This window comes from Ixodes scapularis, unplaced genomic scaffold (genome assembly GCF_016920785.2).
Source record: "Ixodes scapularis isolate PalLabHiFi unplaced genomic scaffold, ASM1692078v2 PGA_scaffold8__174_contigs__length_109621045, whole genome shotgun sequence".
Lineage (NCBI taxonomy): Eukaryota > Metazoa > Arthropoda > Arachnida > Ixodida > Ixodidae > Ixodes > Ixodes scapularis.
Window position 1 is genome coordinate 66702615 of NW_024609883.1, and position 71380 is coordinate 66773994.

At 45.9% G+C, this 71380-nt stretch overlaps 3 protein-coding genes across 3 annotated transcripts; 1 reads left to right on the plus strand and 2 right to left on the minus strand.

Annotated features, from left to right (window-relative positions):
- Window positions 1-10474: 10474 nt before the first annotated feature.
- On the minus strand, window positions 10475-32328 carry LOC120848769 (XK-related protein 4). Its single transcript, XM_042286897.1, has 5 exons — window positions 31743-32328; window positions 30032-30237; window positions 24498-24783; window positions 15769-16000; window positions 10475-12961 (listed from the first exon to the last, which is right to left on the minus strand). The coding sequence occupies exons 1-5, from the start codon at window positions 32126-32128 to the stop codon at window positions 12680-12682; spliced, it is 1392 nt and encodes a 463-aa protein (XP_042142831.1). The 5' UTR covers window positions 32129-32328; the 3' UTR covers window positions 10475-12679.
- Window positions 32329-32763: 435 nt separating this feature from the next.
- On the plus strand, window positions 32764-50656 carry LOC120848768 (XK-related protein 6). Its single transcript, XM_040220788.3, has 5 exons — window positions 32764-33410; window positions 36619-36824; window positions 39282-39570; window positions 42365-42596; window positions 47695-50656. Exons 1-5 carry the CDS (start codon window positions 33019-33021, stop codon window positions 47938-47940), a joined length of 1365 nt encoding a protein of 454 aa, XP_040076722.1. The 5' UTR covers window positions 32764-33018; the 3' UTR covers window positions 47941-50656.
- A 9883-nt stretch (window positions 50657-60539) lies between these two features.
- On the minus strand, window positions 60540-68537 carry LOC121048408. Its single transcript, XM_040504706.1, has 2 exons — window positions 68181-68537; window positions 60540-60725 (listed from the first exon to the last, which is right to left on the minus strand). The coding sequence occupies exons 1-2, from the start codon at window positions 68535-68537 to the stop codon at window positions 60540-60542; spliced, it is 543 nt and encodes a 180-aa protein (XP_040360640.1).
- Window positions 68538-71380: the final 2843 nt, after the last annotated feature.

Genomic DNA, 71380 nt, shown 5'->3' on the forward strand with positions numbered 1-71380 from the left:
GAACGCCTTAACAATTTTTTTTCGCTGAGATATAAAATAGAGAAGCTTGAGGCGTGGAAATTGAGAAGATTTCACAATGCTACTTTGCACAGTCGTCATTTCCTTATCGAACCTTTCACGGCACCATAACTTTTTTAATAGGTTTTACAAAGGTTATACAACACACACATAAAAAATTAAAAATATCAATAAAATATTTCTATGCAAACAAAAATATCAAACATGGCATAAAAACGCGTTTTAGAGACATATTCACAATTGTTTTGCAAATAAACCATCTTTCATAATACTTCACAAAACATATCAAAATACGGGTATATAAATATTCTTTACGGATATGTAAAAATTATATGCCCACCCTTAATTGTCTTCTTGTTATTAACGCGGAAATGCGGCTGATTTCTCAAAATGTGGCAAGATTGGGCGTCGATATTTAAAAAACTCCATCTTTTATTTTTTTTTAACTCCCCGTGGCACTTTACAGTGACTTGAACTAACCTGTGATGGCAAAAGATTGAGTAACATATGACCTTCAAGCGGGAAAAGCTACGACAAACCTTCACTCGGAGCGAGCCGACGTCTTCGTCAAGGCGGCTTTGCCGCACAGCACCAAACGTTTTGAGCGTTAGTTATGGCATGTATTTTATATTATTAAAATTCTTTTTTTCATAAGGGCTGAGTATTAGTGACGCGAAAATGGACTTTGAGCTGGAATACCATTAATTAGCTTACAATTCACAGGAACAAAACGGCCCCACTGTGCGAATTCGCTAACTATGCATAGAAAAGCTTAAAACTCTCAGTTATGCGAGTGGCCATGTATACATCCGGCATCTCGGCATATGATGACTTCCACAGATGAGAAGCCTGGATTCCTCTCACAGGTTTTATGGTGGTCCACTCTGCTTGCTTTACCGCACGAAACTCTCGAACCCGTTCCACAGACAGGTGGAACATGCAGACATTTGTTACTTTTTCACGTAGCACTTCCACATAGTCTTTAGTGGTGACAATCGTCGAGCAGAGCGAAGATCTCAAGTTGGTGAGCGTTGCGTGGTGTTTAAGAACACCACCTACTTTCTTACAAGCGCTTTTTTCGTTAACAGTAGCTGAAAAGATCCATCTTGTCGAAGAGTACGGCTTCCGAGACAATTCGTGCAATTGGAAATGATTCTTTAAATGCGGCGCCGCTCCGTCTGATACAAAGATTATTTCAAAAAAGACTGGGAGATGAACATTAACATACTTTTTTATGGCCTATGTGGCTAGAAGAGCGTGAGCTGTGTCATGTGTCGTGTACCATCAGTGACAACGGCAAAGCGTTGCGTGCCTTGCGTGGACGTACCCACACTTGTGGAGAGAGACACTTGAGTTTTTTTTTCAATGAAAACTCTGCACTTCGGTTGGAAAGAGTACTGTCCATTTTTCCGCAAAATCGAAGTGGAACATCACTGCCTTGAGTGGTAAGGCGGTTCTTGTGTCATGTATCAGGCTTCGTTCAAGGTCAAGGATGTAAGAATGCCTCATATACTTTTCGCTCTCCTATTGCCGCAGGAAGGCAGAAGTGTCCATAACCTTTTTGACGAGTTCGCCAGCGTCCCATAACGCGAAACAGATCTCTTCGTCTTCGTCGAGATGAAGCGACTGCAGCGAGATGCTCTGCGTTTTTTGGGCACTTTTCGCAACGGCGCAGAAAGCAATCGTTCTGTGGAGCGCAGAAGAGGTAGATGCGCTTGAGGTCGTCTTCAGTAAATGTCTTCTTTGGGGCATTTGTTATTGCCGTTAAAAGCAACTGAAAATTGACGCAATATATGCATGCGCACACCTCGTGCTCGGGACTTTTTTTTTTACCCATTTTGGTCGTAGGGAATAAAATTTGGAGATGCCCAGTTCGGGATGGGGATGGTCCTTCCTAAACAGCTGGTAAGCTTCCTTAATAGAGCGGGTCATAAACCTTTTTACGACTTTGAACATGTCGTTGATCATGGCTTTGACGACGTCCTTTCTTTGAACAGAGCATGCGAGGTCGTCGCGTGTGTAGTACTCAATTGCAACCCCCACGTCTTCGGCATTCGCCTTTTTCCCCATGTAGGGATCAGGGGTTGCCCAAACACCACCTTTGCGCTTCAGTTTTCATGTTTGATCAATCATGTAGGCAGTCGCACCCGACACCAGACGCAATATTTTTTTCTTAAGGATGATTGATGGCAGAAGCACGTACAATCGCTTGCGTTCCTGGTGGGAACTACATGCCTTCAGCACTTCGCAAAACGCGTCAATCCACTCTGCGCAGTGCTCACAACTGTCTTCGAGTTCGAGAGTTTCGTGCGGTGAAGCAAGCAAAGTGGACCACCGTAAAACCTGTCAAAGGAATCCAGGAAACTCATCTGTGAAAGTCATCATATGCCGAGAGGCCAGATGTTTACATGACCATTCGCGCAACTGAGAGTTTTAAGCTTATGTATGATGCATAGGTAGCGAATTTGCAGAGTGAGGCCGTTTTATTCCTGTGAATTGTAAGCTAATTAATGGTATTCCAGCTCAAAGTTCCTTTTCACGTCACTGATACTCACCGCTTATAAAAAAATAATTTTAATAATATAAAATACATGCCACAACTAACGCCCAAACGTTTGGTGCTGTGCGGCAAAGCCGCCTTGACGAAGACGTCGGCTCGCTCCGAGTGAAGGTTTGTCGTAGCTTTTCCCGCTTGGAGGTCATATGTTACTCAATCTTTTGCCATCACAGGTTAGTTCAAGTCACTGCGAAGTGCCAAGGGGAGTTTAAAGAAAATAAAAGATGGAGTTTTTTTAAATATCGACGCCCAATCGTGCCGCATTTTAAGAAATCAGCTGCATTTCCGCGTTGATAACAAAAATATATTTAATGGTGGGCATATTATCTTTATATATTCGTAAAGAATATTTAAATACGCGCATTTTGATATGTTTTGTGAAGTATTATAAAAGATGGTTTATTTGCAAAAAAAAATTGTGAATATGTCTCTAAAACGCGTTTTTGCGCCATGTTTGATATTTTTGTTTGCATTGAAATATTTTATGGATATTTTTAATTGTTTGTGTATGTGTTGTATAACTTTTTTAAAACCCATCAAAAAAGTTATGGTGCCGTGGAAGGTTTTATAAGGAAATGACGACTGTGCAAAGTAGCATTGTGAAATCTTCTCAATTTCCACGCCTCAAGCTTCTCTATTTTATATCTCAGCGAAAACAATTGTTACGGCGTTCATATCTAGCTGAATGTTCCTCCCAAGAACATGGCTTTCATATATATTTTTAACAAAAATATCTAAATTATGAACCGGACCATCATTGCATGAACTGACGTGGAATCACCCTACAGCGGTCACTCGAGGAACTGCACGTAACACGTATTTTGACTTCAATCGGCCATTTCGGAGCCGAAACAGATACAGTGGAAAGGGTTACAGGGATGCCACCCCCACCTCCCCAGCGGACGCGCCGCGAGTTTACCCATCGTGTACCCCGAAGTTAAGATGAGCCTAGGTCGGGACGCGCTACCTGAAATCACCGCTGAGGCATGGTTGTATGAAAACAATATTAATTGTGTCGCAAAACCTTGCCAACTAAAGATTTTAGAAAACATCACGCGCCCCTTATTTTGTACTAAACTCCAATAAAATTTACTACAAGAAGAGTTTTTTTTCCGTTGGTTTTTATATTTCTAGTAACGTTGAAACGTACGTATCCTGATTCAGTTACCAAAGCAGCCGTCTGGCGGCGCGTCGGGCGACGCTGGGCGAGTCGTGGTGAGTGAGGGGGTACTGTTCGTGCATGCGGCGCGGCTTCTATGAGCTAATCTAATAACGTTCACCATAGTCGCAGTCTGTCCGACCGGTGACGTCACAAACGATGATGGTGATAGCTAGAGAAGCACCCCCTGCAGTTCGCACACGCTATCAATATATCAAGGTCACCTCCACCAACACAATAATACACACTCAATATTAAAAATAGAAAAAAAATTATACCTACTTTTCTGGTTCATAAAAAAAAATATGTTGATTGGAAAAAAGTTGCACAACCACGTGACTTCTGACAACTCTCTCCTCTATCTTTCTTCTTTTTCTTTTTCTTTTTTTATTATTATTAAAAATATATGTGAACTTACAGCAAAATACCGGTTGGGGGGTGTCAGTGTTCCTAAGTACATTGTACATAAAGGGCTCACAAAACAAGGCTGGAGCGATAGGCGAGACGCTGCAAAGCCCCAAAACACCACTCATACATCGATATATCCAACGGATGGTCGTATTTTCGGAAAATAAGTGTGTGATTGAAACAAGACCGACGACGCAACTCACGTCACGATTCTTATTCCCTCTCCTCGTTGCTTCGTCCCGTCGAGCAGGTGAACCTAGAGCCACTGTAGGTGAACCGAAGCAAAAGAGATACGAGGCTGCTTCCCCTCATCCTCAACTGTTCCAGGAGAATCGTGACGTCACATTCCTCGCTTCATGGCACCGTTCTTTTCCAACAATCCATTGCAACATGCAATTGCGAAAATCCGTTGCGAGATCATTTTTAAGACTATCTGTTACCGAACAAGCTTTTAGGTCTGGCGTTGAATTTTTGTTGGAAAATTTATTGATAAACACGGAGCATATCCCAAAAGGAGGCGTGGTCACCTGCTACCGCTTTCGGAAGAAGTGATTTTCAGCCCGAAATATGTACCAAAAAAAACTAAACTTTTCAAATTGCAAAAAAAAAAAAAAAAAATTAAATTTTATTTTATTGGATGCGCTTAAGGGTTCGCTGGACCTCAGGGTGCGGTTACTTTAAAGTTTCTTTTACATTAAGAAAAAGACCAGGACGCTGCAATGAACAGCGAGGAAGCGAGCAAGCCGGCCGTGTCGCGGCGGTCGCCTATTGTTCGCCGCGACCTAGCGGTAGCCGCCGCAGGAGCATCGGGGAGCAATGTCGATGAAGAGCACGGCGGGCAGTGTCCCCGTCGTGATTACGAAGGAATTTAAGGCAGTTACGAATTCGGAAAGTTCCTTCGGTAGCCGGTGCCGTCGGTGCAGAATCATCGGGAAGTAATAGCAACGAACACCACACAGGACAGTGGGCGATTACGAATCCGGAAAGCTTCTTTGGTTGCCGGTGCAGAATCATCGGGGGGAAGCAATGGCGATGAGCAGCACAGCGGACAGTGTCCCCGGGGTGATTACGACGGGGTTTAAGGCGGATACGAATCTAGAAAGCTTCTTCCCTGGCACCAATATGAAGAAGGGAAAACTCCTTCGTGAATCTGGCCGCGTGTACGACGTGAAGGAGGTCGTTTCGACGGACAAGTGGATGTCACGGAGCGCCGTACTCCGCTAACGAAATTAAGCGCGCCCGCAAAAAATGTAGTTGGCGTTGAGTGGACTGTGGTAATTCTGTACGTTTATTTCTGAATCAGCTTGACAATAACTGGGCGATTTTTTTCGCGCCGTTACGCGATTGCCACTGTAGGCTGATGGAAACATCCAAGGGTAGGCTTAGGTGGGCGACCGCATTCCGCTTCTCAATTCCGGTGAAGTGTTTGCTGCATACTTTAGAGTTTCCCGTCGGTGTAGATGCTGTTCCATTGTCGCTAGAATAGAAAAAAAGTTAATTGTATTGCGCGAACTGGAAGGTAAGAAACGCCACTAACCTGCATGGACGCACAAGTCGCACCCAGATCGCGCAGTACTCCGCCTCGTACGGCTTCGAAGGGACGATGTAGTACTTCGTGCCGTGCGCGACCTTCGACGTACTGTTTCAGCCGACCACGCAGCAGTTGTTGCGGCTTTCTTGGTGCGGAATAGCCATCGCAGAAATTACAGCGCTAACCCACTACAACGCACAACCAACGCAGCGACTGGCAGAAGCTCCCCGATGCAATGGACCCGCTTGCCGCTAGGGGCGCCCTGGTCGGGGCTTGAATTAGATGCGCACGGTTCCTATACCAAATTTGCGGCCGGTCGCGAAGACGCCAACCCGAGATGGCATTGGTTTTGGGTTATGGGGATATTTATACAGCGTGTAGTTGGTCAGCCATTAAAGTTGCGACGAGTCACACGCTGTAGATGAGCAATTTAGCCAGTGCAGTACAACCGCTAGCCTGGAGTCTTTAACGTGCACCACGCAGTAGGAGAGGGCATGCCGTCGGCCGCGTAGCCTCCACAAACCATGCTCCCTTGACCGCCTCGCCTCTTTCTCATTTTTCTCCTTACTCTCCTCACTTATCAGGCCAACGTGACCACGTCACGTGACCATAGCTAGCCTTCGTCTAGCTATGGTGTATTAGAATACACCACAGCGTAGCCTTCGAGCTGATAAAACCTACCGGACGGAGCGCGCGCAACCCTGCAAGGAATCCTCCTACAATCAACCATCCGTCTCGCACGTGACATGTCACGCGCACCAATCGACAGAGAAATCTGCGGTCACGCTGGGCACAAAATCGTTTAAACTTTTTATGACTATGCTTCACCAATATTGCAACGTGCCCCCTTTTAGTACTCTACCTTGAAACCACTAGCGCTAAACTAAAGTGAACTAAGTTCACTTTAGCTAGACTAAGTGTTTAGTAGAGTTAAAGTTAGTGGTTAATTTTTCCGCTAAATTTAGCAGGAAAACTGAAGCTGTATAGACCTTTGCAAAAAGAGCTCTTTGGCCGCCGCCATTTTGCGACTCAAGCGACCCCTATCAGCCAAAACTTTCTGCCACCCGCCTAAGCTGTGGAAACCCGGTTAACGCGGCTCCCCACCTGCAATGTGCATTCAGATTTCGCCGGCTTTCCTTGAAAGTTTTTACTTTATTTGCCTGTTCAGGATGCTTGCGTGTGTTGTGTTTTCTTCCGGGAACGCGACAGAACAGCACAAGGAAAAACAGCATGCGACAAAACAGCACGGTCATAACAGCACGCGTCAAAACAGCACAGCGTCAAAACAGTACGGCGACAAAACAGCGCGCGTCAAAATAGCACGCGACAAAACAGCACAGCGTCAAAATGGCACTGCGACAGAAGGGCACATGCCAAAACAGCACGGCGTCAAAACAGCACGCATGCAGCAACTTCAAGCGCGCCCTTCATCTCTCTCTGCGCGAATAATTTCGAACCTCCTTGACCATTTCATTTACTGTCGCTAGTTTATAAAAAAAAATTGTCTATTTTAGTGCTTACCAAATTCCGCAACCCTAACTGCAATATAGCATCTAATTTGGCTCTCATGAAAGTGGTGACAAGTTGTTCTCTTCGACAAGAAAGAGCGCACTGAAAGTCAATTATCGTGCGGCGATTTTACGAATTACACTATATAGGGCAGTATTTGCTTTGCCTTTTAAGGGCAAAAATTATATATTTTGGTTTTGAAAAAGCGGCGACCAGTTGGCCTCTTCCACAAGTCGCCCTTCGACGAACTGACCTATTCGACAAATTGGCCATCGACGAGTTGGCTTTCGACGTAAGCCAACTCGTCGAAAGCCTGCTTCCCGCATCTTTAGTATCTACGTCACCATTTGATTCTTTTAGAACTGCATTAACCAGTAATTTTTGTCAGCAGGCACCCTGACTGCTTTGTCTCTTGTTAATTTTTTTGTATTTATTCTCATTTCTGTATTATGGTTTGTCACTTGCCCCTCTCCTCTGTAATGCCCTCGGGCCTTGAGGGTACTGAAATAATAAATAAATAAACTGGCCTAGACCCTTCATTCCTTTTCAGTGCCTACTTTGACACATGCATTTTTAACTCCATACGCTATATTTAGGGTTCATCGTTTTTCGGCTTAAACAGAATAAAACCGGTAAACGTACGCGGAATTCATTTCTCCAAATTTGGTTTTTACTGAAAAAGGTCCGTTTTTTCGAGGGCGCTTGGAGGGGGGGTGACTCATTACTGACCATATGACCACTTCCTTTCGCAGTTCGCATCTTGTCTTCGAGATCAGTTGAACTTTCAAAAAAAGCTCCAGGGGCGCAGGTGTTTTCAGGACGAAAGCTGGGTTTTTGCACATTATAGTTTTTTGTGTGCAGAATTCTTTGTTCAAATAAGGGAGTTTAATCATGAACTGAACAATGAAGATCATAGGCGTCCGTAAATGCCGAACATTTTTTAACAGCTCTAGCTTCCGTCTACTAAAGGAGGGCATAAATACGATTGTTTTATTGTCGTTTCTGTGGTTGGCGCAAACTTATCACCTCTCGCAGTCGTGAAAATGGGGAAAAAAACGCACTGAGTATACGTGCTTCCGAATTTATGGATTTTGATATTTTCCTCTCCGACTGAAATGGTATAGTGAAGATCATGTTCGTCCTGTGTATAAACACGAGCACACGACGATAATGGCAGATCGCAACAGGGCCCCAGTGCGTCTTGCAGAACAGGTCCCGTCGGCTGCCACAGATCGCAACAAATACGAAAACCAGTACATGGTTTACTCACTATACATTTTAACAAATGCTTTTAAAAACCTGCATTTTCGTCAGTATACTGGTTTTCGTCAATAAACTGAAAATAACCGAGAAGTTTGTGAGTCTACAAAAACACATCGCAATAAGCCGAAAACTTCTGTTTCTAATTAGAAACGAAAGAAGTACGCCGAATTTCAAAATAATAAAAACCGAAAAGGTCAAACCCTAGCTATATTGTCAATGTCCTGTTTTGACGCTGTAGATGTTTTGTTGCGGTACTGTTTTGACGCCGTTCTCTTGTCACTGTGCTCTTTTGATGCTGTGCTGTTTTGTCGCTGTGCTGTTTTGACACTGTGCTGTTTTGACGCCGTGCTGTTTTGACACTGTGCTGTTTTGACGCTGTGCTGTTTTGTCGTGTGCTGTTCTGTCATGGTGCCGTTTTCTTCCACCGTGAGAACCAGGGATTACCAGGGCTCATAACCTGCTCGACCTTTGCAGGAAACGAGCGTAGAGAGCGAGCGTCAGCAGCCCGCGACGCGGGCCGTTCGACATTGTTCGAGGATTATTTTCGTTAAGATAATCTTCGAAAACCTTTCTCGGCCATGTTCCCGGTCTTGGCAAAAAGTAGCTGGTAGGGTCCGGGGTATGGGGACTGTATAGATACGTTGCTTCATTTGTTTTAGTGCTGTGTAAAAAAGCACCACTCTTCAAAACATACCCCAAGAGAAGCCCGATTCCGTTTGATCGTCGTGAAGTGACTATCGTCGACACTGTATATTGTATATGCTGTGTTATTTGAGACCTTTGTGAAATCCTGTTCTGATAACGCGGCACCGTGGAGTACGTACAATATATGTTCGATTGATGAGACACATTGAATTTCATGCTGCGAGCGCGGGAAATACTCATGCAGGTCGGCTATACTGTGGTCTGGTCAAATGTTTTGGGCAGTTAAGACCTTTGAAGATTGACACGGCTGAGTGTATGGTGCCGTTAAAAAAGATCAACATAAAATCAAACAGATTTTCCAGTTGAAATTGTTCTGTCGAGCACGGACTCGTCGAAAATAGCTTATATTTGTTTGCTTTCGTTCCCAAAAATTGTGTAATGCTTTCTAAAAACTCCGAGAAATTCTCTTTGCCATAGAACACAAAACAAAAAATAAAACAATGCAATTTTGCCGCCACCAGCGTCCGGAATTGTGCCTACGCAGGCTGCCACAGCCTACTGACGAGAAAACCCACAGCTCGGTGCAGTCAGGCAACACTGACGTACACTCTCAAAACCAGGGATGCGCACTGTAAATCACTTCGTCCGAGACTGCAGCTGGAAAGGTCTATAGGTCAAGTGACATGAAGTAATGTGACATAACTTTTCCTGCTGAAATTAACGAGGAAAGTGATTTGTTCCTGAGGTCATGTGATGTCAGTTTTCCCGCTAAATCTAGAGGGGAAACTGAGTTTGTGTATAGGTCACAAGACGCGGTCATGCCAACATTTTTTTTACCTCTAAATTTAGCTGGAAAACTGAATTGGTGTTGAGATCACGTGACGTCAAGTCAATTTTCCCGCTAAATCTAGCAAAGAAACTGAATTTGGATATAGGTCATGTGACATGACATACATTTTTACGCTGGGAAACTGAATTTGAATAAACGCCTCGTGACATAAAGCCATGCGGCATCATTTTTGCCCGCTAAATTTAGCAAACAAATTCGCGGCTACACTTCATCTGAAAACATAGCCTATAAACGTTTCATGTTAAAACCACGACGCTGCAACACACCCAGCCATTCAAATGTCCCAGATACTGTCAGTCTGTATTCTCCCCAGTCAAGTATTTGATCCATCCATCCATCCAGGTGGAGACGCTCGCGGATGACCAATATGTCCGTCACCTCCAAGCAGCTTGTATTGCAAATGTGGCCCATACACCATCTGACCCCAATCAAGTAGTCGGAAACCCTCTGTAATACAGGCTGTTCAGGTGTATACTTCACATGCAATGCCCCCTCGTGCCTGTAATGATGCACAAAAAATAAAACGAAAAAAAGTAACTTTGCAATTCTAATTTTATTTAAACGAAGAGTACAAGACTCGTGCTTGTGGAATCCTGGCGGAAAAATGCGTCCTCTCGCCACGACGGAAAAAAGAAGCGTTATACCAGAAACACGGCAGCATTGCCATTACAGGAATTCTTCAGTTATCACAGACATTCCACTAGATTGTGGAGAATCGCAAGTTACGATGGTTCGCCACACGCTAATCAGACGGCCCATTTCGTTTCCATCCGGCGAAGTGCGTGTCGCCGCCATAAATGCACTGCACTGCTTTAAAAATCTCAATCCTGCAAAATCTGATAACCACAAGCACCACTGATGACGTGGCTGTCCTTAGAAGTTGCACCACATTGCTAAGGTGAATAGGATTTGACAGAGTCTCATTTCCATAATGAGGCCCACACTTTATCCCAAGAGTCCTGTGCATCATTGTAAAAGGCATAAACACATTGTTTTAGAAACAACTTTTGTGGCTCCGAGGTTTTGGCTTGGAACATAAATTGCTCCGAGGGTTTGGCTTGGTACTTAAATCCCCCAAATTAGGGATTGAAAGGGTGCTGTGCTCTTGTGCCATGTGCTTTTGATAGTGCAGCTCTCAACTCGTGAAATAAAGTCGAAATTCATAGCAAATGTATTATTTGGAAGAAACCGAGATGCCAAAAGGGGTGGGGAGAACGGAAGAACACAAACTATGTTAGTGGGGAATGTGGGAGGCTCTCTATGGAGATATCCCTAAATCTAACATTCTGTCATGATCCGAAAAGGACAGGTCGATTAAGTTATTGGCACTTGTACAGTTGGTGGAAATGTAATATTACGCCCGGCTGATAAGAGTCCCTGCAAAAGGGAGGCGCACATAAAGAAACTGAGATCAGGGAAACCTTGTAGAGATCGAACAGCAATTGGCAGGTATAACATGCTATTCGTGTACGGACTCCTTTCCGGTAAATTGTGAGCTCTGTTGTGACCTCTTTTGCGTTCCCCCCACCTGTGAATGGACCCATGGTTTCTTCAAGGGTCACTGGAGGTTGGAGAATGGTACAAATGTCCAAGGACGCTGCAATGTCTCTCACCTGAATATCTGAATTGAACCTGGAGTACTCAGTGACATCGTTCCACAACAAATACTTTGTTTAGCTCATCGTATAAAAACTAAATATGTGTGTACAAAACATGGAGTCCTTAGGTAACAGCTAAACAAGTGTAAAAAATCGAGGCAACAGTCCCTTCGAAATATAGCATGAACAAGTTATACTCTGCACGTCTGTCACACGTATATATTACCCCAAGTACTTGACTAGACAGTCTCTCGCCAACGGCTCTGTGCTTGGAGCGACAAAATTGCCTGTCGACGTTTTTGCACCGGAGAGTCGCATGATCCCGAAGCTTTCAGCCGCCCACAATCACAACGTCATAAAAACTTTACGACACCCGACATCTGGCCACCCACGCCATACACGGTAGAATTTTCAAGAAGCTGCCACTCGAATTCACCAACCTACATGGCCGCAATATTTGAACTAAACACTGCCGCGCTCGAACTCACGGTCACATCGCCGTAACACTAAAAACTTGCGACTGCGACACAAATCCAGTCGCGACCGACATGCAAAATCCCCGAATCTGCAGCGGCCATTCTTGCCTACGACTCAAAAAGTATGAGGCGTCTCTTTCGGATGCCCCTCCCCTGGCACGCGCTTGTTGCATTTCTTTCATGCTTTGGCTGCGCGTGGGTGCCCGCAGTCTACGATGCGCCGAAAGTAGGAAGCTTGACCCAGAGGCGGGACACCCAAAGGAGCTCCCCGCCCTTCTCGCCCCATCAGTGACTACAGCGCCGGCAGAAGTAGAAATCTCACTGCAAATGCATTTCGTTTCCACACAAGGTATCTCGACAATCTCTCTCGTGGCTTCATTGTAGACGACGAGTAAGTTGGCTGCCTCGTAAAGAAATTATAAAAGTGGGTTCGCACGTATGCGTTTGAGTGCATCCAGGTGCGTTGTGTTCCTTCGAAGCCGCTTACCATGTGCGTAGATTTGATCTCGTGAATACTACAAGACCTCCAGTAGTTATATACGTAGGTCGGAGGTGTTGCCTGGGCTACCTAATGATCGCACTAGTGTGAACGCAACGAGCTTGAGCACACCCAAACGCAAACGAGTGAACCTGTCTTAAAGACAAAAGCGAAACGACAATTGTCGTCAGCACTGCGTCATGCCTTCGGCGCAAGTGCAGCGGCACGACATTCTTTCGACGGCCTGCGGCTTGTCCGGAGATTCCACGTCGTTCCCGACGTCGTTGCGGAGGATCTCTTCCTTTGGCACTTCTTCGCCGAGAATCTCTTTCTTGAGGACCTCTTCCCGGAGCACATCCTCTTTGAGGATGTCCTGCTTTATCTGGAGCCTGGAGATGGGGCTACACTGGTTTCTGCGTAGGACCACGGGGATGTTGCCCGTCGGATGCAGGAGCAGGTAGTAGATCAGCTGCGAGACAAACGGAAGAAAAAGCGAATCAGAGATGCAAATGTCTATAGAGCAAGAGGTCAATGTTCCCACAAGATTTGGTGGTACCAGTTCAAATCCGTGGGGGCCAATTCAGGTACAGTCGGGTACAAGTTAAAGTGTGCCAAATTCCACCACGTTCCAGATGAGGTATTGAATCGATCCGCAAACCAACCAGGCAACGGAGTAGCCACGACAAGTAGTGTGACGTCAGTGCAACGCATCGATATATGTGGTGTCTGCCTTGGTGGCAGACCGTTTGCGCATCGCGGGGGATTGGTGGCTGGCGGTGATCAGTGTATGGGAAGAGCTCGTGGCACATTCTTAAATTGTATTCGATTATAGTGCAGGGTGACTTGCTAACCTGCGGTTGTCACACAACTGCATGCTGACACAAGGCCTGTCTAGAGGGCATTTGATTTTGATGTAAAAGCATTAACTGTTCCATTTAGCAAACCAACGTCGTCAGCTTTTCAAGCCACGCTGAACAGCACCTTCCCCTGTCCCAAAGAGAGCAGGCCGTCGTCTGTAGCAGAAATCTGACAGATAGGCTCCCATTGGCTGGCGCGCGTCATAGTTTCAAGGAACGAGGCTCCCACTGGCTCTCGTGTGGCATAGTTCCAAGGAATGCCACCAGAGAAGCCCTCTCCATGGCGGCGCAGTGCACGCAGCAGCCCGGCCGCTGGCAAGAGGGAGCACCTGGCCGCACGGGCAAAGTTCGGAGCGGTTGCACGGCCGGGCTCAGTCGCTACCGTGGCAGTAGCAAAACGTGGCCACCCAAGCCAGCATGCCGCAGACGAACTAAGGCAGCGGAAGAACGACGTTCATACTTTCGCATTCACAACCCACAAGAAGTGCTTAAGTGTCCTCGGAATTTTTTCTTTTTTTTTTGTTGTTGGTTCAGAGTTTTCAAAAAAGGGGAACTTATATTAGGGATTTTTTAGCACTGTTGTCAAGCTAGTGGCCAGTAGAAAGGAAATGAAATCGGTTAATTAGTAGAAGCTAGTACCAAAAGCCTTTAATTAACTTCTATAATTTTCAGTTTTGGGGGCATGGTGCATTCGGAGAATCGACACTCCACCTTTACATGGCATAGCCGTGCAGTGATATTTTGATTTAAAAATGTTATACAAGTTTGATCGCGCTGACAAAGACTGGTAAGCACAGAATGTGTGATAGGCCTTCCAGGGAAGATGAGAAGGGCAGCTAAACGGCACCGCACACCCAAGATCCACTCTCATTTCTTACAGATACCGTAAGGTGGAGCAGCACGACAAGGAAGACGGGAAAGGCCGTGAAGGCCCGACCAGTCCTTCGTGCACCGTGCCAAAGACTGTTTTTGCGTGACCCGACTGTAGAGGCGGTAGCAATTTTCACGCGCCACCGAGACGGCGTTTTGTTTTAGTTTATCGGTATGCTGCGCTGACCTGTGGACATTCGTTTTGTTTTAGCGCTTGCATGTGCCTTACCTCGTCCCGTCTACAACGAGCAGAGTTGTATATCCCCGACAGCGCGTCACTGCCCGCGAGTCTTGCCTCTCGCTCGGAGGCAGGGGCATCCAAACACACAAGTCCGTGCGGGCACTCGGGGCCCTGGAGTGCTGGTGTCAATGGCTGGAGCGCCAATTCAAAAACTGGGCCGCGTCTCGAGCTCGAACGACTTCGCCGAAAACTTCGGGTCAGATACCAGCAATTCGTGACATTGACTGGAAATGCACTGGGCACAACTGGATTAATGCGCCGGCGTAAACCCAGCATCGTGCGATTCTCTGCGAAACGGCTTCCCAGGACGCCCATATGTGTCTGTAGCGCCTTTCATTTACTTTTGACGCTCCTCCCTGTGTTCTGTGATGAGAGAGCGTCTGCTAGTAAGGCACGTTTCGACGATTCCCGCCGAAACAGAGAATGAGTATACCTTCTCTGGAACAAAAACATGTCGCTGTTTCCACTCTCAATCGCAGGGCCCGATCTTAATGCCTTCCTGAACTAGAAATTTATATATTTGCAATGTAGCGCAAAGACAACACAGGAAATGTAGCGCAAAGACAACACAGGAAGCAGACAGAGATAGGAAAGAACGCTAACTCACAACTAGGTATTTACTGTATGTATCGTGAAAGACTAGGTATCGTGAATACCTAGTTGTGAGTTAGCGTTCTTTCCTATCTCCGTCTCCTTCCTGTGTTGTCTTTGTGCTACAATGCAAATCCGCAAAACCAACTACCCCAACAGCTCATTTTGATACCTCAGCTACCAATGACTTCTCATTGAATTGCGTCATTTGCAGTGAAACGCTTGATATTTCCGGTGTAAATGACAGGCTTTGGTGAAACCCTTGCAAGTCCATACGTCACTGTTGTTCTGCATCAAACTGAATGTGTCTGTCAGCCGAAAGTACAGAGTATTAGTTTTGCGAAACCGTCGAGCATTGAGAAAAAGCACTGCATGAACAGACCTGAATTACTGATGCCCAGAAAAAAATTCTAGAAAAACTAACCTTACACTTTTTTACCCCTCAGTAAAGGTCCTTCAAGTTGCTCACCGCTAAGGCTCGTTTAATTAAATACTTGTTTTTGGGTCCTCCGTGGTGTTTCCATCCACTGCCAAGGCTACTTCGCTACATTGTGGCCTTCCCGCTTTCATTGCACTAGCACTTGTAATGAATTTTTTTATCTTGCCATTGACTTGTTATAATGAAAGCTTACAGTGGCTATTTAATTATTTTAGTATACCCAATCAAAATGGCTTTTTTGTTGATTTGGCGTCGGAGTCCCTTTCGAGAAAACCCACCATGAATGCAATGCCCAGCACGAAGCAGAGGGTTCCGCCGAGCACTGCCGGAAACTTGTACCAGATGCCCGTGGGGCTGTAGGCATAAAAGATGCCCAGGAGCACGCTGTTCTCCACAAAGGTTACCACGTAGAAGATGACAAAGCGGTACCGCGTTGGGGTGTCCACGGGGTTCAGGTAGCAGAAGATGAAGACCACTCCCAGTACCAGGTTGTAGACCAACTCTTCCACCCTGCAAACGATGGAGGAATAAAAATTATGAGGGAGCTGCGGTCTGTTGCAACAAAAGACCTGTGGGAGAGGTTCTCCCCAAAAAGGGCAAAGCTCCACCCCCAAGAGCTGAAGCTATGCCCATAAAAGGCAAAGTTTCACCCACAAGGAAGAGGCTCCACTCCCAAAAGGTAAAGCTATGCCCACAAGTAAGAGGCTCTACCAACAAAAAGCAAAGCCCCACAAGTATGGGAAAGGCTCCACCCACAAAGAGTAAAGCTGTCCCCACAAATAAGGGGATCTGCCCACGAAAGGCACAGTTCAACCCACATGAGAAAGGTTTCACCCCCAAAAGGTAAAGCTATGCCCACAAGTAAGAGCTCTACCAACAAAAGGCAAATTTCCACCCATATCAGAGAGGCTCCACCCCCCAAAAAGGTGAAGCTATGGCCACAAGTAAGAGGCTCTACACACGAAAGGCAAAGCTCTGTTCACCACACGGGAGATGCTCCACCCACAAAAAACAAGGCTCTGCCCCCCCAGAAGCAGACTGGAGAGGCAGTGGCCCCCTTCTAGTAAGCTCAGTGGCAGTTGCTGAACACCATCGACCAGACAATTTATAATATAATACATGATATTGCCGCGCGCGCAGCTGGCCAAGTAGGCAGCGCGGCCGTGGCCTAACGGTTATCATGTTTGCCTTCCACATGGAGAGTCAGGGTTCGATTCCTGGGAGGACGTCTCTTTTATTTATTCTTGCAATTTCGTGTTCTGGTAAATTCGAGAATCCTGTTGCTTGTTCGAGGCCCGAATGTTCTCCGTGCCGAACCTTCTACGCCGATTGTTCCAGAATCCCACTCACGTACATAAGGGACTCCGCGAGCCAAGACGGAGTCAGTCTCGCCCCAGCGTTCCACTCTGCTGCTACGCCGACTTCGACGCTCCGCTGTAATCTTCTGTTTCCTTTTTATTTTTTGGCACAAGTTTGCCCCATTGAATGTTTCAGTTTCCCCAGTTATTCTTTGTTTCCTCGCCTGTTCATTCGTGACACTATTAATTTTGTAGCAAGTATATGTGGTTACAGAAGCATGTCTTGCAGCGCCTCAAGCTATGACACTTGGAAAGTGGTGAGTTTTAATTGAATAGAGTTATTTTCCACAGAAATGGGGGGGTGCAGAGCTTCTCCCACATACCTTGTGATGCAACGAGCCATATTTATTAGGGGTGTGCGAATTTTAAAATATTTGGAATGTGAGTCGATAATGAATACCGTAAAATCCCGAGAGATGCCCCAGCCCCGAAAGATAGCCCACCTTTATTTTTTGGCTTGATTTGCTATATTTTTAAACAGTGAAAGCTAGCCCACTCTTAGTAAGAGTAGTGTTGGGATCAGTGATGGCCTCGGCGTAAATGTGGCTAGTTTGCTATGGTGGGATATAAGCGAACATTGCTGACTTGGAAGTACAGTCACCTTTGCTTCGCTGCCCCCTGCCTCCATAACAAGCTTGGAAGGGCATGACCTAAAAATAGCAGTTTTTTAAAACTTTTCTTAATTGTACACTGAAAGTTAGCCCACTCCATATTCTCAGCCGATTTGCTCTTGATGTTAGGTAGGCTCTGTCTCGGGATTTTACAGTAGGGAAAAAAATAGGGGTGGGCGAATTTTCGAAATTTTGATGAATAGAATACTATACATTTAATATTTGTATTCACTTCGTGCACTAAGTCTTTGGTATTTTTCAAATATTTGTTGCAGTATGAATATTCAAAACTAACTGAATAATCGAGAACTTATTCACGAGCGCAAGTTTTGCTTTCGATTTCGGTAAGAAAGGCCCATCGACAGCGACATAGCAGCATGGCGGCTTAAACCTAAACTGGTGGCGTCGATGTCAGTAATCTGCGGTAATCTGCAGTCCAGGGCAATACTACACCTTTCCAAAAAAACGCGGCTCCTATCAGCTAGAAATTTTTGCCACTCTCTTGGGCTGTGGAAACCCGCTCAGCGTGATTCTCTACCAATGTTTTGCGGTTGGCACTCAACGTTTCCTGGCCCCTCCTGAAAGTTTCCACTTAACTTCTCTGATGCATGCTGTGTACCCTTTCTGTGCTACCTTCCACTGTGAGAAATAGGGCTGGTAAGTGCCTGCCATTCAAGCGTTTCTGCTCGACGTTCACAGGAAGCAATGGAGGAGAGGGACATCGAACGGCCCTCGACGCGAGTTTGCGAACAATGACAACTGTTCTCCCCTCTCCCAGAGATACCCCGCGTAGAGTCCTTCTCAGTCATGGCCAAAAATAGTTGTTTGGGTTGGAGTGAGTCGAGCTCGTTCCTTCGCCTTGGTGCTGGTGTGAAAAAAGGAAGCTCTCCCAATACGTGCCCCAAACGAAGTCATCTTGGATTCCGTCCGATCGTCAAGATGTGACTGTCCTCGACTATGACTGTGTTATTTGAGATCTTTCTCAAATAAATTATTTTTTGATAACGCTGCATTGTGTGGTACATACAATCTATTGTTTGAATGTTAACACTTGCTAAATTGTATGTCCGTGTCCTGTCCATCGGTAAACACGTTATTTGTGAGCCTGAAAAATGCATGCCTTTTGGCTATCTTTTGTTGTAAATTAATTTCGACACCCAAGCGCTTTGTCGTTTGACACGCGGCTAATCGGGCGGCGCTGTCAAAACTTTCTAGTTGCATTCAATCTGTCGTGCGTGTACCCAACAAAAATAGGTGCTTTTTTGTTTTTTTTAATTTTGGTAGAACGCTTTCTCAATGTCCTCGGAAAAATACATACACCATGAAACACAAAATACAGTGGGAAAAGACGAGAATTTAGCCGCCAGCAGTGTTTGAAACTGCGCCTATGCAGGCTGTGCCTAGCAAAAATCAGTCCACTCGGTTAACGTTAGCAGGGACGCCGATGGTGAGAGTCTAGCCTCAAACCCAGTGACTTGGCTCGAAAACGGTTTGTTGCCCCTGGGGTCAAGTGTTTCTTGGAAAGGTGTATAGTTTCTGTTCCCTTGTGACTCCTGACTTTTTAAACTGCGTGCACTTTCGCGTTTGCCCACCCGTGTTATGGCGGACAGAGGCGATTGCAGTGAACCGTCTGCGCAGCGGAGGAACGAACGGGAAACGGCACCAAAACGAAGAGAGAGGGGTGCTATTTAAAAATATTTTGCAGGGGTGACGGCATCGATGGCACAATGCACGACGTGTGAGTCAACGTTTCAGATGCCCACAGGTACGACAACGCCCCTTGTCAACCATCTCAAACTACACTCAGCGTTCTTGAAAGGGTATTGTGGGATTACCGCTGGTACGCCAGGAAAAGGTCAACCGACGTTGACGGACTTTGTGCGCCAAAAAAGAGGGTGCGAGCGCTACATAACAAAGTGACTGCCATGGTGGCGCTCGATTTACAGCTTTACAGCGTTTTGGAAGACCACGGCTTCAAAGAACTTCCGACAGAAGCTGTTCCCAACCATCCCCTACCATCGCACTCTACACTCTCATGCATGAAACCTGAAAGAAGGTGAAAGCAGAGCTCCACAGTGCCTCCAAAGGCGGCACTACCGCTGCTGCCTTCACAAGCGACATGTGGACATTGCACGCTAACGAAAGCTACGTGAGGCTCACCTGCGATCTTCTCACTTCAAAATTCATGATGAAGCGGTTATCATTGAACACTCGATACATGGCTGCCGGTCACGGTGCTGTGAACATTGGAACTATGCTGGGCGAAATATGCCGTGACTGGGAGATACCCGATGGATGTGCGAAGTTCATTGTAACAAATAATGGGCGCAAGATTCGTACCGCAGTAAGGAGACTTTCGTGGACTGAAAGAGCATGCTTCGCGAATACGCTTCAACTGGCAATAATGATGCGAGATCCCGTACGCCAGCCATTGATCGCCTGTGCAAGAAAGTGAGGAATATATTGTGGGACATTACACCACAGTTCATCAGCCCAAAAAAGGATTGAGGAAAGCCAAAAGAAGATGGGAAAGGACACACTACGTCTGGTGCAAGACGAGATGCGAGACGAGGTGGAGGCGAGATGGAATAGCCAGTATCTGATGTTGCCTCGTCTTCCGGATCTCAAAGGAGCACTCACTGTGGAGCTTGCTACCTTGGACTGTGACATCGATGGACTCGGTCCATCAGGGTAGAAAGATGCTTTTGATTATGTACAAGCATTGAAGTCATTGTTTGGTGCCACTGTTACAATATGTTATAGTTTCGTTTTGACTTTGGTTTCGAAGTGCTATCATCATCATGGGGGGACAATAAACATGGCGGTTCAGTAAGTGTGTAGCCTCGTGGGTCTCCTATAAAAAAGACGCACAAAACAGCCAGTGCTTAGAAGTATCCATCGTCCTCCCAAGTTCCTATGATTTTTGGTATGCTCCACTGTCTAGGTAACTCTGCTGGGGCATCAGAATTTCCCGCAGAACTGATAAGGTCCATCAAGGCAAGGTTCACTCTGTATGAGGAGGACAAGGGAGCATGCCTTGCTATGTTCTTGGAGCCACACTTCAAGTCCACTATTTTTAAAGCCGAAAAACTAAAATTATCATGGCTAAAAGATCTGGTGCTGCAAGAGCTAGCCTCATGTGCTGCTACTGAAAAAACCAAGCTGGAAGCTACAACACAGAGACAAGAGCAAGGCTCTATGCCGTCAGCAGATGTTTGGCAAGCATTTGACCACTTAGTCAAAAGTGCAGTGGAAAGACAAGCAGTTTCAGCTTCAGAATGGGAAGTTGCAGTGCAACTTCCCATTCTGAAGCTGGAGCAAGCACTACTAAAGAGAGAGATTGATCCATATTAGTGGTGTCAAACTGTCGGGTGCTGAAGATATCTCAGTCTGGCAAAGCTCTGCATCAAATACCTAGCAATAGCTGCCACTTCAGTGCCGAGTGAGAGAGTTTCTTCTGTGGCAGGAAGAGTTGTTTCCGCCCGACAGTAGCGTCTCCTACCTGACCATGTGCAGCACTTGAATTTTCTGTATGACAACTTCCAATCTTCTTCCCTACAACTAGAATTTTTGTTTTTGTGTTTTTATTCTCTTTAACACCAGTGAGGCGTTCCGACATGTGAAAATAAAAATGCTGTGAACAAATGCACCTGCCTTCAACTATTCAATATTCAATTCAGTATTCGAAGCTAACTATTTGTATTCGATTCATATTCAAAAATATGAATAGTCGCACACCCCGAAAAAAACTAACTTCGAATGTTGAATTGAATATTTACCATATTGTTGTGTCGATTGACTCCCCAATGGCCTGCTCGAAGCATCTTTTTTATATTCTTCCATCAACAAGGGCTGTTGTTTCAGGTGGTTTCGGAGTGTTGCAATTGTTCCCATGGGCGTTTCAAGAACACCTTTGCACGCACTGAGCAGTCAACGGCGAGTGTTTCGTGTGGTACTGCCAGAGAAGACATTTTACGGCTTTCACTCCTTGCTAGCTCAGTTGCTTGTCAACTGCGGCTGAGGCCATTCTCTGAGAACACGTTTGAACTGGGACAGTACCAACATTAACTAGAGCAGCTAGCGCGGCTGACAAATTGCCAAACAAAGCGCAAAACGCAGTGGCAGTTATCTTGTCCGGTAGTTGAGTTGTTGTCTATGGTAATGCAATGTTCTAATACCTTTTTCTCTTTAATTCCAAAACATTTATCAATATTTTGAAAAAAAAAAACATTCTCAAGATAAGCTTATTGTTTTGCTTATTTTTATTCTGCAAAGCATACATAATGTATATTGCGAAAAAAAAATTGTACACAACTTGCTTGATAAAAATAAGAAACCAAAACTACTGCTGCCTTGTGGGACAGATAAAAGTTTCGTGCAAAAAGGCAACAGAGCCGATACAGAACAGATAAAGAAGGCATTGTGTGTGGATTTCAATGAATAAACATTCTGAGATACTTCAGAATGTTCAGGGCATGCGGGTTTAATCCTCTTTTACACGAATATTCAGAGTTTTGTCCACATATTCATAGTCTTCGATTATCTGCCTATGGCCGAATATTCGGATAATTCCAAATATGCAATTCTCGAATTGAATATGGAAAATATCCTATTTGTATTCAAAATTCCAAATATTCGCACATCCCTACTTAATACTCAAAAATCTGAAAGAGGGTGCAGCAAGCACTGCTAAAACTAACACAATCAACACTCAGTTACCTAAGTGGTCCCCAATAAACATAACTATTCTTGCTGGTCGAACACAAAAATTGAAAGGAAGCTAACTCTTCCCATACCTCCTACACTCGAAAATCGCAAACTTTGCAATTTTCGGACTTCTCAGGTCCAGCTGCGAAGACAGCAAAGTCGAGCATCAAAAATGCAGTCGCATTCGACCAAACAGAAGATTTACTCGGTTCATACCTGAGCTTTATTTTTTCTAGGTGTACGAGGTATAGGTACTGAGGTATCACCAGCATGAGCTGTGGGTGAAGCAATTTATCGCCTGCCACAAACAACGGTTTTAACGGTGCGAAAGAAATCTGGCAGACGCTCGCTGTCAGCACGCACCTAAAGAGCTTTTAGACATGGCTGCCAGTGAACACTACTCCCTAGAGCTAGGAAAAACATTCTGAGCTTTATGCCTGCCAGACACCACACAGACTAAAACTTTGCAACCTTTACTTTACATTCCCTGGGAGCCTTTGCAAGCAGCATTACGCTGACAGCAACCCAGCTCAAGCATCTGCAATGAACTGCAGGGAACGTCCGAGTCAGGGAGGTGCCGGGGCTGGGGAGGGGTCTGAGCTACGGAAGCATCTGAGCTACGGACGGTCAGGGTTATGGTAGCTTCTGCGTTTTGAAATCGCCCGAGCTGCAAAGGTGGTCTATATGCTCCACTTTACCTTAGGATGAACTGCCACAAATGCTACGAGTCATGTCAGCCAACTCAGCGCTGTGAACATGTCGCTTGACAGCTGTGCGACCCGCGCAACGCTGCACTCCCTCCGAAGGACACGTTGCACACACGACGTTGGAATGGCTTCGATGGCTTGTAGCGTCCTCTGTGGTTTGCCGTAAGGCGAAGGCGAGTGCAGTTACAGAAGTGTCTCAGCTGGGGAAGCATTTGACCTGTAGAACAGTGGTTCTCAGCCACTGATGTCTCGAGGACCCCTTCTAGATCGGCGGAAGTGACAAGGGACGCCATTCACTGGAGGGGAGTGGGGTTTTAGACAACGACACTGACGAAAGGGTCAATTAAGGAAACTAATTGCATGCAAACCAACGTTGGAGCTCTGAAAAAGAGAATAATCAACCCTTCTCACAGATGGTTATAACAGTTCCCCTCCTCAAGGGATTATTATTGTCATTATTGTCACAGATACTAACCTAAAAAAAACAGCCAGCACAAAAAAAAAAAAAGTTGTAGTTTAAATTAGTGCTTTACATACAGGGGTCTGTGAACCCTCAGCTTTACTGACAATAGATGACCTTGAAGACCTTAGGGTCCCCAAGGTCCCTCAAGGTCATCAATTGTCAGTCAAGCTGAGCAATAAAACTTTCTTTTACAGCGGAGCTGTTAAGGGCTAGTTTCCTCAGGATCGTGTCCCCCGCAAAAAAATGAAGACACCGAACTTTGGACACCTACCGCCATCTAAGAGCGACGGCAGCAAGCCACGTATCTGCTTGCCGCCGTCACTTAAAGATGGTGGCAACCTTTCCACTCTGGCTTGCCGACTTGCGGCTGGCCATTACTTTCCATTGTACAGCTCCGCTGGTCTTCCTTCTTCACCAGAGCGGAAAGGATTAAAGTTTTTTATTGATGCTGGCTGTCTCACATAGCTAAAGACTAGACCAAACCAAGTGTGCCGAGTGAGTAGGGTGGATTACTCTCCGTTTCAGAGCTTCAAATGGCCTCAAAGTTGACTTCTGTCATCGTAATCATCTAGTAACCCCCCTTCCCCCAGGTGGATAGGGTCCCCAAAACATTGAGGGTTGAGAATGACTGGTCTAAAGCTTTGGAGGGCCCCGAGAAGGCCTTCAGAGACCCCAAAGAGTCTGTAGGCTCCCATTTGAGAACCACTGCTGTAGGGGGTCAAGGTTGTGGAGGAGTCAGAGTAAGGGCTGGGTCACCGATCTGCATTTGACTGTGATCTCTTGTATTGTGATCTCCAGCACACTGGTACCATCTGTCGAGTAGCCCCAAGACATTTCTGATCTGTGTATATATTTTTATTATGCAAAAATTATTTTACCGTGGGCTTGAAATAATTCTGACAATGTTATAAGCGGCTATTTCTCCTTAACGGATCTGCATAAATTTGACCTCGCAAATCCTGCAAAACCTTCGGTCTTCTAGTTACACACAAGTTGGGAGTGTTCTGGGTCGACCCAATGGACGGCACCGGCGTGCCAGCGCGTTAAGCGGTCACAAGATATTGTAACACACTAGGTCAAAGTCAGACGCAAATGTGTGAGCCAGCCTTCAAGGATAAATCTGAGTCGTGGGGACAGCAAACTCGGGAGGCTTGACGTCACCTGTTCTCGTAGAACTGGGTCTTCATGGAGATGATCCAGGCGGACATGAGAAGCCAGCGCACCCCGCACACCAGGAACATGAAGAGCGGAAACAGGGAGGCGAAAAGGCCCAGGGCCAGGACTCGGGGCACGATGACAAAGAGGCGCCAGAGGAAGTAGAGCGCGGCCCCGCGCCAGCGCATGTTGGCTTTGTCCTCAATGACCAGCCGCAGGGCCTTGTTGTACGAGGCGAGGGACCAGGCCACCGACACCAGGGACGTCACGATGGAAACGTTCTGGGCCACAACTGCAGGAGAGAGACACCCCATTTAGTGCCCTTTAGGTGATCTGAGAGGGGGAAGGGGGGGGGGGGGGGTTAGGCAGAGGGAAGAACTCTGGTACCGTTCAGCTCAATGCAAAGACGTCCATTTCTACGCAGTTCTCTGTTAAGAGTACAAGAGTCTTTCCTTCCCATTCCGAAACACTGGGGCTGTGTTCCAGATCTTACTTGAATGAATCCGAGCTATTCCGGCAGATCATGTCACGTGGCAAAACAGATAGAGAAATGCTGGATGCGGGTAGATTTTCGAACGCCAAGGTACAGAACCTTTATCCTAAAGTGAGATTGAGTACATTTTGGAACACAGCCTGGCTAAGAAACGTCAGCTGAAGCAAGCTAATTTCACCAATATTGAAGAAGTCTCCCATACACCCGTCTATGGGAACAAAATGTATTTGCAGACGTAACCACAGAAAGAGCTTGAAATTGTACTCAATCGGAGGTAACACTTTCATAGTATGTTCCTTTTTATAAATTATGTGCATAACACTCCGGTTTTTTTCCATTCGCTTAGTTCAGATTTTTTAGCTATGCACGTTTCTATGAACACGGTACATGAGGCTTCATCGAGACAAACTGATGGGAGGGTAGAAATGAGCCTCGAAAGCTCGAAAACAGGACGTTTGGTCATCTTTCGCAAACTGCATCTTCACTGTCTGCGTCAATGAGGGCCCCACCAAAACAAAGCAAATACTGTTGACTGACCCTTGCACCATCAGACAGCGGCTTCAAGGATGACGTGTTGACCACAGTGAAGGTGTCAAATATAAATCCGGTGCAAGACCTGGCATAACATTCGACAGTCTACAGTGAGGGGATGACCCTCGCCGACATACAGGTTAACGTGAAGGCATGCAAAAGAAAACTTACAATCAGTTTTATCAGCCGTTTGGCTAGTAGAGTGATAATGATGTGATTTTTTCCGCTAAGTTAATGTCTTCGACTGCTTGATTTTTTTTTTACTTTTGTACAATTCATGTCGAGCTTAAGGGGAGACATTGGCTAGAGGTTGAACTTCAGAACTACTCATGTGATTGGAATGAAATTTGCAAGGGAGATTTAACTTCAGATGTAGTGTGCACTGTGCAAACTTTCAGCTCTCTAGGACAACTTTACATATCTGCATAAAAAGATGTGTCACTCTTCGTTAAGACATCTATGATATGCAAATGAAACTATTAAGCATCATTTTAACTGCTTGAATACAAAGTGGAGGATATGGGACCTCAAGCTATCTAGTTTTTATAAATCAAATGTAAATACTTCACAAAGAGTGATCACCTCAAAATATGAGATGCATACCTCTCCTCAGTCAATTTTTGAAAACATAGTTTTTTCTCAATGAGAACTTTAATTTAAAACAAAATAAAGTAGATAGCCCGATTTCCCAGTAAATTTCAGTTCAGAAAGATCTTGATTGTGGTATCGATATACTTTTACCTTCGAACAAAAGATTCCTTCGCATGAAATTTGCAGCAAAAAGTGGAACTGAGAAAAATGCATTCAAACATTGAACTTCCTTACTTCGTTACTCCCTCACAATGTGTTGAAAATATTTGATATCAACGTAATTATTTGGCGCATGGCTATGAAATTTAGTGTAAGGGTGTATAATTAGTTTCTAAAACCGAAAACCTACAAAATTGAAAAATGAATTTTTTCAAAAATTTTTAACGTAAACTTATGTTCCCCCTTAAAAAGTTGTTTTTTGGCCTAAACTTTTTGGACGTTGAGTCCAAAAGATTGTCAGCAAATCTATATGCCTTTCATGCTGCAAACGATCTTGTCTTGCTGATTAGATATTTTTAACTCTACGCACGATAGTGTTTAGGGCTAAAAAATTTTTTATATGTTAACTTCGTCAAAGTCGGGCGTCAAATAGTATCAACCGTAGGCCAGCTATGAAGTCAACGTTGCCAGCAGATAACTCAGATGCACAATGGTGTTTCAGGGAGGCACTGTTCGTAAGGCCCTGGAATGTTACCGCCTCTCATTTCTTTCTGGTGTTGGCGCACTCTACTGCAAAGCAAATTGCCTCCCTCCCCATACGTGTGTAAGGTAGTTGTAAAAAGAGAATTCCGCTGTGAACTGGCCAGTACAGGGTCGGCTAGCTTTGCTCTAGAGCCAACGTCTGTGTCATACTGCACGCACCCAATGGTCTTGCAGGGACTCATACGAATTAAGGCTGGTTCACACGCTTGGTATATTTGCTATCTTTCTTTTTTAGCATCACACTTTCTTCAGTGGCTCAAAGAACTTTTGACAATGTTATAAATGACCATTTCTCATGGACAGTACATATGTTTGATTTTGCAAATGCTGCAAACCTTCTCTCTAGTGAAGTGCAGTTCCAGGGCCAGCCACCTCATAGGCGATGCCAGCATGCCAGTGTGGTCTCTCGTCGTAAGAGATCATAGAGCTTGGGCGCAAGCAAATGCAAGTGGATGAAATTTCACCATCTTGCCTTTCTTTGGATGCTTCTGTTCCCCACTACGTGTTCCCCACAACATGTCTATTTACAGCCTCAAAGGCTGTAAATACACATAATGCAAAAGAATATATCTACTACACAAAAAAGCAGGCACAAAACAGTGTGGCAACCTGCGACGCCATTTGCAGTGCATCCCTGGTACTATCTCGTACGTCACATGCAGATCCTTGAGCTGCCTTCAAATGGGTGCGTGGATGGATGTGTGTATGAACGTTAACGGCTGCGCCCTCTATATTGGGTGGAGCTTGCGCCACCTGGCCTAAAAACGAAAAACATGAGTGTTTTTTTCTTTCGGCCTTTTAAGCCAAGTTTCTTTTCCTCTGTATTTTTGTGACTACCACTAGACGGTGTGGAATGTTGCCAGAATAACCTTTAAAGGGATACTGAACCAAAATTCTGAGCTCACAAAACAAGGCTGGACGAATAGGCGGGATGTTGCAAAACCCAAAAACATCACTCATACAGCGATATCTCTAACGGATCACCGTATTTTTGGCAAACAAGTGCGCGAATGAACACGGCCGATGGCGTCACAATTTTCATTCTCTCTCCTCCCCACTAAGTCCTGTCAAGCTGGTGAACCGAAGGGATAAGGAGAGAAGCGAGTCCGCTTCCCCTCATTCTCAAATTTTCCAGGGGGACAATGACGTCAAAGCCCTTGCTTGATCGCACCCTTCTTTTCCAAAAGTATGGCCATCTGTTTGAGATATCGATGTGCGAGTAATGTTTTGGAGTTCGTAGCGTCCCGCTCAATGCTTCTGCAGCCTTATGCTGCAAAATTCAAATTTCGGTTCAGTATTCCTTTAAAGGGCAACTCCAGTTCATAGTTTGATTTTGGGATTTTGACTGTTTTTAGCGCAGTCAGCGTTCCTGAATCACAAGGTGTAATTTTTTTTCTCGGTATTGTGCATAGTATTAAAGATATCGACGCCTCAAAGTTCTGTTTGGGGCGCGGTCGACAAAACGGAAACTAGCCGCTCGAGGCCCCGGCAACACTGGAAATCAGCCGCTGGGCGGACTTGCCGTCACTGTCGTTCTCGTTCAACGAGTACGAGGTCCAAGCGGCACCTGCCTCTGTGGCGCTAGCCATTTAAAGGTAAAAGGTAAGCTGCTTTTGTTTTAATTCTGTATACAAGGTAGATATCCAGCATATGTAGCAATAGCTAGAGCGTATAGCCAAAAGCTAGCGACTGACAGGCGAGTGAACTTGGTCGGTGCCAGTGTAGGACGCCAGTCTCACTACCCCTCCACTTCGACTACGGTACTGGTTATGGCGTACGCCAAAATCAATACCATAGTCGTTTATATCGCTAAATGGCGGAAGTAACTTTTTGCGGCAAAATACCCCGATATTTTTTTGCTGTTTGTATGAGCGGTGGAACGCGCGCGCGGCAGGCATTGCGCCGTGCGTGCACGTGTCCGTACTTGTACCTAGGCTTCTCGCTTTCGCGCTGGGGGTCAGTCCCACACACAAAGCTTTGGGGCTCTCCGGCGCGGGCCGCGGCGTCCGAACATTTGTGTGCAGGGCTGTAAACGTTTGTTTATTAGTTTTTTTTTTCCTCAGGTGCGTAAAAAGCGAGTTTGTAAGTTACAACACTGTAATTAACTGCATAAGTTTGTCTAGGTGGTAGATCTAATTTGTAAAAATATCAAAGAAAAGACTTGCTGAACTCAAAAGTCACAAAAGAAACACACAAAAAACTCGTGACTGGAGCTAGTTAGTGGTTGTAGTCCACATGCCCACCATTCCCCATTCAACGGAGTGAGAATGTTCCATGTTCAATGCTGCACTTTACAATGACTGCTTTATTGATCTGGATACTTTTATCATGTTTACCTTTTGTGTAAGACATGCCACCCAGTAATGCGAAGTTCATTGCTGTGTTGACTGTATGTTTTACCTTACATCTTCAGTGTGGTTCGGCTGGAATCATCCTTTTCACTAGTTTAATGCAGAATGCATATCGACAACCCACAAATGTTGCTTTTTTTTAATCTCAGCCTCCTTTTTCCATATCGGATAAATAAAGCGCTTGATTTTGAATCCCCGCATCAAGGTCATGTGCCGATTTCCAAACTGAGCAAACTTCTTTTTTTTTTTTCAGCAGACACGTCATTTAGTGAGGACATCGAAGACGACGATAGCTGGAGGCTTAACCCATATGCACATGACTCACTGCCACCTGCTGACAAACTTTGCAGGAAGAGTGCTTCTGTCTGACACCACGATGCGTGCGAGTGCGTACTGAGATCCTCGCTAAAACGAGCCTTGGAGTCCTTACAAGCAAATAAACAAAAGGCTATACCGAAGCTACACGGGCTACAGATAAAAGCAACGGCTAAACACGCCAAGCACCAGCTGAAGTAGCGGCGGTAGTGTCTCAAAGAAGCGCACTTTACGCCGCTAGACCGCACAATGGGCAAGCCCGTCCGGATCGGGGTAACATAAAAAGAGAATGAACGTGACGTCATGGCCCAAGGTTGCTTTAGCAATCGGTAACCCGCTGACGGCCCGCTAAGGAGCAGCTGCTCGCAGCGGGTCGCATTTTTATTATCGAGAGCGTATTACATGCTACATTCCCAGGGCTAGATTGGTTGGGACGGCTCGTAGCCTCCGCCGTGGTCGGATGTAAGGTAAAACAGAATTTAGAGTGCATGACGAGCAGAGAAAAAAACACAAAAAACAAGCTCATGGTTTTGGCAAGGACACCCGAGGTCACTCACCGGTCCAAAAGTCCTCCTCTTGGTGCGGGAAGTCCCTGGCCAAGATGCAGATCTGCAGGATGAGCTGAGGGGTGGCCTCCATGAAGCACTCGAAGAGGCGCAGCATGCTGGCATCCACGTCCTCCTCCGCACTCCGCCGGTAGAACTCCCGCTGCTCCGACTTGTTGCGGTTGCTCTTGAGGCCGTAGATGAGCGTGTCCACGTACCTGTCCATGCAAAAGGGAAGACGGAACGTGCATCCGCAGAACAAACACAGACTGCAAAAAACTGCCAGACTCGGCATCAGCATCTTTCACTTTCTGATAAGCACTATAGTCAGTGACAGTGTGAAAAAGGCAGGGAGTCCTCCCACGAGCGAGTGCTGGAGACTGGACATTCGAGAGAGATGCCCTGCTGTTCTCATCCTGTCGGTGACAATAGCGTGTCTCTAAGAAATGACAGCCGCGATCCTTAGATAAGCGTGTTGCGCCGACCAGAGGTAGAGTCGTTCGGTGCTCGCGTCCCGTCGAAACCTCCCAGAGCTTTGAGTCGCCATCCAGAGCCATACAGAGAGAGTTGGTCAATGGGAGGCACGGGCAGAGCCAGGGTATGCCAGGGCGTGCACCAGACGCAGAAAGAGGGCTTGGGATGCTCTTTTGGCCAACCAGAAGCCGAAAAGAATCCCCTAGCGGTGGTAGCAAGAAACGGTTTTAATTGCTTTAACAAGCCCGTAAGAGTTAAATGTAGTAACCCTTCATGGCTGAAAATAGGGTGCTTGTGATGTTTTGATCATGATCATGCAGAAAGATGTAAGAAACAAATGTGCAGCTCGAAGTCTGTTTTGCTCGGACAGGGTGTGACCGCTCGAACAGCAGATTCCCGGCCCTTGACGCCTGGTGTACGGATTATGTTGATTGTTCCGCAAGTCACACTCTTCCACCATGATTTTGGATGACCGTGATTGAAAAATCACGTGCACCATATTTTCAGTCACCGAGAGTTACTTTGACACACTTATTAAATTTGTTTCTCGCGACTACCGCCAGGGTATTATTTCTGGCTTCTGGTTGACCACATTCGAATTTGTGAAGACACCCTGGAACACACCCAGCCCGCTTTCGGCCAATGGTGCCTCCTTATTTTTATTTGTCTCCTCTACTTCCCAATGAACGGCCAAACTCTCTACATACACGGACGACACTGCCGCCATCATCCGACGACGCAAGCATCAGGCTGGCACCAAACGAGGACGCAGAACTTTACTCATTAGTGCATCTTGGCATACATTCATTTGTGAAAACTAGGTAAACTGAGCGTAAACATGATTTCGAGCTGAAGCAAAATAAATGTGCTCCGAACTAAACAGCTTAATTGGTGTGAGCGTACAAGAAGCGCAACTATCTTCCATGGCTATCAGCTCAGGCTTGGACAGTGGCCGATGCCATCAATGACACCAATCTGAGCCAACACCACCTACAATAATCAAGGCCGTCGAACAGCCTCCTCTCCCTCTATGGATCGTCATCACTCTAGGTTGGCGTCAACTCGGCAATTAGGTCCGAGCCTGACGCCAAACGTCCTTCGACGCATTGATTGGATACGAGGCGCAGCCGAACGATGACGCGGCACTCGTATCCAATCCGTGTCTGCGCTCGGTCTCACCGTGATGACGTCAACAATCTAGCGAGCACAGACGGATTTCAAGTGGTGTTATCCGAACCTGCAGCCTCACCTGACCACCTGCCCTAACTGGAGGATGTGAAAGACAGCGCGGATGCACCATTCCACCTTCGAAGGATGGGTCCCCAGCTTGAGTTTCAGGTCAAGCAGGTACCAGCGGAAGCTGAAGCACATCATGATGGTGGCTGGTACCAGGATGAAGGCGACGGTCAGGCCGAAGTACCACAAGCTACCGTCCTTGTAGTGCCGGTACGCCACCCAAATGTCCGAGCCGGTGTCGAAAAGGAAGCTGCCGACAGAACAGAGGACGCACAGACTGTCGAGGATCGTGTAGCGACGCAGCTTGAACGACGAGCGGACAGAGGAACGCGCTGGCGTCGGCAGGTCCTCTCCGCACCTCGGGTCGCGGTCGGGGTCTTGCTGAAAGTCCCGTCCCATCGTGGCGTTCGCCGAGTGCCATGAAATCGAGCGGTTTCCGTGGCACGATGTGGGAAGACTAGGAGCACCGGGATGTCCTACATCTGTTTACGCTCGCACGCGCACACGAGATTGTTGCGTGTTCGATGACCCGTCCGGCCCCACCGGCCTCTCCGTTGCTCCGTTCTCCTCGGATCGTCGTCGATGATTTGCGGATGGATGGAGGCGGCAGTGAAACATGACGGTGAGCACAGCTTCGTGCTGTGATCGCTAGATGGCAGAACTGTACTACCAAACTACGTTTCCATTTAGAGCCATTGATGAACGATGAACCCGATAAATCAACGCAAAGGCGTAACCGTCAAAGGGTGAAGATATAATATTTGATATAGTCGTTCAACAAGATTTATTTTTAGTGGAAGATTATAGTTACCTGGGTTACATATCGCAGGTCAACGTTCGCCACGAATGGTAGCGACAGTGGCCAGCTGCCACCACTGATCAGTGGTTGCCAAATTAGCCGTCTCACACTTTTGTACGATCTTTACGTTTTATCGTAATCAATTTAATAAAGCCTTTATTAAATTCTCAAGCCGTATAACAGCCCCGCAAGCCCTACAAGTAGCTACAGGCACTACAGGCTATGAGCAGGTGATGTCGTCTGCTAGCGAGTATCGTCATTTCCGGAAGTTCAGCACCTCTCTTGCTCTTGCACCTCCTCGCTTTCCGCTCTGTTCCTCCTCTTCCTCCCAATCCACCGAAACAAAGCAAACAAATGTCAACAACAGTAGCATAAATCTACGCGGGGAAGAGGGACTGGTTGTTCGTGTCGTCCTTTCGTTTATTTTATTCTTCACAGTGGCGGGAGTGGGGTGAACGGCGGTTAAATCCCCGCCGATAATCGTTCTCGGATGCTCGCCGCCGCCGTGCCGAGTTCACCGGCAAGCTCGCACTCGTTCGCCATGAAAATGGACGGATTCCGGACCAAGGGCGACACGGTCGACGCCGTCTCCGAGTCCTTGTCCTTCACCCGCTTCGACGCCGCGCTACTTGTCATCTCGATCGTGACGGTGTTCGCGGACGTGTTCATCGACGTCTGGGTCGCCTACAGGCACCTCCAGAGCGGGAACCTGCTGTACTTTGGCCTCACCGTCGTCTTCATCCTAGTCCCGTCGTGGGTCGTCACGTCGGTCAGCCTCAAGTGGTGCGTGATCCAGGGTCGGCGCTCCGAGTACGACGAGTACAGGCAGAGGCTCTGGCTCGCGGTCACCCTGCACATTTTCCAGTTGGCCATCGTGTACAGGTGAGATCAAACGTGGGCCGCTGAAACTGGCCGACGGCCGGCGCGTCGAGTGTCAGTGACCGCTCCGCGCGATCTCGATGACATGCATGGGGAGCATGCGGCTTTTAACTCCGGGAGGTTGAATCGGATTTCCAGCTCGCATATCAAGATCGGGAGTTTGAGATCGCGAGGAACGCATCTCTCTTTCTCGATTAATTGGGTACTTTGCGTAGATCGTATTGCGGACCCTGTTAACAGTAATGAACGTACCGTACTCCGCTTCACTTTACGTAGCCTGAAGTTGCAAGAGCAAGCTCCAGGCCTTCACTTTAGCGTCCCTGCAAAGTACGCGCGCTCGTGCAGTGCAAGCATCGTTCAGGGCAACATATATCTGGTGTCTGTGGCTTCGCCTCGCTAGGAAGTGAAACTAACTGTAGGTAGACACTAATATAGTTTTGAATGAATAGATAGTTCGGATCTTGAAATAACTGGTTACTGAGGGGCTAGGACGACGGAAGAAATGGGGGAGCTCGAGGGGACCGCTGAGGGCTCTCTGGGGTACCCCTGAGGTTCCTATGGACCTGGTTTTAAAGCCCACGATTTAAACCAAATGTGAAACATTTTTGTGTTCAGAAGAAATCCCTAGTGTTCAGAAAGCACAAACCATTTCTGTCTGATTAGCAAGATCTGCAACATTTGCTTTCCCATGCATGCTTAACGGTATCTTCAATCGATTCATTCATCGGTCCAGAACGATCATAGTATCGGTGGCGGTATGGAATGGCAGTAGCTGTCACTGAAAACTCGTTTGTGTGACGTAGGTTGAGTATTGTGAAAAATGAAAAAGGGGTTTTGAATGGAATGCTGCACATATTCTTGGACATGCACTGGATACGTCAGCAGTCATGCAGAACAACAGACGTCATCACTCACTTTGTCTCTCCGAAAGCCTTCCATGTCAGTCACACTGGCTGCCATTGTCACTGTAGTGACTTGACGTTCAGGTGTATAGCAAAAGGGTTCTAAGTTCTGGCACCCTGTATTTTCAGGACACAGTTTTATTCGGAAAATGTGTCCAAAAGCAATTGAAAACCTAGCTTTGTTGCTTGAAGGGATACTAATCCAAAATTTCGAGCTCACAAAACAAGGCTGGACTGATAGACAAGACGCTGCAAAACCCAAAAACAACTCATACACAATATCTCTAACGGATCGCCGTATTTTTGAAAAAGAAGTGCGCCATTGAACACGGTTGAGGAGACAAGGCATGTCACGATTCTTATTCCCTCTCCTCCTCGCTTCGTCTTGTTGAGCTGGTGAACAAAAGCAAGGAGGAGAGAAGCGAGGCCACCTCCCCTTATTCTCAACTGTTCCAGGAGGATCGTAACGTCATAGCCCTCGCTTGAGATAATGATGTATGAGTAATGTTTTGGAGTTTGTAGCATCCCGATCAACGCTTCTGCAGCCTTATTTTGCGAAATCCAAATTTCGGTTCAGTATCCCTTTAACACTTTGTCCCAGGTGGAAAATGCTTTCTTGGGCACATTTCTAATCTCCACAATAAGAACTGAAATGTGACCGACACGTTGAGAGCAGCGGGCTTGCATGTTTTGGTCACTCCCAGGCAGAAGTTGTGTAGTGCTCACTGGACGAACTAACAGTCAGCTCCTTGCCACCCTTTATGCGGTGCAAGGCCGGAAATTATTTTGTACGAGTTGCACATAGCTTCCATTTGTGTGCTAATATTAAAGGCGAGTATGAAGATTTTTTTAAATATATAATTTGTTTTGTGTCTACAGATACTGTCTGAAATTATATATAAAAAAAGTATTTATTTATGGAGGGTTCTAAAGAAAACTCCACTTGAAGAACTACCATTAACAGAAAGTTGCTGATAATATACCGTATTGTCTTTAGTTGGGCATCACTGGATACTTTCCCCAAAAAGTAACAAGTGCAATCCATCTGTACTTGTCACCTTGAATGAAAACACAAACTTTGCACAGAGTTCATATGCTGCACAAAGTTCACGAAATCTGGTTGTTGGAAGGAAAAAAAATTAAGATGCCTAATATTCTACGAGCCAACCCTTTTTTTCTTGTTACTACGGTTCTGGGGTGAAAATAGAAACAGGTATTTAAAAAGGAACTAATGAGGTATAGATTGTTAAAAGCCGATTTCGGCAAAGGTATGCAGCAGAGTATTATTAATAAATATATATGCATGTCGGCACCCATTAAAGGACTGAATGCCATAAGAGAAGAGATTAAAAGTGTAGCACCCACTATTTCTGGATGTTAGAAAACAGCTTCCATACAAAGGACTTTGCTTGAGGTTATAAGGCATTTCCAAGAAAAGTAAACAATGTGCTGCAGAAGCTCATTAAAGAAAAATTGGAGCAATTTTCAGAAACGTTAGAGGGACACTGAACTCCAAAAAAAACATGTTACAAAATAAACTTCCCTTAAATAGCAGTGTTTGCATTGTGAGACTAATTTGAGTGACTACAAAAGTGCTTTTATATTGGTGTTTATATCTTGAAATAGATGCTCGTTTCATAATGGTTTCTGACTCAAAATGTGTCTTTTGCAAGGCAAATATTGCTCTAAATTTTTTTTAAATTATTTTTTCAGATAAAGTTTAATATCTGTCGTATCCAGGAACTTTTGAAAAATTATTTATGGGCACCAGTTACTGGACAAATGGTAGAGGGCAGTGTTTGTCTCCTTGTGTTCACAAACACCGCCTTTTGTCGTTTTCTTAACAGAAATGTTTGAAAACAGCTAATTTCTTTTTGCATCAAATAGCAAGACTCAGCAAGTCCCAAAACATTCTAACCATGTCACAACCAGGCACGGTCTGAGCTTCCCACAGTACATAGTTTATAATTAGATGTCTGATTTGTAAAACATGGCTGATAGTAAGCTCCAGTCATGACCCGAAGCCCACCTTTTCCACTCGTGGCAAGGAATTGGTGCAACCTGTCAGCTAAGACAGTTTTTCTCAAGTATGCATGTCATCCATTTTCCTGATGTCATCCTCGGATGACATCCGTCCTTGAGGTGACATCAACACTTCGGACGCCATCTCATTCACATCGACATAATCCATGCTTGATAGCTCAGGGATCTCGAGATCCTTGTGCCGTCAGGATTTCAAGGACCTTGACATCCCGCGAATCTCAAGGACTAAAATGTCATCTAAGAGCGTAGTCCAAACCCTTTTCCAGGTACCTGAGTTCCCTCGTCTTCGGCATTCGGAGCCAAGACAAGAAGCGCGCAAAGCCAGAGCGCAGGGTCTACTACCAGCTCATGCTGTGGGAGGACAACGATGCGGCCGTGCTGCGCCTCATAGAATCCTTCCTCGAGTCCGTTCCCCAGCTGCTCCTGCAGGTCTACATCCTGACCACAAATGTGGACCAGTCGTCGCTCATGGGTGAGTTGGCACGGCCGCTTCTCTAGATCCGCCGAACGGAACTTGTATGGACTGGGCTCGTTGAACTCTTCCTAAATAGCAAGGCCATAATATGGTGCCTGGTCTGTTTACCGCATCCAAAAAAGTGGCCCCTCGATTTCTGCTCGATGACGTTATGAAAGCGTCAAAGCAGTGGGGGATGGATGTGGCAGACGACCATTCTGCAGCAGGTCCCTTTCCAACAGCGTAGCCCTCCGGCTTTTTTGATGCCCTTTGTTGCCACTTTGAGACCACTTTCGACGCACAGGTGGAATGGGACGCTGAACGCACTAGCCGAAATCACGTGCCAGGCGCCGTAGCTGAATCGCTGAATTTTCGGCGTCACCCTAAGGAAGCCCACGCAGGGCTCAGATTGAACACTAGTCCCAGCTGGACGTCGACACAGCACTCGTGTCTGATCTGTGCCTCGTGCTTGCCTCTTTTAGGAGAGGCCTTGGCTGTCTAGGAGGCGTAGGCTCTTTACAGCGATTCCAAGGCTGAAGAGCCTCTCCAGCTCCGGTTTGACGAGGGACGAAGGGAGTGCACGAAGGGTTTGGGGTAAACCGCGACGTCGCGGAACTTTTCTAAAGTATGTCTCGCAATGCTCATTGCTAGAGGCAATTTATACAGCTCAGTGGCACGACGTGTACTTGGGGCTTTGTGGATGTTTCGATCATGGTGCCCGAGAAATTGCCTTCAGTTTTTAAGGGAAAACTGAAAATGATAGTTTTGGGCAAATACGGTTCTTTAAGGTAGCTCTAGACACCCATTTAAGGCCACGCACTTACCGTCTCGCATGAAAGAAATGGACAAAGTTTTGTTGTTGTATCCTTGTAGAAGTGAAGGATGCACATGCAACATGATCTGGGAGAGATCTTAGCTCTGAGAAAATGGAGTGCAAAGCTGCATTCTCAGGGTCTAAAAGTAAAAGTAAATAGTAAACTTTAGTTTACTAAGAGTAAAGTAAAAGTAAAAAAGAAACAGTGGGCGGTGTCTGGCACTGAAGCTATTTCTTGCTCCTTTTTACTCGTGTGCCAATTTATACCGTGGACAAAAAGAAAGAAGTTCAGAAATGCTATTCTTACATAAAGTAATGCATGCTTAGGACGGTTTCATATTCGCCCAGTTTTAAAATGTGTGTTTCGTACAAACTGAAACTACCACATTTTTTAATACGCGAAAAGCATTTTATCGAAACTACACCTCTGAAATTTGTCTTCCATCCTTTGCCCATTTGCACGCCAGTCATTGGCTAGGAGTGGCAGATGTCACCAGCGTCACTAGCCAGTGTCATATGTCAACGGGCTTTTGAGGTGCAGCAAGCCGTTTGGCAGAGTGCCAACATCTTATGCACACCGCTAGTTTTGCATCACCAGTCTTTAGCTTATCGTAGAAGGGAACTCGTGACGTTCTTTCAACCTAAGCACAAAGAAAAACATGGGATGCTAAATTTAGGTGTCTGGCAAAAGATTTGTGGTCCACCAAGGCCAAGGCTCAGGATGCATAACTGCATTAAGCTTAACGAGTCATTCAAATTAAATACAATTCAACAATTAACCTGACCAAATAGCATCGCAAGACCCACAAGCAAAACAAATGTATGAGGAATGTTTTCCTTTTTCAACCTCCGACAAGCTGGATGGAAAGAATGAGCAGTGAAATATATTTTAATATGGCCAAACAAAAATTGGATACATACTGTGGCTATTTCTCCACATATTCACCACACAAATTTTGTTACTTATCAAAATCTGGCGCAAGCTTTTAAATGCCCACCTCAAAAAAGTTTACTGCCGGGGTTTCCAGTCATTTCACCACATATCAACAAGACCGTCAATTGCAACAGACATTCTTCCTTGACCGCCATCATCGTGGACATCTGTTCGTCCTCCCCGAAACTGTATGCAGTTTTCTTCGTCTTCGTACACGTTACATACCGTATTTACTTGAGTAATAGCCGCACTACTTATGAACAAGGCCCTTGCTTCTACTTTCCCGCAAAGCACATATACTGCCAATCATCGCGTTGCGCATAAGTAACATAGCGAATAATTAGATCTAGAACATGATTCTTCATACAAATGCAATCTTCACACATGGTATATTCGCACGAAGACCTTATCGCTGTCCTGTACACCGCTGGAGTCATGCTGTCGATCAAGGTGATTGGCAATCCGCGTGCCCCGCGGAAAAGCGAACCCTCAGGCGTTCTTCATAAACAGTGCGGCTATTACTCGAGTAAATACGGTAGTCGTAATTATGTGGAGAAGTAGCTAAAATATGTATTTCATTTTTGTGCTTGTTAAAAATAAATTTTAATGGCTCGTTTTTCTTTTTAGTCCATTGGAGATAGAAAAGTAAAACAGCCCTCACACAAAATTGTTGTGTTTCGTGCGTCCTCAGACTTTGTCTGGCCGTCGTTTCTTCTTCGTGCCGCAGTGGTCGCCCAGAAGGCGTCAGTGGGCATCAGCGTGGCATCCATTGCGTGGTCCCTGGTGGCATACGTGCGCACACTGCGCTTTTCGTTGGAGGACAGCCCCAACGTGTCGTGGCAGGCCACCATCGTCTGCTACCTGTGGCGGGTCCTGGTGTTGGCCCCCCGCCTGGCCGCCCTGGCCCTCTTCACAGCCGTCTTCCACTGGGCCCTCTTCGTGCTCGTCCTCGCCCACTGGCTGCTCATGTTCGCATGGCTGGTGCGCTTCGTCCGCATCGGCCAGTACGACACACGGTGGGTTGCGGGCATTCGTCGGCATTGTCCCGACGGCGCCTATAGTTAGTGCCCCACATTCTCAGAGTTCATTTTTGAGCAAGATCAAAGGGTGATTTTCAAAGTTTATTTTCCGCCTCAAATTCAGAGTGTTTCCAAGCTTTCATTCATCGTCAACGAAGATTCAAAGTTTTTCGGATGTTAAGTGTCACCAACCAAGGTAGAGTATAGCAGGCAGAAAATTTATTTTATCAGAATTTTTTATAGACAGTACCAAAAGAGCTTAGCCTCGTTTAACCCCTTAAAGGACACATGCAAAGGAAAAAAACATGTTTTTTAAACAGCTTAGATGGAAAAAGGATATCATAAAACGATTTTACAACCAAGAAAAAAAATTTTTAGAGCTACATTTACGGTGCTATACGACTTTGTAGTTGGCACCGGCGGGCGCCGCGGAAAAGTGGCCCTTATTTATCACGCGACGGGCCCATATTTGTCACGTGGTTCTTGCGCTCTTTCGGAAGCTTCCTATGGCCTCTAAAAGTAACTTATTCATCTTTGTCTGAAGTATAACGAACAACTAAAATGAATATGTAACTTTTAGAGCCCAAAGGAAACTCCTAAAAAAGCGCAAGCAGACGTGATAGACCTGTGCGCCGGTCAGACTACGGCAGCGGTGCCCTGAAGCAGACGAATTTGTGCGGCGGCGGCGACGGCGGCGTGGAAAAACGCGTTGAAGCGGCGTTCGCACAACACTCAGCGTGCGGCAGCTACGCAGCGCGGTGGCGCGCGGGCCTACCACGTGACCAGCGGCGGCTCCTGTGAGTGCCAACTACAAATTCGTGTAGCGCCGTAAATATAGCTCTAAACATTTTTTTTCTTCGTTGTAAAATTGTTTTATGACATCCTTTTTCCATCTAAGCTGTCTAAAAAAAATGTTTTTTTCCTTTGCATGTGTCCTTTAACTGTTTTGAATGGCCTAGCACGTCAACATGGAGCTGTTCCCAAACCTTTCAAGACGGGTATAGCTTGACTGCTTTCCCCGGTTCATGCACTCAACTGTTTGGGACGACGAGCCAGGCTCGCTCGTGGCTTAGTTTGCGGCTGTGCCTACAAATGGCGGCCCTGAATTTGTTTTTTAAATATTGCTTTTATTCTGTTTGTGGCTCGAAATTTGATTCTAAGGCAACAAATGTAATTTTGAAGACAACAATTGAGCAGTTCAGGGTTAGAAATTTCCCAGAACTAAGAACGGTTAAAGGGGTGGTGCAACGATTTTCAATTGGAATATTTTTCACTTTACACAAACTTGCTGGCACTAGTGGGATTGAGGATACTCGCACGCAATGCCACTGACCAAGAAACTTCTTTGTTGCGCTGTAATTTCGAGGACAAAACCGAGTGTTTTCATTCAATCTCTCCTTCGCAAAACCTGATGACATAGCTGGGCGGTAGCAGTACCACCCAGTGACGATATTTGAATGCGGCTCGTAGATTGGACCCGAGCATGGCGTGGACACTTGATTTGGGCTCGTGATAATCGATAGCTCGAGAACCATTCGGGTAGTGGCCCGTGTCCAATCGCTGCAATGACGACAACAGCCGAACCATAACAATGTCTGGAACTCAGCGCGTGTCCTGTGCCTTGCCAACCCCAGCGCATGACTATGATTGGCGGCATATAATCGGCTCCAAATCACATGGCCGCTTATTCTGGCTGCGAGTTGAGGGGGCGAACTCTGCCCGTTTTTCTTTATTTTTTTCTGCGACTGCGATTGCGTGTGGTGAAAAACGGAACGGGTATTTTACAGGTCATTAACGTCAGGGATCCGTTCTAAGCGGTAATTACGCGAAATACACAAATGGTTGTATCGCCCCTTTTGGGGATTAATATGAAGGCCCGAAGTTGAATAGCTCTAAAGGTCAGACGTGTTTGACTATTCTCATGAAGAGGTCGGCCCCTCGACAACAATTACACCCATTGCACGGGTGGAAACTTTAACACACCGCCATGCTTCCCATGCACCTCTAATCTTTCTCCAATGTACTGATTTAATGGTTTTCAATGACGCTCAGCAAGTTTCTGATTAGAACCACTTCTTTATCATCAATAATTAAAAACGGAATTAACAAATATTTAATAATTCAACCTATTGCGACGATTATCCACCTATATTCGGTCCCCCTTGCCATATAGCTCATCTTCACAGGCCGTCTTGGTGTAGCTTTCGCAGCTTTTTTAAAACAAATCTGTAAAGCCTAGGAATACACCTTGAATAAGGGAGGTTCAACCATGATCATGTTTTTCTCCTTGCTAACCTTGCTTTTTTTCCTTCGGTAGTGGGGCTCTTGGAACTCCTAGCGGTAGTAGTTTTCATGCCATAGCAATCAACGTGACAGGAATTGTGGCACATTGGCAGATGGGCTTCCAAAAGGTGTGGACAAATATTTTACCCCGAGGCACGAGAAAAATAATACGGTGTGCCTCATACCTTCGAGTCCTGGCATCTACACGATAATGAAGGTCATTTTGCCAATGCTAGTTTCGATGCCGGCAGATCCCCTATAGTGCTGCACTCTATGGGACGTTCACACAGAGCTATGCTTTGTTGCACCTCAAGGGGAATAGCAACATATGCCACGAGCCATCCCAGCAGATCTGGCGCTGACAAAGGCCGTATGTCATCTATGTGGCATTGGATTGGCTTCGATGGCTCGTAGGGTCATTCCCAGTTTGTTGTGTGGCAAAACGGAGTATGCATTGGGTTACTTCGGGAAAGGAAGGAGTCTGTCATGCGTGTCTTCCCGGATGCAGCACGGACAAGCTGTTCTTCAAGGCGGTCCTGGCGGCCATCTATGTCTTCTGCTTTGTGGACATGGCTCCCGGCAACCGTCGTTTCCGGTACGCCTTCTTCTACGCTGTCATGTTTGCCGAAAACGCCCTGCTGCTGGGCCTGTGGTACCGGTACGCCGAACCGACACCCTGGTACCACACCGTGGCTCTACTGGGGAGCTTCTGCAGCTTCTGCATGGGAATCATGTTCCTGGTGTGTATACACTCTTGTGTACTCCTCAAGACGGGCCCTCATTCTCCGGTCTTGTAGTACCAGTTTCTAAAGACCTTTCCCAAGCAGTGTGGATGGAAGCATTGGCCAATGGTCAAAGAGTGGTCGTTCATCGGCCAATGCTAGGCCAATGGCTGATCGCCAGATAAAGGCCAGTCATCGGCCAATGGCTGGCCACTGGCCACAGGACCACTGCCAGCCATTGGCCAAATTTGTGTTTCTTGGGTTGTTTGTACATTTATTTATTTATTGATTTGTTATATAGGGTGTTTCAAGTCCCCAGCTCAATCTAAAATACCTAGACTGTAAAAATCGACGCCTGCACATAGCAATCTAAACTTTTTGTCAACAGTGTATTTCACACATCAGTTTTTGCTTGTAAAAATACAAAGCATAGCTTCCTTTCTGTGAAAAATAGGGCCAAGAAACTTGCCAGTCTCAACGGTGGGCGGCGACGCAGACGACCGAGTCGAGTTGCAGGTCGCATTTGGCGCCCGTGTTGGTAGATGGCGCTACCTCCTGGTTGTGGCTTGCTTTTAAAGGAATATCGAAAGTGCTCATGTTGACCGTGATTTATTGATATGAACATAATCTTTTATAATGTACCTTTGGCTTAAAAATAAATGCAGCCAATGATAGCGAAACTTGAAGTAACAAAAATAAAAGAAAACGCAGTTGCATAACGATGGCGCTGACGGTGCTCTTGCTGCCGACAGATTTCGTCTGATGTAGTCTGCTTTCTTTCGCTGGTCGGTTGCATCCTCCGACGCTGCTCTCGATACTTTTTTTTGTCACGGTTGGTGGGAAAACAGCCACAATGCGTCACTTTGGACGCTACTTGGACCACACTTTCGAGACGTGCTGGGCTACCAAAGCAAACTCCAGATAAACAGCAATCAATGGCTCTAAAAAGAGCCTGTTCATAGAAGCCCACGGTTTTCGCAGTTATCAAAGGCATTGGTCATATGTACAAATAGGTTAGATATGTGCTCTTCAATCAATATGTCCTCGAACTTGGAGGCACTTGTACAGTCTTCGCTCATAATCCCTGAAGGCTGCCTCCCGCATATTGTCCATGCTGGCATTGAAGGCGGATATAATCCACTTTTTTACTTCCGTCATCGCGCACACGCAAATTGTGTAGACCTGATCTTTTACAAAACCCCAAACAAAAAAATCATAAATTGTCAGGTCAGGGGACCGTGAGGGCCAGGGCATTGTCGGTGGCCCTCGACCCATGCAGTTGCCGGGAAAGGTCCTGTCAAGTCACTGCTGTGGCGTAGTGCGGGGATGCTCCAACTTGCTGGAAGATGCACACTTCCCTTCGCATGTGCGAAGCTTCCCACTCTGGCAAGACGTCCTGTTGAAGCATGCAAAGGTAGGCGTCGCCGGTGACTGTGTCCTCAAAGAAGAATGGACCAACGATGCCCTCCCTCCTAAGTTTACACCATGCTACGACCTTTGGTGACTGGACAGCCTTTTCAGTGATCCAGTGAGAGTTTGTCTCGGACCAGCAGCGGGTGTTCCGCTTGTTGACGTGCCCTTCCAGATGGAAAATAGCTTCATCCGTGAAAAGCAGAAACTGAAGGTGGTTCCTGTTTGTAGAGATGCGCCCAAGTTCGTCCACGTAGAACTGCTTTCGCTGTTCATAGTCATCTGGCTGCAGCTCGAACAGAACTTGTGGCTTAAACGGACACATTTGTTGGCGGATCATTCTCCACACGAAATGTTTACCGATACCAAGTTGTCTTCCGACCTGTCGTACGGACAGCTGTGGGTTGAATGCAAATGCCGCAAGCATGGTGTGACGTCTGTTCTGCTGTGGCAACCCCTCTTCAAATGCTCGCAGCCTGGTCTCCGCAGTGTTTTTCGTTTTGAATCAGTGTACCCAGCACACAACAGTCCGACGGGTGGGTGGATGCCTACAGAAAGTGGCTCGAAACTTGGGGCTCACTTGCCTCATGCTCCTGGTTTCTGTAAACCAAAGGACTACCTGTGCCCTCTCTTGGACAGTCAGGTGATGCATGTGGCTGTTTTCCCACCAACCGTGACAAAAAAGGTCTTGCGAGCAGCGTTGGAGGATGCAGCCGACTAGCAAAAGAAAGCAGACGACATGCAGACGAAATCTGTCAGCAGCAAGAGTGCCGTCATTATGCAACTGCGTTTTCTTTTATTTTTGTTACTTCAAGTTTTGCTATCATTGGCTGCATTTATTTTAAGCCAAAGGTACATTACAAAACGGTTATGTTCATATTAATAAACTACGCTCGACGCGGGCACTTTCAATATTTCTTTAAAGGCAAGCCGGAAAAAGGAGGTAGCGCCATCTATCGATATGAGCGCAAAGCGCCAACTCGACTCGGTCCTTCTGCGTTGTCGCCCGCTGTTGAGCCTGGCAAACTTCTTGGCCCTATTTTTTACAGAAAGGGAGCTACCCTTTGTAATTTTACAAGAAAAAACTGACATGTGGAATACACCTTTGACGAAACGTTTAGATTGCTACGTGCAGGTGTCGATTTTTACGGTCCATTTTAGGTCAAGCCTGGCGACTTAGGACACCCTATATACCTTTAACCCGAGTACACTTGGGCAGGTTCCCACGTGGTTTCAATTTCGGTTTGCTCCCGACCCATCCCATCTAAGTTGTCTTTTTTTAGAGCGCAGCTCTTAGGGACCCGTTCCCGGCTTCAGCGGCGTCGGCGTCGCCGTCGGCGTAACCAAGGTCAGCCCAAGGTCATCCCAAGGTCACATGACCCCCCTCCCCCCCTTGAAGTCACGCGACACCTCCCCGAGGTCACGTGACCTCCCTGATGACGTCACCGGCATCCCGCATCGTCATCGCATCGTCATCGTCATCATCACTGATGACGTCATCAGTGACGTCACTGATGACGTCCCCGGCATCCGCATCGTCATCGCCATCATCACTGATGACGTCATCAGTGACATCACTGATGGCATCATCGGCATCGTCTCGTGACCCCCCCAGGTCACTTGACGCCCCCCCAGTACCCTTCCCTCCTCCTCCTCAAGAGCTGCGCTCTAATTCGGTGTTACAGGGAGTTGTAAACGGCTTTCACTTTTTTTTTTTCTTTACCTATAGCGGTATGTGTTAGCGAGCGACGAAAACAATGTTTTATGTTGTGGTGTCACGTTTTGATGGCACATATGTTTTCTTTGTTTAGGCGACTTCAATTTCGGTATGCTCCTTTGTTGTCACAGAATGGCGAGACTATGTCGTTGAACCTCGCACTTTGTGGCAAACACCAAGATCTAGAAATGACTATTGAACTTGGTGTTCAAATGACTGTAAAAACAAGGAAGTTACCGTTGTAAATAAATGAAGGCCAAGTAAGGCTGCTCGAAAGAGTGACCTTGGGGTGTCAGGTCGAGGTGCCACTGCATAGTAGCAAGTCTTGAAAAGTACAATTCAAGAAATATGACCTAGGTTGGAGTTATGCAGACATCAATTAACTTTTTGCTCATAAAAGATTGTCTTTGTTTTAAGTAAATATTCTTCACTGAGTGTGCTATAGCGTAAAACCGAGACCAAAATTTGCATTCGGCATGCGGGAAAAGAAAGCCCAGAACTCAAGAGGGTAGGGCCCGAAGGCTAAGTGGTGCAAGCTACTGCCCGTTCTGAAGGGTACAGCCATTAGCATTCATCCATCCGTCCTCCATCCATCACATTAGGGAGTAATACAAAAACAAAAGGACATCGAATACTAACATAACACAATAAATTAGTTATGAGACATCACTTGTTACCACTTGACAGAAAAGGACCGGGTCAGTGATGGTGACAGTCCACCATTTTTCAAATTTCTCCTTTTAGAAGTATTCGGTATGAAGCGGCGTGGGCATGGCACGAGCGAGTGCAAACTTTCTTTCGAGTAACGACACTAGATCCTCCTGGCTCCATTGAGCAACGGTGATCTAGATTGAGCTCCGGAAACATTGCTTTTGTGCCCATTGCGACTGATCTTTGCCCCTAGTATAAAGCAGCTTCTCCTCTTCCTTACCTACTGGTGCCTTTCCTTCTTCAAGTCTCCTACCAAGAAATCCCCAAACCAATTCTCTGACCGGAGTTACCAGTTGGGTTGATCTGGGGAGGTTGTTCCACGCAAGAATCCTATAGGGGAAAAAAGAGCTGGCCGAAGCAAGAGATTGTCCTTGGAAATGCTTCAAACTGCGACTGTGGTTTATGTGTGATGATGACCTACACAAACCTGGTTGCACTGCTTGATGAGAATAGGAGACGTTGTGCTTCTGGGCACAATGCTTGAGCTGTTTTCCAGGTGTGGGTTCGTATCCCACTTGTCACACCATGTTTTGTTCAGAAGCGAGAAACGCCCTTTTTATTCAGCAACTGTTCCTTATATACTATATTTCAGTATCGAGCGAACAAAGAAGCCAGACAAAGTCTCGAGCACACTATCTCAATGATAATGACATGGCTGTGGGATAACACTACAGTAATGTTGTGTTGCTTGTCCTGGATGAGCCCGGTCGTCCAGGACGGCAAGCCACAAATAGGAGTTTTGCTTAACGCCCTTGAGTTTCGCTGAGCATCAAGGAGTTCTGCCGAACATCTACAAGTTTTGTCGAACTGCTGTGAGTTGTGCCAAGCACCAGTGAGTCATGTCAAACATCAATGCTGAATATCAATGTCATTTCAGAGACCTTTCCTTCCAAACATTCTTCCATGGCCCAACTCCTATGTGTAACTTGCTCTGGCCCTGGTCTTTTTTGGTGCTAAGCTCTTGCATATCAAACGAGGGTCCTTTTAAAGTGCTTGGCATGCTCGTGTTAGTGTCAGCCGTGCTGCAGCAAGGCCCTGGAAGAGCGTCAGAAATGGCATGCAGGCACAGCTATTGGTTTGATATAGCCTGCGTTACCAGTAGTGTTGCGTTGTGCGATGTGGAGAGGGGAGGAGGGGGAAAGTGTTAGCACACTGCTGCGTCCCCCCCCCTTGACGCAGATTTTGCATGGAGGTGGAGCAGGAATAGTGTATTAGTGCCTATTACACCTTCGTTGCCTTTAAAAATGTCTAAGCCGAGCAATTTTTTTTTATGTGCAGATAATCTACTACCTTTTGCTGCACCCAAATGCATCCAGCATCGTTCAGCCTGAATCTTCGGAGATCAACATCAGAAACGGTTTTGCCGGCGAAAGTCACGAGCCCTCGGAGACACCGTCGACGGGACGCAATTCGCCACAGCGCGTTTCGCTGACCAACTCGTCCCCGAAGAGGGATTCCCTGACACCCTGTCTCGAGGCGGGCGACCCTTGTTCGTTACCTGGTTTCAAGGTCACTCCTGTGTGACCTTGAAACCGGGTAGTGGTCGTTTTGCGTGTTGCATGTCGGCACATGCAGTGAAAAGCTTCTGAATGTTGCTCACTGACCACCGTGCAGATAGAGCGAGGTTCGAGCTTGCTCGATTTGCACGGTCGTGCGTAATCTGTCAGTGGAAGATTTGTCGACGGTTGAATGGCAGGGTTATGAACCAAACACCGCAGGAGAGTAATGTGGGCATCTCAAGTTAACATCTGTTTCACCGGTGCTCGAAATCATTCCTGGTCGCCCAAGGAGTCGCCGAGCCTCTCTGTATGTTACTGTCATAGAGACCTGATTGATATGGCAGGATTAGCTGCACTATTGCTCGAATTCCTTTGTGGACAGAAATGATAAGTCGTTCCTACATTGATCAAATGCAATTGTAGTGCAATCTGTCAGAATAGCTGTGTGCTTAGGAATCTACCGACAAAGTGTCAGTTGTTACCCCGAGGGACTACTGCTGCTCAAATTCGCTTGTGGACAGAAAAGATGAATCATCCTTCTATAACCAAATCGGATCATAATGCAAATAATGTGTCAGGATAGCTGCACACTTTGCAATCTACTCACAAAGTAGCAGTGGGCCAATGCAAGATGATGACCTAAATTTTATTTTTCATGAAACTAAAGCTTGAAGGCAGGTTTTGCAAACAAAGCCGTTAGTTTCGTATGACATGAATCTGACCATGTTTTTTGTGGAGGTAAGCTTTAGGCAAGCATGAACAACCCTAGCTCCACAAAAGCTGCATTATATAATTGAATATGTGAAGCAACTAGCTGTAGGTAATGTAGATTAAACAAACAGGGGAGATCTGTGCTTTTGATTCAGCAGGTGCTACGATTAATCGGCACATCTAACAACAAAGGAACACATTTAAGCTCGTGCTGTCTCGTTTGTGGTGTTTGGTTGCAACCGTCTAAAGTTGCGACACGTCATACTGTTCCTAAGCTGTAGCTACAGAGTTGACGTTAAACTCGGCATGACTGAATTACAAAGTGAGTGGAGTTTTTTGCAGTGTCGTTTTCCCACCTTGCAAGTAGCTTGGTTTCTTTTACGAGCTTTCAGCGGCCATAAGTCTAGTACAATGTACAGAATTTATTTTTTGTGTTGGCAAGTGTGAATTTTGAGCTCCGACTGCGGATGTGTCAGGGGTAAATAGAATCTGCAGCATTGAAATGTTTGGCGTGCCTTTACACTCCCTGAAACCAGACTTTCTCATAGAATGTCTTCATCCATTATTTGGAACTGTAGAAAATGTGTATGTACACAGTAGCAGAGCAGACCTTAAGTCTTTAGGATTTTCTGGCCCACGTCAAGACAGGATCATTCCGAATGTACAAAGTCATCCAGTCTGTGCATCTTAATGATCATTCATGAGCCTTCCACATTTATTGGTAGCTACAACATAATGGTACTTCTAAAGGTTGTGTAACTTCTTGCCTTCTGTCACTGTTTTGACCCACGATTTTATATGAACATGGGGTTTCATTCATTAATCATTCAGGACCCATTTCGGTTGTTGCGGTGCAAACATATTTAATTGACGTCCTCGCTTCATTGTTCCTTGACCCTGCGACTGACCTCGCAGAAACTGTAGCTGCTCGACTTCCGCGCCCATTTCACTTCTAGTCATGTTGTCGGTGTATCATGTGTATGTTTCGAAAAATGTGACGTTGCGTTTTAGCAGTCCTTTTTGCGATGCAGGGTTTTGGAAGTGTCTCAAATATATACAAAAGAAAAGGTGCACCACGGGAATTTGCGTACACTGCCCCTCCGAACAAAGTATGCCTTCCGCCCTCCGAAACGTTTTTGTGATACCACACATTCCAGTTGTCGAAAGCGTTGTGAAAGAAACGGTCGTTTCGGGGAGCTGCTCGCCAACTCGGCGATGTGCCGCCGGTGCTATTGTAGCGTAGGCTAGAAGCTCTAAATTAGTAGCTACCCTTCGTCGGCCACTTCGTTCCACAACTTCATTTTGGTTGCCACCATTTTAGTCTGCAACGGTGTGAAGCAGCCGAGGTGGCATTGTTTTGCCCTGTCGCGGACTAACATTTTCGTAGGACGAAAACCCTTTTCCTGCGATGTTAGGTGAAGCCTTGTACAGCTGGCAACAATGATTGTAAGTACCAAGATGACCGATGTGTTTTTACTGTTAGTGGCTCTAGTGTAGGCGACCTCCCCCTAATGTCAGCATCGGTCGAGTCTTCGCGTCGACCGTCACGAGTCGTGATCTCTTTTTTTTTTTTTTTTTTTTTTTAAAGGTGATGACAAGCTCAAGTGATCACTTGATCGGTTCAAGTGTCATGATATCAGTTTATTAGTCTACATTTTAACGGTTGGAGGGTCGTGAACATTGGAGCCACTTGCTTCCGAGCGGCTCTAGTGAACACTATTTACGCGTGCTAACGGGTGTCACATTTTTATAGAGTCAACCATGTTATTGGCGAGGGATGGGCTTGTATCGGTTGAGCCAATGAACATATTTGTTACACTAAACTTTGTGCTGTTACGTGAAGCATGTTTTGGATGGGGGACCTCCCATTGTATGCGATAGAGTGGGTGGGAATTATCTCATTTTTATATATATAATTCTGCCTACATCATGTTTTCATGTTGCATATTCTTCACATCACCAGGAAAATGCCCATCATTTTCCGTTACATTGTATCGACATGGTTCAATAATAAAGATGCTCAGATTTGACCTGCGTCCTTGCTTCTGTTGTCAGAAATCGTACATGAAGCAGTCTCCATATGAAATGTTCCACCATCTGTTGGTGGCACACCTAACTCATACTGGATATCTGCTCTTCATCGCGAACAGTCGTTTCTCAGTCAAAAGCTTCACACTCTATCTTCTACGAGGGTATCGCCGTTATGTGATTGCTGCGCCAGTTGCACGAAACTGCGGCAACGTACTTGCCCTGCTACGTCCTGCTACATTTTACCAAAGTGTGGAATTCGCACCAATATTGCGCCAAAAACTCATAATTTCACTTTCTTTTTTCCGTACAAAAAAAGTTCAGGCATCGCTACTCTGCCGGTTTGTTACTGCAAGCTTGTGTAGATTTTCAGAACTTTCGGTTATCGCTTACAAGAATGTGTGATCTGATTTGATCATTATCTTATCGAACATGACTTGTCACGCGGAAGTTTCGGGATATTTATAATTTTACGTGTTCTGTTTTGTGAAAGAAACAGGCGTTTCGGGGAACTGCTCGCCAACTCGGCGATGTGCCGCCAATGCTATTGTAGCATAGGCTAGAAGCTCTAAATTAGTAGCTGCGTGTTGCATGTCGATGCACCAGTGCATGATAACTATGCTTAACTCCGTTAAGCATACTTATCATAAGTTACTTCTCTGCAGTGAACCAGGGCACGGTGTAGACAGTGGAATTTTGTGGATGTCGCTTCACCACAGCGCAGCCTAGTGCTAAAGAGTAAAACGCTCCTCCAGAGTAGAAAAATGCACAACCGTGCGTCCAAAAAAAAAGAGTCCTGTGAAGGTTTATTTGACATCTACAGTGCATTTGCAAAACATAACTATGATCAGTCGATATGATAAACTGCAACATCCTGCCAAATTGCATGTGTCGCTGGTCATTATTATTAATATATATATATATATATATATATATATATATATATATATATATATATATATATATTTTTTTTTTTTTTTCAGGTTTGTGATTTGGTGGTACCACCTTCAACTGTCGACTTTTAAACCAGCCGCTCAATATTGATGAAATTTGCAGGCTCTATTCATCTCGTTTCCTAATAGCACTGTTTGGCGATTCCATCAACGTACGACAATTTTCCGATAAGCTATTTATGCAGGTTGCCTCTCTTGTCAAAGAAATCTATCATAAAATTGCTTCGAAATATCGCGCATTTCTAAGCTGCAGCCATAAATGACATATCGGGGGTGCGGCTATCTATTTTTACCCTGAAATCGGCGCTTTTTTCGTGCAAAATGACGATTTGGAATGCATTCCACATAATGGACCATTTTCTCCTCATCAAAAACCTATTTTTTTAAAAATAAGAGCTTTATTTAAATAAAAAAATAAATATCTAGCTGCATTCCCAATTAAATTTCAGTTTAAAAACATCCACACCGAAGAATAAATTCCGCAATTCATTGAAATGATAGACTTCCTAAAGCAAAATTGCTGCAAAAAGGTGAAACTGAGAAAAACCTATCTGAAGTTCTCACACCACTACATCTCATCTTGCTGGTGGTGGTGGCAACTAAAAGGTACCAAGTGCACAGGTGGTGCCTTCTGCTTACACCCGATCTCCTGCATGGCCTTGCTGAGTCCGAGCTTAAAATGCTTTCTTCGAGTGTCATTTTGTTGTCGGCATGTGGACATTGATTATGAAACTAGTGAGGAATTGGACATGCTTGCAATACACAAACCAGCGTCACCAATTATGGGCAGGGCAAACATCGTTAAAACACAACGCAGACAAACCCACGTGACTTTCAATAAATGAATGTTGCTTATTGTTAGTTTTCTGTTCAATCAGGGCGGGCTTTTCGATTCTAGGCCATGTGCATAGCCTCTTCCACGGGAAAGCTGGACTTCTTTGATCTTGCCCGAATAGTGTTTCCTCTCAAATCAATGTACTGAAGCTGTGAAGAAATGCTCTTTCGAACGAGAGCATGATCATCATTCTAGGGCGTACCGGTGCGGAGCTACAGCTGTTTCACATGTCCTAATCATAGGATTTTGCATTGTCAGCTTACCCAAAAATGTTTTATTTCTAAAAAAAAAAATATTTCAGATATTGGAATAAAAATTTGCAGGAGTGTGCACTATTCATTGTTAAACAACAATTTAAAAAAATGAGAGGTCTCTTTTTTTTTTATTGTGAATTTAAAGGGACACTGACAGGGTATTTATGCTCGCCGAGGTTTTTAGTTGTACGTGTCATATGAGAGCTCAACTACCCAGAACAGAATTTGCGGCTCGAAATTCGGTTTCTTTCCGCCCGAAAACCGCCGATCAAGAACTGGCCGGTTCGAGTCTCGCTCACTCTCTTTTTCGAGGTCACGGGCCGTTTTCTAAGGTATAGGCTCCTTGCACAGGACGTCATTTCCGTTGCCCTCCAAAGAAGAGGGGAAGAAGGAGCTCCCCTCTTATCAGGACCCTCCTTTGTACCTCCCGGATTTGTACAGGCGTCGCTATTCTCCCCCCAGAAGATTATAGAAGATTAACCTGTCGCTCAAAATTCTTACAAAAGCAGCTTCCCTCTCCTCCTCTTACTTGGTGTTCAAAAGTGTGCGATGTGACGTCAGTGCAAGGAGCCTATCGATGCGACCACCAAATTTAATCAAAGTCGTGGGTCACTGAAGGCACACACTCAATATTAAAAATAGAAAAAAAAATATGAAACCCATTTTTTGTGGCTTCTAAAAAGCTGTAAATACGTTGATTGAAAAAAAAAAGTTCCACAGACAACCGGAAGCATTCTGTGCGTTCGTCGTTTCGCGTATCGTGGGACTCGCGGGGACGGCGATGGCAGCGGACGACGGGCGTGGGGCCTCTATTTCAGAACTGTCGTTCGCGGTACCGGCGAATTCTGTCTACCTTTAAAAGAGAAATATGGGACTGATCAAAAGAATTGGTATTCATCCCGTACGACACGCCCGGCCACCAAGCCGATTTACACGAAGACGTCGCCGAGCCGTCGCTCCCTTCTCGTGGCTGAAGACATCGCTCGCGCAAACGTCAAGCACGACGTGTCTACTTCGAGTTGAATATGCACGCGTACGATTTCTTTACTAGGTGCGAATGTCCCCAAAGCGTGGTGCTTCCCGACTTCGACTCGGGAGTGCATTTGCTAGAGAAAAATCGACAGCAAACTTTCCAACTTACAGTTTACCGGCTTAATTATTACAAAGGAAAGAGATCCACCAGAAAAGAGATCCCCCAGTAGCGCAGTGGGAAAGACGTCCGGTTCACACGCGGTAGGACCGGGTCGATCCCACGTGAATTTTTTTTTTTTTCAAACATTTCCCGATGTTTACGTATCTTTTTTTCTTTTTTTTACAATCATCACTAAAGAAACAAACAAAAAATAACAAACAAATGTTGCGGACGATACTTCGCTGAATTAAATGGTATGTGATTTCCTTTTTGACACCTGCGAACTCAATGTAATCACTTTCCACAAAATGCAAGGAGCATATAAATCAGGTAGCGTCCGCTTTCCGAGGTGCCCGTATATGTTCTACAGGAATTGCAGCCAGCCAATGGTCCCGATCCCGTTGATCTTTCGGAAACTCTGTCGCACAATGCCACTTTTTTTCGTACGCAGGACATGTGAGCCAGCTCTTCACGCAACATCTTGGGTGTATTCTTTTCGGAGCCGATCATGGAAATTCACGACGGGCACTCGCTACTCATCTCCGACTCCTCAATGTACAAAACAACTCATCTTGGAGTACAGAACAACGAGCGTAACAAACATAACTGCAAAAGAATCGCCCGGCGAGCAGTCCCCGCACGCCGCATCGCACGCCGCATGTCGTGTCGTCTGCTACGGAGAGGAGAAAAAACAAACAAAAACAAAAACGCACGGTCGGGTGTAGCCACGTGACTTCCGCCACTCACTCTCTTCTCTCCACTTCTCCGACCTCCGTCGGGTTTCGGTTTCGATTTCGAGCAGTTGCGTCTTTCGGTTTTATTAAAAAAATACGCTACTCTGTTACAAAATATTAATTGGGTAGTCCTCCGACACCATAATGAAGCCCCTGGCAAAAAATGAACAAAATTTTTTGGGGGGTGTCAGTGTCCCTTGTTTCCCCCTGGTCAGGCAAAATGGCGGATGAGAGGAGGTTGTTTTCGTCGTTCAACACGTGTTTCACTTCAAAGCAAAGCGATTTTTCGACGGCTGAAGCCTTCTTCTAGTCAGTGCGTAGAAATGATATGGCGCAAGCATAAAAATAATTACTGAAAATAATGACTGTTTCTATGCTGCCTACGAGAACCAAGCAGCGATAGCAGACGACAGAGTCGAAACGACCTCCTCCTCTCCTTACCTTCTCGGCGTTGCCGCTACGTGGCGGGCTGTTTACGAACAAGCTAGAGTGCCTCAATGTTGCTTGCCGGCCAGCAACATTGAGGCACTCTAATAGCGAGTTCGTTTCACTATGGTGCCTCGATCGCGTCTTTGACTGGTGTGTTTAGCGCCCTATCCCGCCCATACATCAAAAGTGGTCCCAATGTGGCAACAAATGACGCGAGTGTCATGCTGTTGCCTGTCGCGATCCTGGCGGTTGGCCGTAGAAATGCTGGCAAAAAGAACGAGCGAACGCGAGTTTCGCTGTCGTCACGTCGTCGCTTTAGGCGTCCCAACTTCCGGCTGCCCTAGCTTCCGTGAACTGTCACAATGGAAAGCGACCTGCAGCAGAACAGTCGTCTGTCATCTTTACCACAACTGTTGGGACGCCGCCAGGGTCGCGACCGGCGAAAACATGACACTTTTATGACGTCATCAGGCGGAAATCGAGGGACCACTTTTTTGGCCGCGGTAAACACACCAGTCGGAGACGCGTTCCAGGCACCATAGTTTCACGGCACTCGTGCCCACGCGTGTCCACTCGCAGCCTGGAACGGGTTCGTTTCGGCCGGCACTCCACGAGTGGTTGCACTCTCCGAGTTCGTTTTAGCCCTGACACCCCACGCGTGCATGCACTCGCTGCACCGAGAAAATCGGGAGTGCGCCAAAATGCAATCCCGTCATGCCTCGCTCCGGTGGGGCCGGCGAGCAGCGGGAGCAGACGACGAGGGTTCGTCTGCTACGATGTGTCGCGGAACCGAAAGGAAAAAAAGGTAGATTTTCCGATAGAAATCGCATCCCGCGGGCAACGGAATCAAACGCGGGCTTGAATTGTGAGCGTCTGCTATTTCACGAAGGAAGCAATTGACAACCCGTGATTTATTTGCAGGTTTTAAATCGCTCTGTTGCCGTACAAACGCTGAAATATACCAGTGTGTAAAGAAATGCTCAGAACAAACGCAACAGCGGCCCCCGAGATGTCTATCACCATCTGTGTTCGGGTGAAAAATTTAACAATTGTCGACAAAACTCCCCCAGCAGAAAACTCTGACTGCCCAATAAGCATCAGAGAAAGCTAAAGATGGAGACTTTACCCGAGGATTGGGCAACATCATCATGTTTAACATTTACCTACGTCAGCTAACTTGCCCCGTCGTATTTTGTTCGAGAAAGCTCTCGTTCTCGACGCCCTCACCAAGGCTAATATCTAATCCACCTATAATGACGATCCAAATCGAAAGTCGCAGTTTTGCTGGATATTCCAACAGGCTAGTTTTAAGCCGTACCCTTTCAGTGGTTCACGCATAATACCATACTCAAACGGATCAAGCTTCTGTTCGGACAGCATCATCAGTCTTCTTCAGTGTAAACGGTTATAAGAATTGAAAGATCGCAACCAGCTGCTTTGTAGACAGCTGGTTGCGGAAATTTACGCCGTCTGTAATTATCTCTACGGCAGCCGAGCTGCTTGAAGTCATCGCAACTATAAACTACAGGTTGCAGCGACCAACGTTTATAGATGAACGTTGGTAGCGACTGCATTCTCGCATTCCCACGCATCACTCCGAACAGAAAGGCGCTAGTTTCGGTTTGAAGTCGGTACCTTTTCTACAACATGGATGGCGGCAGCATCAGTCTTCTGCACTCGGTGCATTTGGCGAGTTCGTTTGAGTCCAGTTTTCCGTGCAACACTTTGTGAGTGCGATGCATTCTGGGAGAGAACTCGAACGGTGCCAGTGCGTGTGAAACGAACTCGCTATAAAACAAGCCTATGGGTATGGTGCCTAGAACGCGTCTCCGACTGGTGTGTTTACCGCGCCCAAAAATGTGGTCCCTCGATTTCCGCCCGATGACGTCATAGAAGTGTCATGCTGTCGCCGGTCGCGACCCTGGTGGTGTCTCAGCAGCTGTGGTGGATATGGCAGACGCCTGTTCTGCTGCAGGTCGCTCCCCACTGTGACAGTCCACGGAAGCTGCAGCAGCAGAAAGTTGGGACGCCTGGGACGCCCTGACGACAGCGACACTCGCGTTCGCTCGCGCTTTTCGCCAGCATTTCTACGGCCAACCGCCAGGATCGCGACAAGCAACAGCATGACACTCCGGCTTCTGTGACGTCATTTGTTGCCACTTGGGGACCCCTTTTGATGTATGGGCAGCATAGGACGCTAAACACACCAGTCGGAGACGCGTTCCAGGCACCATACTATGGGCACTGCGTGCGCAGAAACCAGATTCGCGTGAGAGGAACTGTTCTGCGCATGCGCAGTACCAACAGCAGCGCCACCGCCGCGTTTTCGGTAAGTACCGATAAACGCCGAAAATTAACCCAAATAGGAACCCAACGGTTCGTGGTTAAGTTTAGGCTTTAGGCACCCAACTTTTCGTAGCTCAGCTTTTTTTTTTTAATTAATTAACTTTAGTAGTCGAATGACAGCTTGGGAATAAAATTAATGAGTTCAGCTGGATATTTCAAGGCATATTTATTGTCCAGGTGCTTACTTTCAATCGGCAGAAACCTCTCAACACGCGTGATTAATAATGTTATTTAAAAAAAAATTAATTATGATTTGGAATAAATTCTAAGAAGTGGTTGCACAAAGGTGGGAAGGCTGTCTCTTAATTGGACAGGTCAACATATGAATCTTAACATGGTACTTGAAGTAGAACGAATGAGAATAAGAGTATGCTTCTGCTCCGAAAGGTGCGACAAATTCCTCGAACCAACAGCACCATCGCCGGTGTCGTAGGAAGGTATACTGGAAAACTTTGACCGCCATAGGTTTTTGCCAAGGCTGCAATAAGACACTCGAGATATGAGATGCTTATTTATTTAGACTTCCGCATAATGGTACGAACAATTTTCAGGCCGCTGTTCGAATCGCCCGCAAAATTTATTTTCAGTAACCAGGACGTAAGCATTATTCACTCCTGCACAATAGGCGGCGCATACCATCCTAAAAAAACAACAAAAACACGACAGTTAAATAAAGGATACCCTTAAAGGTTCTTAAAGAAAGATTTCAGCGGACTCGCTGCTACCGGCGCAAAAAATTAGCGCGCTTAAAGAAATGCGGTGTCGCAACGCGCACTAACCACAAAAACTAAAATACCAGAAAGAAAAAAAAAACTTAATTAACTTGATGCTAATTGGTTGGGCTAGGTGATTAGGTCACACGCCCTAGCTTGACGCTGAATGGCCGGTTCGGGTTCTGGAAGAGCGCAAAGGGATTAAAACACGGGTTAGCGTCGGTATCTCCATTCCAGGGATTGCTCTCGAATGTACGTACCACACGTTAAGCCGATCGCTAATCGAATCGATGAAGAGCGCCGAGATCGTAGACGTCAATCCCGGAGGAATTGGACTGAAACCACACGTTTCTTCGTGCAGCACAAATGCCAAGCAATTTGCTACGCATTATTTTATTCAGTGGACATTGTCATCGCCAGCATCGCCATTCTTAGTCCCCTGTTTCATATCTGCGTAACTATACGTACGCTAAAATTCCTTCGCGTTCCCACGTATGCTGCGCGAAATGTCCCGTGTCGTATCCATTGCATATTGGCAGCGTCTGTTCTTTCCTCTTCCGTCCTGCGTGAACATGCCAAAGTTCCTACGCGCTTTGATTTATATGCCTCGTGAGTTTTCTGGGTCCCAATTATTGTGTAATGCCATAATGAAAATATTGAATTATAATATAAAGTATATATATTTTCATCCACCTTAGATTTTTTTTTTCACTGTAATTTTAGATTTCGTTTTCACATATTGATCTAAGTTTATTTATTAAGTTTATTTCTCATTCATATTTACTTATTCATTTCCCGGCCCTCGAGACAAAAGATTCCCGATCCGGCCCCTTTGCCAAGAAGTTTGGAGACCCTTGACCTACAGCAAGGCGCCCCCATTAGTATATATATCTCTCTCTCTCTCTTCCTTCTTCCTCCCCCCTCCTCCCAGACTTGACTAGACTATGCAAGGCTCGCTCTCCGTGCGAGGAGCTGGAAGCAAAACTGTGCCGCGAATGTAGACGGAGGGCCACAGCTTCACGAGAACAGCGAGGGACGCAGGACCCCGACACTCACGCACGAGAGACATCACGCAATCGCGCTCCTCCCGAAGCACATCTCCGACGACTATTCCACTACTACACTGTCTAAAAAAAGGTTCCCATAAGGCTACCGAAAGAGTGGAACAACCAACTTTTACACCCTCCATCCGGTAAGGAAGGAGGTGCCTCGCTTATTACCTCCTCGAGGGAGACAGATACTAGCGCCCTCTAGAGAAAGCCGCACACCTCGCGTACATCATACAAACGACACCCTATCCGCTGCACACATGATGACCGAATCACCTGTTTGCTTCCTTTATGGTTGGAAGATGTCTGCAGCTAGGTTTTGTCTGACCAATGCGACAGGACCGTAAAACACGCCTCAGACAGAGGGAGTTTTAGGGAACATGCTCGCACATGCGCAGTTTGTACCGGAGGGCCCATCGTATACCATATCAGAAGTGCAAATACGGTTCCCTAGAACTTTAGTGTATGCAGACTGTCTTTTGTATGAGAGGCAGACATATACTTTAACGGCGCGACAGTTGCCGCTTTTGACCGGAGCACACTTCGTGTAATCGTTTGCAACATTTCTTTTTCTTTTTTTTTTTTTTTTGTGGTCACATTGGCTGCATTTACCGATGAGATGGAGCGAGTGAAAGCAGTTATGTTGTGCTCAGCCCGTAGAGTTACTCTAGGCTATGAGGATCACTATCTGGCATTTACGAACTGAACGCGGTGCAACTGTATACATTTGGACGCATGAGCTGAAAAGCAACCGCAGTATCATCGATCGTGTAGTCGTAAATGCTCAACTGGATGAAAGGGGGAGGGGGCGGATACGTTCTTTTCGGTGGCCTATACAATAAATGGCGACGCCATTTGTGCGGGAAGTATTGCGGCAGTAGGGAGCTTTTCAACTTACTCAGCGAAAATAGGCACCCCGAAGTCGTTCCGACGGCATTTTACCGAATGAAGATGCTGGTCTCATTGTTCAATTACGGTTGCACTAAAGAGATTTCCGATTTTGTTTTTTTATGGGTTTTTGACTTGATATACGTGCTTCACGAAGTATGAAAAAAACCCACGATTTAACACCATGGCCATCTTCCTCTCATAGAGAAAGTAGAGAAATGGTCTGGGGCCTTAAGTTGGGCACCGAGCAAAAAAGTCGGCGAGATCGCCGACTTCCTCGCCGAGTATACAACTTAGAGCCCCAGGGAGCTGAAGGATGAAGGCATGCTAATCTATGATCTCGAATTTAAAATAGAAGTATGATGCGCATGCGGATTATTTACGTGCTTCTATACTTCGTGAAGCACGTTGACGAATAGAAAGACACGGTCGAACGCCTCTTTAGTGCGCCATTAACTGTCCCCGGTCTTTGTTCTCTTGTTTTTCTTTTTTTTTTTTTTTTTCTACGTGATCGACCCTGTATATACACAAATGCGCCCAACGCTCGCGCGGCTACGAGGACAAATTTTGCTGGACGACGTAGGTCTTGCCGCTCCAGGTTTCCTCGGTGCTCCTGGAGAGGGACACGTCGTCTTCGATGGTCGCCTCGTTGATGGTGGGCATCTTGTCCACGGACACCACCGAGATCTTGCGCTGGCCGGCCCAGAATGGCGGCATGCTTCCCGAACTCCGTCTTCGCTGCACCTCAGAAGGAGAAGCATATATAACGGACGTTAGGTTTCAGTTCCAGGCAGATGTGATGCAACAGCGTCATAATGGTGGAACTATATATCATTGCGACACAGCGTCATCTACGTCAAGTTTCTTATGAGAACATTTACGTGACAAATAGGTTGCGATAGCTGTATATTATGATGTTCTGACTGTGAGGCCATAACGACCGGTTGGCTTTCTAAAGACAAATAAAAAAGTATGCCAAGTTATCAGCAGTGGTAGGTAAAGGCGTAAAGTACATCTAAAAAGTACTTGAAGTAAAGTGAAAGCTAAACAAAGGGCATATACTTCAAGTGAAGGAGTAATTACACAAGGCGCAATGGACTTAAAGTAAAATACTAAGAGTATAATGTACTTTCAAAGTAAAATACAACACCTTTTTCTTCTCTTCCAAACTCCAAATTCGTAAAAAGAAGCATTGTGTCCTCTTGCCTCATGGCCGCCTGCTACCATGCAATGTAAGTAAGTTTTAAAATGCAGGCAGAGCGGCTGACAGATGCTGGCTTTCCAACTTCAGTTATTCTGGAATTGGCGCAGACGATGTTAAAAAAAAAAAAAAAAATTAAGGAGGGTTAAGTCAGAAAACAAGAGAGACCCACAGCAAGACCCCAGGTACTCGCTTACATGCAAAAAATCTCGCACAATTTGAAAAAGGTAGCCCGGAGGTTTGACGTTCCCATTGTGTTTTCGGCACCTCAAAAGTTGGCTCAACTCTGCCCTAGAATTACGGAAAAGGTTGGGGGGCAAGAGCCAATGTGCCGCAAAGCACAGGAACAAATATGTCGATTGTGTGGTTGGTGTGGCGTACAAGATCCCACTAAGCTGCGGAAGAGTGTACATTGGTCAAACTGGCAGATGTATTAATGACAGAGCCCCTGAACATGACTGGTCACTCCGGTCGACCACTGGGGGTCACTTGCATCTGCACTGTGCTGCTTGTAAATGCCAGCCCGAATTCAACAACATCATCGTCATCGGGAGTGGCACAGGGAAAACCACCAGAGAATTATTCGAAGCGTATGGAACAACAAAAGACGGGCAAGATGCATGTGTCAGCCAAACATCGGTTTTTCTACACAAAAAAGAAATGGCATATCTTGACATGTGCTGAAGTGATAGTGCGGTTTACTTTGTCTGTGATTTTTGTTTTTTTGTTCAATAAATATTTAGTTGTGAGTCTGGTGCTTGTGTCGTTCGCATCTTCCCTCTTGCCTCGTTTGTAGTTTTTGCGCGCTGTTTATTTCCGATCGTTCCTGCCAACATGAATACTCTTACACTACAGCGTTATCTGTCTAAGATACACATGACACATTTTGGCAACACTGGCGTCATCCTGTGGGACAGCGGAATATTTGGGCATCCCTCCCGCGCGGCTCCCACCTAAAGTCCCAACCCTGCCTCCCAGTGGGTCCGGCGTTGGGGTAACGCCGACAAGGTTTGACCAGAGGAAAATTGGCGAGGCCGGAAAAAGAAAACGGATGGTGCGTGTATTAATTTTTTTTAATAATTTTTGCCCGATCCCCATGGTTATCCTAGCGATATCCCCACACTCGTAATATTTACAAAAATGAAAGACGTTTACAAATCTCTGTAATGCGAAATTAGAGCGCAGCTCTTGAGGAGGAGGAGGGGGGAGTACGGAGAGGAGGGTATGCCCCTCCGTACCCTCCCTTCCTCCTCCTTAACCCGCTAAACTTACCTCCGAATTCACAAACCTCACTCCAATTGAGGCGCTCCTTCACTTCCTCAAGGAAGGCGCGAGGGCCTGCGCTGGCCAATCGCGACGACGGATAGGCGGCCTTGGCTGCTTCTCCGTCCTCGCGTTAGCGGGTTAAGTTTCCCCTCTAAATTTAGCGGGGAAATTGACGTCACGTCACCTTAACACCGATTCAGGTAGCCCACTGAATTTAGCGGGGGAAAATGAGTTCACGTGACTTCGTGTCACGTCACCCAAGAACAAATTCAGTTTCTCCGCTAGATTTAGCGAGAAAATTGACGACACGTGACATCAAAACCAATTCAATTTCCCGCTAAATTTAGCGGAGCGGTTACGCCAACGGCGAAGCCGTAAAACGCGGAAACGGGCGGCTAACAGTTGCGCTCTAAAATACAAAAGGGAAAGAAATTGGCTTAGAAAGGGGGGGGGGGGGGGGGGGGGGGGGGGTCGTGCGTGTTTTGGTTTTTAGGGTAGGTGCCGCAGGCTACCGCCCGTTATGAAGTGTGCAACCGTTAACATCCATTCATCCGTCCGGCTACGTGGGGAAAAATTGTTCGGCGCTTTTCTGCGTCATGAAGTGACGTACGGCGGTCCTTTATTTCTTGAATAGCCGCACCTGCCGCAAGCCAGCGCCCAATCTGGACGGCGCATCTCGAGGCCTTACAAGTTCCATTGGCATTGGAGCAAGAAAACATTTTATGTCAACAATACGGGGGATGAAGCAGAAAATCAAAATCCTCTCTCTCTCTCTCTCTCTCCCCTTACGCGAAGGACCCCTTATCCCAAATAGTTCCGACGTCTATGCAAGTTACCACGCAACGCTAACAGAGTGTATATATGACAATTGTGTAAACAAAATTCTTAATCGTTAATTTATTTGGTACCGGTATAAACTTAAAACAAAAAACTTTGATATAGCGCAGAAACATCTTTATATATTTTGGTGGTTCTGTGTAAACAGTATAATAAAATCGGTTTTACCTTCATGTAATTGTTATTACGCCGTGCGTGCGCTTAGGCGACGTGAAGCTAGTTAACACCGATGGGCGTCTGATGTCTCCGGTGTAGATGTGAAATTTAGCCGGTGCAGTGCCACCGCTCGCCCGGGGTTTTTCACGTCATCGCGCCGGTACGATGCTCATACAGATTGAGACGGGCAGGGGTGAGCATCGAACCCAGATTCCCTGGGCTCTGCAGCGCGCGCTTCCGCTCTATGTGTTTCCGAGCTACGGTGTGTTAGGACTGTCGGCCAAAGATCCCCGCCATCTTGAAACCAAAATTCGCGAATCTCCCTTAACTTGCATATTTAGACTGTTACGAGGCTATCCAAACCGTCTTTTTAACACATAATGTGTTCGATCAGCCCATTTCGATGGGTTTTTTTGTAACGTTTGGCTCTATCTGCCGTATCTGTAACATTGGCTGTATTTGCTGTATCTGTAACAAAAAAAAAAAAAAAAAAACTGACACCGAAAAACGTTACACACGTAGGGAGCCGTATAAAAAAGCTTAAGTTCTTGGCAGATTGTGAACTCACTATTTTGAGATTGTGAGCCAAGTGCTTTGCCGACTGAGCTATCCCGGGGCGGTGTCTGCTAGTACGCAAAATGCGAACCCATTGGGCGCGTTCAGTAGCGGCCCCGGAGTCAAGGAGTCACTGACTCCTTCCACTGGACGGCCAAAAGTCACTTCCGGTGCACGTAACTCCGGGGCTTCGGAGTCAAGCTCCGAAGCACCGAGTCCGGAGACGGTGCACGTAGAGTCAAAGGAGCTAAAATGACGTCATTTCCTGACTGGTGACGATTTCCGGCGCTAAAAGAGGAAAAAACAAACAATATGGCGGGATAAGCTGCTTCGGTTCTGTCGCGGGTGCGCGGTTTGCTCGCTTTTATTAATGAAAAGTGCTCAAGGTAAGACGAATAACGCGTTCGAATATCTTTTTAAGGTAAGGCTCTCTCGGAAAATGCATTGGACCGTATTTTGTTTGGCTTGAATATGCTAATAAACAACGCAAACGTTCATTTGACGCGCCGTGTCTTGATCGCCGTTGCACGGAAACTCGGTAATATTGACGATAGTCCTGTCCGCGCGCAACAGAGAAAAACAGGGTATGAACGCGACTTTGGAAGCCCGTTGGACACTCACGCAGAGCATGATACCGATTAATGTTTTGTTTGCGTAGCTAAATCGGGGTGCACGTTGGCTGAGGCTCGCTTCGGCCGACAAAACCTTGATCGCCGAGCGCGGCCGAACTTCCCGTGTGTATACAAATACATTTTATAGGAAGTTCGTTACGAAGGGCAGAACAAACTTATGGGCGTATAAAAGTATCGCAACCGGCGGGGTAGATTAGCTGAGCTCTGTATTTTGCGTGTACTGACGACGATTTTTGTCGGCTTTTATAACAGTAGCTGCCTTTGCACAGCCAAGCGAAGGGCTCGATCGCGTTGCATCGCTTCGAACAGCAGCGCTGATGTGTACAATCACCCGCTTTTTCTTCAATGACCTTGTAAAGACTTCTTCAATACCGGCGTCAAATAAAAGCGACCGTGCTCGCCATCGTCTGCTTCCAGTTTATTCGGAGACCGTCTGGCACAAGGGAGGAAGCGGAAGTTGCGTAGAAGCAGGTTTGGAGCCGCGGTTTTTTTTTGCCGTTCAGTAGGCGCTCCGATGACTCCGACTCGAGGCACTCCGTTCGGAGGCAAGGGAGGCGCTACTGAACGCGCCCATTGGCGCGGCGCGCGATTCGTGGCCTTTCCCGTCGTGCTTGCGCCATCTCACGGCGTGTGTCAGAAATGGCAGCGGATCTTCGGTAGGCGGTACAGACTAGACGCCCTTCTCTTCTTCCATAAAAGGCCTATCGCGCATTATGTGCTTAACCATTTTTGTCAGCATGATCAAGCTTGTGTTGTTTTTTTTTGTTTTTCAATCCTCACAATATTTTTAAATAACTGAAACTAACAATTACGATGTAAGTATTAATGTCACGTACATTATGTTGTCACCTTCAAAACAAATTTCCTCCTGCATAAAAAAAAAGAAGAAGAAGAAAAAGAAAAGGAAAGAAACACTTGGAAAGCGAGCTTCTCCTCTCGCTTCGGTGCAAGGAAGGAAGCCAGCTTGCCGTTGAAGGCACGCCGTGATTTTCGAGTTAGCTTCGATCTTGTTTCAAAACATCATCTGACAAGTCTGTCATTGCCGAGAGTCACTCCCAAAGACGTGTGTCTGTTTGGCGAACCTTCATGCGGGTTGGGGTGTTGTACGCCGTACCAACGTATGGATGGATGAATGGACGTTAATGGCTATACCTTTTGTACCGGGCGGTAGCTTGCGCCACCTAGCCTAAGTCTAAGAAGACAAACGTGCGCTGCTGCGTCATGCCACGCAATAGCGCTGCTGTCTGCTTGGCGCATGCACAGTACGCTTAACTTCGCGCGAACCTTGTTTTTGTGGACGCGCTTTGCCTACACCTTGCTTGGGAAAACTTGTTCATAAACAGCGCGCTGGTCTGCAAAACGCCCCGTTAGAAGGGGCGTTTTGTAGACCAACGCAATGTTCCCCTTGAAATACCTCACGTGAGCAGCGTACTGCGTTGATTAGATGAACCTTTCTTCGAAATCATGGTTCCACGTGTTCTGGAATGAAAACACATGATCGTGTTTCATGAACCCAAGAGCGACCATGACAGGCTTTCCACCGAGAGGCTTATACCAGCGCTAGTGGTGCGGACGCGCGTTCGCCGCTCAACCACTTAAAACCAATAATTTCTTGAAAAAAAAAGTGAATTGAGCTTTTTTGCAGCGCAATCCAGTGTAGCCATATCTCGAAGGCAGATGGACTTCTTGCCGCCTAAAAATTTAAAATGTTCTATTTTTTTAAGGCTCTGGAGCGTTGAGAAAGTGTCTCCCGGCTTGAGCTTTTAGCTTAGGCTGTTGCTTTGCCGCCAATTTGAATCACGTTAAATGCAGCGGGTGCTCCAAATAGTGATAGCACCCCACAAAAAACATCAACATTGATTTAAGCTTTACTGCGATCCAGCAAAAGGAGGTATTAGACTTGAAGATGTTTGCAGCAAATATATATATACGCTAATTGTCACGTCATGCTAACTTCAGCAATTAGATTGCGTACACGACTGTGCTGTTTATACATATATATATATATATATATATATATATATATATATATATATCAGTGTGTCGAACCGAAAAAAATACGGGTTCGGTTACGGTTCAGGTTCAGGTAAATTTATTGTGTTCCGGTTCAGTTAATTCGATCCGCGAACCGGTTCGCGAACCGGTTCGGAAATTATAAATGACAAATTGCAACATCAAAATAAATTACAAATAAAACATCTGAAATCAGCACATACGAAACGGGATACATCGTAGTGTAAGGCTCAGGGATTTCTACCAGGAATGATTTCTTTATGTGCACTCAAAAGTTACCTCACCGACGTTTACGCATTCGGACTTCATCGAATTGGGTCCGACGCAGTAGCTGTAAAATCCGCGACCTCCTTACAAACCCACTTACAAGTAGAACTCGCTAACTATCCCGCTACCTCGGCGTGTAAGCAATTGAAGGAACAGTGGGGAGAAAATGCAGCTTTATTTGAACTAGCGTTCGGTAACTCAAATTAGACCCTTAAAGAAGTTTTCATTAAACAAGATACGGAATATGAAAAACACTTCACCGAACGCAACCCCAGAAGGACGTAATAGGATAAATATTAAAATAGAAGAGTTAGCTGTCTCACAAATATGTTAGCTTCTAAGTGCCTATACGAAACCGGATGCATTATTATCAAACTCCACAGCCTTTTCTTTTCTCATTCCGATGGAAGCAAGCTTCAAGAACTCGCGCGTTCTAGAAACGTGTCATGAAATGAGCACACAGCAGCATTTAGGATTTACGAGATTGTAGGAAAATAAAATCCCGTGACACAATTTTTTTTTTTTGCACAGTTTTTTAATTTTTTTTTTCCGTGCAAGCCGCGACCAGTGCAATACTGGTTCCTATGTCAAGATTCATGGATGCAGCGGTTATATTCCTAAGACTGAGTGGAGAAGAAAAATATGTAAGCGAGGTGTGTGTCAGTTGACGGCACTTAAAAAACAAATGGCATTGATAGCACATTCATTGTCAACAGCGCGTGGCCGAACCGTTTTGACATGAGCCGGTAACCGTTATTTTTTTTCCGGTTCAGTTCCGGTTCGGGTTCATCGCGATAACAATATAACGGTTCGGGTTCGGGTTCAGTTCCGGAAAAAATACCGGTTCGGTTCCGGTTTTCGGTTCGGTTCGGTTCCGGTTCGACACCCTGATATATATATATATATATATATATATATACATATCTTTCTCTCCCTTTGGGATTAATTGCTTTAGTCGTTGAGCTGATCCCACACCCTGTAAATAAGTAGAATAATTGTGCTGTTTGTATGTTTGTATGCAGACAAAGTGAAGTTAGTTGTCCTCAACGGGAGACTTGTCTCTCAGTCCTAGATGAGAAATTCTGCCAGTACAACCGCTAGCCAGGAGTCTTTAACGAGCATCACGCAGTAGTGATACAGGATCGCACGCCAGTACGATGCTCGCCAAGATCGAAACGAGCAAGGGTGGGGATTGAACCCTCGCTTGCCCTCGTTTTGTATGAAGAGGCATCAGTAAACTTGAAACCCGAAAAACCCGAAACTCACCCAAGATCTCTTGTAGAGCACAAGCGCGTAGCAGAGGTAAGCCACGAGCGCAACGAGTCCACACGCGAACACCACGAGGAGCAGCGGCTCGTAGAGCAGCCCGAGGAAGAGTCCCACCAGGGACACGCACAGGCTGAGGAACACGCACAGGCTGGCCTCGATGACCCTGACGGAGAACCGGCGTTGCCTGCTGGCGCCGTGGCTGTTGACCACGACGCCGCTGAGGCTCACGTGGCCGATGCTGGCCAGGGAGCAGCTCCGGCTGCGCGGGCAGGGCGGCGCGGAGTTGCCGTCGTTGGGGCTCAAATGGTACGGGCTCAGAGACGGGGGCGACGTCGTCGAGTCTACGGGCGTCATGGCCCTTCTGCTACCCGGTCTGCGTCTGGAAAGGAGAAGGGCTGTCTAGACAGTGGCACATTAAAGCGGAGGGCAGAAAGATAGAGGGCTGCCAGCACCTACTGACCAGTGACCACCAAGAGGGGAGAAGGGTAGGGGGCACGAGAATATATATTAGGCAGACAATCGAATATAGTTTTTCACAGCTTGAGCAGAGGGAGACAGTGGAGAGCACCGTCAGCAGCAGGGTACAGGAAAACAGCGTAGTGTAACAATGGAGGCGACCACAAGAGAATGGGACAAGGACGAAAGTAAGCTTCCAGCAGGTACACCGACACGCCCAGATGACATACCCATGGGACTCACCAAAATCCTAGGAAAAACACACAAATTGAAGTTAAGACATGTGATTAACAAAATAATTATTGGGGGACACGTACCAAACGATTGGAAACTAAGCAAAATTAAACTAGCTATTACATAAAGAAAAAGGAAACAAAGATAACATCAAGTCGTACCGCCCGAAAACAGTAACACTAGTTTTATGCAGATTAGCTATGAAGATAGTAAAGCGAAGACTGGGAGAATGAGCAGAAGGAATGGAAATTCTGGGAGAGCTTCAAAATGAATTCCAAAGAGACAGAAGGCTAGAAGATAGCGTATTCTCCAACACTAAATGCAGAGATATAGCAATGAAGAGCCAAAACTTCATATGGCTAGTTTATTTGGACATCACGGGTACATACGACAATGTGGGCCAGGAAAAACTCTGGGTCCACCTGAAGGGGTATAACTTAGATGCAAATTATATTCGAGAAATGCGTTCAATAACGATTACCAACATTACGCATGCTAACAGACGAACATGAGGTGGATTGCTGTTCGTGCCAAGCTGAAATTCGACTTAAAATAGACTTGGACGCTATTGCGCTGGTGTCGGGTCACCCACGAAAAAACGAAGGATCTATTTGTAGATTTGGAATTGGAGTCGATGTGTTGAAGTCTCGGTCTCCTTCCAGACCCAAAGCAAAAAGAATCGGCACTAAAAAAAAAAAAATATATATATATATATATATATATATATATATATATATATATATATATATATATATATATATATATATATATATATATATATATATATATATATATATGATTAGTGTTTGAGTTACGTTTACAAACTTTTTTTTTTTCTTTCTTCCTATCTTTTTTGTATGCGCAAGCTATATTTGTTTTTGCCGTCATTTTCTAAATTACGAGGTCCTAGTGGCATGAATTCTCTTCATCACTTACACTCTTCATCTCGTTCCGCCTTATAACCGGAACTTAAAAGTTCCAGTTATAACCGGAACTTTTAAGGAAGAAAAGTTCCGCTTATTCAGGAGAAACCGTACGTTCCACATATTTCGAGTTTATACGAATCAAAGTTTTAGATAATATTAAATACTTCGCAGTGTGTATACAAAGGAGTCTTTCACATAATTGGTCCTTAGAAACGATAAATGTAAAAAAAAAAGCACCTGGAAGTTTTAGATGGGGCAGGTTGGCGCTTAAGTGGAGCAGGGTAAGTTGAACGCCATGTAAGTGGAAAGACAATACACGTAGAATTTCTGTGTTCCAAATTAAAAAACAAAAAAGCAGAAATGAAGCGAAGAGAATCGGCGTTTGACATTTCAGGCCCGATCCACACAAAATATTCACCTGTTCCAGACAGAATACATGGAACGTCCATTTAACAGGAACTTATGTGGAACCAGGCTGTACCGGAGGCCTGCATCAACGGTACTCGTGTTCAACGAAGAAGACGAGTCCTAGCCGAACTCGTGTCAAAAACGTGGCCTGCGCTGGATTAGTCACGTAGATAATCCATGGCATTACGGACTGGTTATCTTGGGGGTCACATTCTCTTTCCGACTCAACCTTAGACCGACATGCCGTTTCCAAACAAGTCAAACAAGTCAGCGTTCGCCGACACTGGGTGTGGGCATTGCGCGTGTGCACAAGTCAGATTCGGATCAAAATGCATAGTCTGCGCATGCACGGTGTCGAGCGCAGCGCCACCGCGGCGGTGTGACGTCACGGCCGCGTGACGTCAGGGCCGAGCAGATGATCACGCTTAAGTAGCAAAACAACAACAAAAACAAGAAAATTCTTATACCTTGCTGGCGCATATTCCGCTTGGTTGAGTTTAACGGAGGTTGATCGCGAATAAGAGGTAAACCTCTGAAAGAACAGGATAGAAAACAAATCCCTGCGGCCAATCGCCGCTTCAAATCACAGTGCACCGCAAACAAAAAAAAAAAAAAAAAAGGTTTTGCGGCGTTTTATAGATCAGGCGGGACCGGTTTTTCGGCCCGCATAAAAAAAAACTATACGCGTCGCAGAATCCTGAAACTCAGTCAGAATGTGGAGTCAGCAGTAGGGATACAACGCGAAAGTGTGAAGAAAGAACATTACAGCTATATCAAAAGGCACGAGAGAAAAACAAAAAAATCTTTTTGAACCGACGTCCATTTGAATCTAATGCTCATCAAACCAACAAATAGCATTTATAACGCCTTAAAAATTTAATTCATTAAAAAAAAAAAAAAAAAAAAAAAACTTATCACCATGGAAGAAAGCAATATTGCCTTTCTTGGTTGCAGTTATATTTTTCATTGAAATGAATGCTACAGGAGCCTGGATTGTATTTTATTATTATTATTATTATTATTATTATTATTATTATTATTATTATTATTATTATTATTATTATTATTATTATTATTATTATTATTATTATTATTATTATTATTATTATTATTATTATTATTATTATTATTATTATTATTATTATTATTATTATTATTATTATTATTATTATT

Bases quoted from the DNA above. Each gene is read 5' to 3' on its own strand.
- LOC121048408 (XM_040504706.1), bottom strand. From the start codon at position 68,537: ATGACGCCCGTAGACTCGACGACGTCGCCCCCGTCTCTGAGCCCGTAC. The intron at 60,726-68,180 runs GTGAGTTTCGGG...TCTGAGGTGCAG, and splicing joins TGCTCTACAAGAGATCTTGG to CGAAGACGGAGTTCGGGAAG.
- LOC120848769 (XM_042286897.1), bottom strand. From the start codon at position 32,128: ATGGGACGGGACTTTCAGCAAGACCCCGACCGCGACCCGAGGTGCGGA. The intron at 16,001-24,497 runs GTGACGTCAAGC...CATCGTTTGCAG, and splicing joins ACCCAGTTCTACGAGAACAG to GGTGGAAGAGTTGGTCTACA. The intron at 12,962-15,768 runs GTGGGTTTTCTC...TTTGTCTCGCAG, and splicing joins TGCTGGGCATTGCATTCATG to CTGATCTACTACCTGCTCCT.
- LOC120848768 (XM_040220788.3), top strand. From the start codon at position 33,019: ATGCTCGCCGCCGCCGTGCCGAGTTCACCGGCAAGCTCGCACTCGTTC. The intron at 39,571-42,364 runs GTGGGTTGCGGG...TCCCGGATGCAG, and splicing joins ATCGGCCAGTACGACACACG to CACGGACAAGCTGTTCTTCA. The intron at 42,597-47,694 runs GTGTGTATACAC...TTTTATGTGCAG, and splicing joins GCATGGGAATCATGTTCCTG to ATAATCTACTACCTTTTGCT.